General features: G+C 54.3%; 3 protein-coding genes across 3 annotated transcripts in view; 1 reads left to right on the forward strand and 2 right to left on the reverse strand.

The window, feature by feature from the left end:
* The first annotated feature begins 1958 nt into the window (after positions 1-1958).
* Positions 1959-53482, forward strand: PRRX2 (paired related homeobox 2). Its single transcript, XM_061433800.1, has 4 exons — positions 1959-2457; positions 50520-50707; positions 51532-51710; positions 53003-53482. The coding sequence occupies exons 1-4, from the start codon at positions 2196-2198 to the stop codon at positions 53136-53138; spliced, it is 765 nt and encodes a 254-aa protein (XP_061289784.1). The 5' UTR covers positions 1959-2195; the 3' UTR covers positions 53139-53482.
* LOC133257629 (uncharacterized) lies at positions 53384-59057 on the reverse strand. Its single transcript, XM_061433801.1, has 2 exons — positions 55823-59057; positions 53384-53454 (listed from the first exon to the last, which is right to left on the reverse strand). The coding sequence occupies exon 1, from the start codon at positions 57333-57335 to the stop codon at positions 56382-56384; it is 954 nt and encodes a 317-aa protein (XP_061289785.1). The 5' UTR covers positions 57336-59057; the 3' UTR covers positions 53384-53454; positions 55823-56381.
* A 5626-nt stretch (positions 59058-64683) lies between these two features.
* The window catches only part of PTGES (prostaglandin E synthase), an 11485-nt gene continuing 6566 nt past the window's right edge, over positions 64684-69602 (reverse strand). Inside the window, exon 3 of the mRNA XM_061433802.1 lies at positions 64684-65321. Within this exon, the coding sequence (XP_061289786.1) occupies positions 65072-65321 (250 nt within the window). The 3' untranslated portion in view covers positions 64684-65071. The remainder of the gene's footprint in view (positions 65322-69602) is intronic.

The raw sequence follows: 69602 nt of genomic DNA on the forward strand, positions 1-69602 counted from the left end.
AACCCGGATGATGCTCAGGCCCTTTCCAGCTCTGCAGGCTGACGCTGACAGTGTCCTGTGTTCTAGGCCATACGCCCAGGATTGCACTCTGATGGAATGCCCATAGAGCCCAAGCAGTTGGTGCAGCATTAAGCCCCTTCTACAAGGGAGGACTTCCCTAGTGGCTCAGACAGGTAAAGCGTCTGCCTACAGTGTGGGAGACCTGGGTTCGATCCCTGGGTCAGGAAGATCCCCTGGAGAAGGAAATGGCAACCCACTCCAGTACTCTTGCTTGGAAAATCCCATGGACGGAGGAGCCTGGTAGGCTACAGTCCACAGGATCACAAAGAGTCAGACACGACTGAGTGACTTCACTTCACTTCACTTCACAAGGGGGGGAGGGCTCAGAGAGGGGAGGGACATGTCTGAGGTCACACAGCAGTGCATGGTGGACTGGGCCTGGCACCTGGTCTCCTACACCAATGCTGCTCTGAACGCTGTGCTTTTCCCGGGATAAGTGCTCCTTACCCTTCGGTTGCTGGGTGCTCCAGCAGGGGCTGGGGGTGAAGCGGGGGGAGGTTCTTCCAGGCAGTTCCTAGAATCCAGTCACTGCCCCACCCTGCTCAGTCCCTCAGAAAGTCGTTCAACCACTCACATGTGGGCAGCGCTGGGGACCCCTGGAGCCCTTGGATCTCTTTCTCATTGGACACTCGTTGGGCAACTTTCCAAAGAAGAATTTGCTGTCCAATGGTTAAGACTCTGTACTTTCAGTGCTGGGGGTGGGGGTTCTACCCCTGGGAAGGGAACCAAGATCCCACGTGCTTTGCTGCATGACCGATAAAACAAATTAAAAAAAAGAAGAACCTCATCTCTCATCATTTCCAGGTCCTCAACCTACCCTCGCATGTGCTCTTATGGGTGGCTGTGGGTCATGTGGGGGACACCTGGCCTCATCTTGGGGGTGATGCCTTTCTGGGAAAAATCCTGGCTCATGCAGAACCTGGCTGCCCGTCTACAGGTTTTCAGGGGTGTGTGCAGGCTGGGTTTCCTTTGCAGCAGCCCAGAAAGGATTTTCTGAAGGTCTTCTCCTGGGGGCTTATCTTTCTTGCTCAAACGTTATGGCTCTGCAGTGGTGGAGGGGACAATGGAAGGCCAGGCCTCCAAGAGCAGTTTTGGGGAAAGACCAGCAGCATCTGGATGGCTTACAGTCTCGCTTCACCACCGGGGGCATCTTCTCTGTGCTTTCCTTGCAAAACAAAAACAAGAGCAGAGACCCAGGCAGGCCTCTCTCTCACTCTCTGTCACCCATCTGTCAGTCTGGCTGTCGTCTGGCTATCTATCCATCTTCCGTGTGTAAACTAGGAATTCTGGGGAGGGGGGCAGGGGAGGAACCTCCTTCCTCTTGCTTTGGTTTTCCTTGGGGAGGGCCTGGACTATCCCCGAGGTGGGCTAGGGGGATGGTACACCCCCAGAGGCTTGATGATGTACTGCCTTCTGGGGCAGAGACCCTGGCGCGAGGTGGTATGAACCAGGCGGACCCAGGACTCTCCTCCGTCTGGGCAGGGACGGCAGCATTAGGGCGCATGGGGGTAAAGGTGGGTTGGGAGGTTTCAGATCTTCCGTGGAATCCGTCTCCCCCAGAGTCGCTCCCCCAGTCCCCTGCGGAGGAATTTGTAAATGGAAGCGGGGCTGCTAATCCCTCCACTGTCACCTCTCCAGACACTTGTTGGGGGATTAAAAAAAAAAAAAAAAAAGACAGACACATACCCAAACACTGAACTTTCCCATTCCTCCAAATGCGGGTGGGGACGCTGAAAGAAGGACACCACTATCTTCTCCCCCCTCCCCGCCCCCAGCCTCCAGCCGGCCTGGCGCGGGACCCCCTCCCTCCCGCAGTCGGAGCGGTGGGGGCGGGCGAGGCGAGGAGAAGGGGGAGGAGGAGAGGCAGGGGGCGAGGTCTGCTTCAAGAAGGGGCGTGTGGCCGGAGGAGCTCGCGTCGGAGCAACTTGGGAGCGAGCGAGGCGGCAGAGAAGGGGAGGGAAGAAAGTTGGTTTCCCCCGACGTCAGCGCCGGGCGGGCCGCGGAGCCAAGAGGCGGCCGGGAGCGGGGCCGAGCGCGGGGCGGCCGGGGCGCGCTCGCTCCGACCCGCGCCTGCCACCCGCGCCTCGGACCCGCGCCCACCACCGCCGCCGGCGACCCCGGGGCGGCCCGCGGGCATGGACAGCGCGGCCGGCCCCGCCTTCGCCCCGGACAAGCCGGCGCTAGGCCCGGGGCCGCCGCCGCCGCCGCCCGCGCTGGGGCCGGGCGACTGCGCCCAGGCGCGCAAGAACTTCACGGTCAGCCACCTCCTGGACCTGGAGGAGGTGGCGGCGGCCGGGCGGCTGGCGGCGCGCCCCGCGCCCAGGGCCGAGGCGCGGGAGGGCGCGGCGCGCGAGCCGTCCGGGGGCAGCAGCGGCAGCGAGGCGGCGCCGCAGGACGGTGAGTGCGCGGGGCCGGGGCCGGGGATGCGGGGCCAGAGGCTCGTGGGCCCGAAGGGGCGAGCGCGGGACCGGCGACGGAAGCGGGGACTCTGGCTCTGCCGGAGCCCGGCCTGGGAAGGAGAAGTCGCGGCGGGACCTCCGGGGGTGCGGGCGCTGGGCGCCGCCTCCCGAGCGGCTGGCGTGGCCCCCGCCGCCGCCGCCGCCGCCGCCCTCGCTGAAGTTGTATGTCCGCGATGGACGGGACGGGAGCTGTCGGCTGGGGGAGGCCAGATCCACCTCCAGTCGTTGGGAGAACAGGGCGCTGTGCTGCCCTGTGCCCTGCCCCGGGTGGTACCCCTTGATCCCCCCACTCCCAAACAGCCTGGGAGAAGTGGGTGCGATTATTGCTGGGGAAACTGAGGCTTCCGAGCGGGGCGAAGAGACCTAGTCGCACAGCTGGGTCTCCAACTCTGCCCCGCTCTCTTCCAGGACACCCTGCTAGGCTTTTCTAAGAAGGGTGCCCTGGCTAGGGTATCGATGCTGCCCTCCCCCTCCAGTTTGCCCCCGCTGCTAGCAGCTCCCTAGGGGGAGCGGCCCAGCCCTGAAAAGCCCCTAGGCCTCTCTTACCCTGCCGAGGTTAAAGGTCATCAGGAAGGGGCTTTAAAAACAAACAACCCACCCAAGTGGCTTTTTTTTTTTTTTTTTGTCAAAAAGTCACAGAGGACTGCAGGGTCTTGAGCCCTTGGTAAGAAGGGGGGAGTGGCTGGAAGAGGAGAAGATGAAGATAAAGCAAAGATCCTGGCCGGGGAGAGTTTGCTGGAGAGAGGGGGAGGGCTGGAGTCCACATAGCTCACCCCTGGAAAGGAGTGTGGGGGTCCTCTGAGACCACTCCTGGCTCTCCTAGCTCTGGGGAGCTGGCAGACCTGCTGGAGACTCTAGGCCCATTAAGAGTCACCCACTTGACTCCAGAAGCATTCCCATCTGTCCCTGGGGTCCCCAACTTCCTGCACCAGCCTCCGGGGTCTGCAAGGAGCCCAGGGTGGCTGCGTACCCCACTTTTCAGATGAGAGAAGGTGCAGGAAAAGGTGAGGTGTCATCAGCCTTGTCGGAAGCCTTGTCCAGGAGCCTGGGTGTACCCGAGAGGTACAGCCGACACACATCTGACTGTCATGATGCGTCTCAGACATGTCATGCCATGCCCGCCTGGCGCCAGCCGCATGCCATGGCCTCCAAGTCCTTCCCAGTGGTGTCCATCCACCTCTCGCCAGCCCCTCTGGCCTCTGTTCACCCACCCAGGGGATCAGGAATCAGGCTGACCCCCTCCTGGGAGCTGGGGTTTCCCTGGTGGAAGGATGGATGGTGTCTGGTTTGGGCCAAGAGAAAAGTGGAGTGCCCTTTCCTGGTGTCGGGTGGGTCCTGCCGGCTGGTTGTTTGTGGCCGTCGGGTCTCCTGCTGGCTCTGAGCCAGCTTCCCAGCAGGGCAGAGGGGAGGTCTCCGAGTTTCCCCTGAGGCATGGGGGACCCCTGGGGGCTGGGGACAGAAAGAGGAGCAAATTGAAGAAAGGCAGGAAAGGAAAAGGAAGGAGTACAGGTGGGGTGGAGAGAGAAGGAAGGAGGCCAGGCGGGCTTTGTCCTCAAGTCCTGGCCGTGGCCGTGGGGATGGACAGGAGATGGCCCTGCTTCTCCTGCTCACAGCCTAAAAGGGCTCCAAGTGGGGGGCTTTTCTGGGGGAGTCCCAGAATAGCTGGGGTCACAAGTGCTCGGCCAGGGCCTCTGGCAGCCCCCAAGCCCCCAGGCCTTCCCAGCAACCCCCCGGGATCGCGTCTCCCCCACTGAGGGCCCGGGAGCCCTTTCTCTTCTGCACATGGGGAATTCCCAGGCACTGGGGACAGAGGACCCCCGTGTGTGGGCTCTGGTGGGACAGGGCCGAGGGCAGTGGCCAGTCTGCCCCCCAGAGGTGGACATCTCCTTCCATCACTGTGAGGGACTGGGGGCCCCAGGCAGAATCAGGGCCAGGCTCAAGAAGCCCCCACCCTCTAGACCTCAGCTCCATCCTCCCGGCCCTCGGCCCTTGGGGACATTTTCTCCAGACCTCAACAGACAAACGGAAGCCCAATGTGGACACTACAGAGAGTTCCTGAAGCTCAAAAACCTAGCTTAAAGAATTCTCTGAGATTGCGTCTTTCCTAGCTCACTTTTGGTGTTAAAAGGCACTTTCTTTTATGAAACAGGGATAATGTCTGGAGATGGGTTTATTTTAATGTCCTTACTTGGCAAAATTAAAAGGAGGTAACCCTATACTCATTCCTTAGACTGAAAACAAATCTCTAGGCCATGAAACCCAAATGTTTTATGTCGAGTCAAGCAGCTCCCCAAGGCCAATTGGGTGCATTCCAGTGGTGCCCGCTGCCAGGCGGCAGGGGGGCAGAGCTGGGGGTGTTCTGGGGCAGCCCCCAGGCCTAGGAGAGAGAATCCCTTGGCTTGCTCAGGGGTCCGGGCCCCCGAGCAGGAAGGTGGATAGAGAGACTGGCACCCTGCCCTGCTCCCCTACTTCCTCTTTCTAGCAGGTGCCCCCTCCTACTGCGGCTGGATTCCCAACTCATGGAGTCTCCAAAGGTGGAGGAGAAGGGACCTTTCGTCCCCATCCTCATGAGCCCAGCCTGCGTCACTGGGCCCCTTTAATAAGCGGGCAGCCAAACCTCAGGGTGCTGGGACTCTGGTCCCCAGGCCAGCATCTGTGGGCCCTAGGCTGAGGTTTCATCCTCCAGTTCTGGCCCCTCGCTGAGGATTTGGACACGCTTGGAAGTAGGTTTTTCTTGTGGCTTCTGGAGCTGTTTCCAGATCCAAAGGCAGCGACTGAAACCGAATAGAGGTGCGTGCATGCTCAGTCGCTTAGTTGGGTCTGACTCTCTTCAGACCCATGGACTATAGCCCGCCAGGCTCCTCTGTCCACAGGATTCTCCAGACAAGGATACTGGAGCAGGTTGCCATTTCCTCTTCCAGGGGATCTTCCCCACCCAGGGATCGAACCTGCATCTCCTACATTGTCAGGCGAATTCTTCACCACTGTGCCGCCTGGGAAGCCCGTAAAGAGATGGGGTGACCCTTATTAGAAAAATAAAGGTTAATGGGGAAACCAATGAGTTAGAAAATTGATGTATTTTCAACCTGTCTGGTTAGCAGTCTCAAAAATTTTTGAATAGATTTTTCAGTCTTTCGTTTCACAAAGTCATCAGTACATCTAGCCTATTCTTGCCAATGATTTCCCTGGACCAGGCTCCCCCCTGGAACTGACCAGGAAGGCTGTGGCTTCGCCGGTGACTCAGAGCAAACCAGGGTCTCGGGTTCCTCCCAAGTCAAACGCTGAGGTCTGGGCCGGGGCGCCAAGCTATGCCAAGCACGTTAGGAAAATAAACTCTCGTTTGCTGCCTTCGCAGTGACTTACAACAAAAGAAACCACATTAATAACTGAGATTTTCCTTAAAACATTCCCTCCTGTGGGCAGGGCGGAATCAGGAATGCGGATGCACTGAAAATAAACGAAACCCCTGGAGCCAGGCAGGGATGAAGCCCGCAACCCAGCGAGGCTGCCTGGCCCCACTGGGGCCGCGACCTGTTTAGGAAAAATGCCCGAACCCAGTGGGTTCCCTTCTCAGAGATTCAAGTGGGGCCCTTGGAGCCTGAGGGCACAGGCTGAGCTGGGGTGGGCTGGGGCCCTGGGCCCCACGGAGTTTGGGCTACCCCCACGGAGCTGTTCTCTGAGTCACCTCTGTTGATGGGCAGAAGGAAGCCACGGGCACGGCTGGCTTGGGTGGCATGTCCCTCTCCCCTTTGCCAATGGTGGCAGGCAAGGCCAAGTATCTGAGCGGGAGGCCTGAAGGGACCACTGAGTTTGAGAGATGGGCCAGCTGGCCTTTCATTTTTGGATTTTTCTAGTAAACCATCTACCGTCGTTTACCGTTTCAGTCGTTTTGAAGCGTCAAGTTGGACGGCGTGAAGTTCATTCGCATCCTTGTACCATCATCCCCACCGTCTAGCTCCTAAACGTTTTCCGTCTTCCCCAGCTGAAACTTTGCCCCCCATTGAGCACTAACTCCCCATCCCCCCTCCCCCAGCCCTTGGCAACCACTAAGTTCTGTCTATGAATTAGACAACCCTCGGGACCTCATAGATGTGGAATCCTACGGTGCCTGTCCTTCCGTTGCCTGGCTTATTGCACTTAGCATGACGTTCTCACGATGTGTACGTCACGTAGCAGGTGTTAGAATTTCCTTCCTTTTTAAGGTTGAGCAGTATCCCACCGTGTTGCAAATAGTTCACATTTGATTTCCCCATATCCCCGTTGGTGGACACTCGGGTTGCTTCTGCCGTCGGGCGATTGTGAATGATCCTGCTGGGAACACGGGTGTGGCCCCTGCTTTCAGTTCTTTGAGGGGCCAGGAGTGGAATTCTATGTTGAGTTTTTTGAGAACTGCCGTACTGTTTTCCACATCTGACTTTTTAGCCAGCCTCCCTCTAACTGGCTCTGAAAGGTGGCAGCGGCAGCCTCTGGGGCCGTGGAGAAGGGAGATGGGGGTGGTACCAGGTGCCAGATTGCGAGACAGGGGCAGGGCTGGTAGGCGATAAAGACAAAAGTGTTTCTTCAGAACCGACCTTTTAAAGACAAGCCTGCTTTGCTTCCTCCCCTTCCTTCCTTTCCCTCCATCCATTTCCTCTGGGGGGCACGGGTGGGGAGACAGCGATCCACTGTGAATGAGCCCGGGAAGAGGGCGGTCAGGACACCCGGGTCCAGCTCTGGCTTTGGCTCGCCTCTTCGTGTGTGACCTCCAGGCCCCAACCTGAAGGATGGGAAGCAGCACGCAGGTGTCTGTGGGGCACCTCCTGTCTCTCCTCCATGATTCGTTCTGGGCTGAGAAATTGCCCTGGGATGGGCCCATCTCCCCAGGGAGGTGGCGTCTCTGAGGCCTGGGTCCTGGCTGAGCCTGGACCCCCCAGACAGGTGAGAGCCTCCCTCAGCACATGCCCAGGAGCAGGGAGACAGGAGTGATGAGAGCTGAGGAACCAGGTGTAGGAACCAGGTGTAGAGCTGAGAGCCCAGGGCATTCAGTCTCAGAATGGCTGGACACCTGGTAGGAGGGGCCAGTGATCTGCATCTCGGGCTTTTTGTCAGCAGGGAGGACTCTGGCTAGTTCGTGCACTGTCCATAGTTCCAGGGTGGTCTTGCTGCTCTATTTAATAGATCATCTGAGTGGAGCTTGCAAGCCTGGCATGGGGGCCTGGGACCACCGGACACTCCCACAAGGGTCCTTCCCTGTGAACAGAAGCTCAACAGGGCAGGAGCTTCCACTGTTCCCTTCCAGAAGACTCCAGAAAAGTGACTTTGCAGCAGTAGTGATAATCCCTGCTGGCCCCCTTGAGGCCCAGGAAGCTCCCTGAGGCTCAGTGTTGCTATCTGTGAAATGGGGATGGTGGACAGTGATGTCCCTTATAGGGTGTGGAAGACCATGCCCGGAGCATAGTAGGTGCTCAATAAAGGGCCTCCTTTACAGCTCATGGCGATGCTCACTATGAGTCAGGCTGGGCTAGTGGTTGCCATTCCTATTATGGGGGCAACCCAGAGAGGCAAAGTAACCTGCCTGAGGTCTCCTGGCTGGGGAGGTGGGGGGGCTTTGTTTTGTCCAGGCCTCTCTCTCCTGCACAGCGAGTGTTTGGGCTGGAGGGGTGGGGCAGGGGAAGCCCTACCTGGTTGCTGGGGAGACTGAGGTTTGTTTGAGGATCAAAGCGGTCAGGGAGGTCCTGAGGTCTGGCACGGAGTGGGGGCACTGGGATGACCCTCAGCCGTGTTAGGTTTCTAAGTGGATAGAGGCAGGGAGGAAGGGTTCCCAGTGTCTTGTCCTGGGCAGGGATGTGAGGTCGGCCTGAACAAGGCAAAACTTGGGAGGCCTTCCTGGTGTGCCAGATCCAAAGGGCAGGGGCTAATCTCAGGTGAGAGTGAAACTTGGGACTGATTTAAGGCGCCAGTGCTGCCCTGAACACATCCTACAAACGGAGCTTCGGCGTTGGAACCTGACCAGGGTGGCACCCTGGGGCCAGAGGCCGTGGGAGTGGAGGGGAAGGCAGGTGCCTTTGATGGTACGTGGTGAGGGTGACCGGTTACTGTTTGCTGGCCAGGGCACCCCCGTGCTTCACCCTTCATTGTCTTCACACCAACCAGAAGTGGGTCCTTTTATTATACCCATTTTATGGAGAGAGAAACAGGCTCAGAGAAGCTGAGTGGTTGCCAAGGTCACACAAATGAATATGGGATTCCAGCCCAGGCCTGTTCCCAAACCCCTGCCCTCCACTGCTGGCCAAAGCCACTCCTGGAGCCCCCAGAATGCTGGGTGCTCTGACCAGGGATGTCCACTCCCAGGCTGGCGTAGGCTGTGTTCAGGGGACCACGAGGCAGCCAGGGGAGGGGTCTTTTCCACATTCTCAGCAGTGTGACCTGGGTCCCGGGGTTGGGGGTGGGGGTGAGGTGGGTCAGGCCTGGCAGCATGGGGACTGTCTGGCTTGTAGCGGGGAGGGGTGGCTTGGAAGATGTAAGAGTGAGTGGAAGTCCTGCCCGGAAACATCCAGAATGGCCTCATGGACAGGGGAGAGCTGTGGAGGGTCCCTGACTGAGGACCATCAGTAGGACTTCTTTTCTTGTCTACCGCCTGCTCCCATATTCACTCATTCACTCACTCACTCACTGCATTCAGCAATTATTTTCCGATCACCCACTATGTGTGTCGCCTTGAGCTCCTACCAGCTGCTTAGACTTTCAGATCTCAAGCCCCGGTGAGAATTTCCAGGCACTTCGAAGAACTGGCATAGAGTGGGGCAGTTTTAGAAGTTGCCAAGAGGGGCTTCCCTGGCCTTCCAGGGGTTACGACTCCATGCTTCCACGGCAGGGAGCGCGAGTTCAGTCCCCAGATGGGATGCCAGGTGGCATGGCCAAAAAATTAAAGATAAACTGAAACACATTTTTAAGTGGCCAAGAAAAGCCATTTACTGACAACAACTGTCATCTTGTTGCCCCCATCCTTTTATCCAAGCGAGCACCTCTCAGCATCTTCATCTCAGAGTCGAGAATGGTCCTTAAAACAGACTTACTTAACCAGAAAGCTTGCAAGTTGCCCCTGTTTTCCTCATTTTGCGGTGGGTCGGTGATAACGCTGGCTGGCGTTTGGGAGCCACATGGTGGCTTTCCCAGACACGGACACAGGGACACACACCATCCGCCCCAACACACACGACCACCACACACACACCTGCTCACTCACTCCCACACACATACGCTCTCTCTCACACACACACACACACACACACACACACACACTTGCACCCACACCCACCCTCACACCCCTGTCCCGAAGGCTCCAGCCTGGCCCAGATGATCAGGTCCAGGCTCTTGACGGCCAGGGTGGCCGCAGGCCGCTGGTGGACAGACCAGCAGCCAGATTGCAGCCAGATTGCGCCTGGACAGGGCCAGGGGTTAAGTGCCTTTTGCGAGGTGGTGAGTAGAAAGGCACTGTGGGAGCTTCCTGTTTAGACAGAGTTGGGAAAAGTGGTCTCGGCAGGCGCCCATGCTGAGCAGACGCAGGGAGATGGGGGTGCCCAGCAGCCCCCAGGGGCAAGGGGGCAGGGTGTTCCCCGCCCAGAGGGAGCCGAGCTGCTGCTAGCGAGAGGCCATGCCTCCCCGGGAGCCAGGGAATCTCCAGGTGTCCTGGGAATGAAGGTCACTGAATACGTGACCCTGATGCTCGGGCTGGGCCCCCCGACCCTGCCAGCCAGGCCCCTCGCCCCGTGTCCCTTCCACATGTGGGAAGCCGCTTGCTCCCAGCCCGGCTCCGAGGGGCCCCCGTGATGACAGGACGCCGTCCACCTGGGGCCCTTTACGGCTCATGATGTTTTTTATTGCGTCCTAAAAGTGAAGCCGGCTCTGGAAGACATTACTTTGGGTCCCTCTTTGTGATCCTTTCCGCTTTCTTGTGCTTGGGAGGTGCAGCCAGGGCATGGGCAGTGGGGACCTTGGAAGGATGCTGGGGCGATGAGTTGCAGAGGAGTCCAGAAGCTGGGACCTGGCGGCCTGAGGATGGGTGGTGGGGGATGCTGGGGGCATTGTGGTCTTTGGAGAAGGTTCCGGGTTGGGGGGAGGTCAGGGCAGTGAGAGCGGGATGCCCAGGGGCTACAAGACCTGGAAGCTTCCCCATAGGCTTTTCCACCCAGAGCTGAGATGACGAGGCAAGGGCGTGTCACCTGTGCTGTGGCTGCCCTGGAGGCGGGAGGAGGAGGACTAAGAGTCAGGAACCAGGACCTGCCCAGCCTTACAGCTTGGGACACTCCCTGACTCTGTGTGCCTCAGTGTCCCCTGGTGAGGGAGTCGGACCTTCTGTTTGTCAACACCTGGGCCCAGGAATCACTGCATTCGAATCACCCTGGGAGCAGGTGAAATGCATGTTCCCATGTCCCGGCCTATGGAAGGAAACCCTCTGGAGCCTGGACCTGGGCCTCTGCGTTTGGCACAGTCCCAGTCATTTTGGGGGCTACCCAGGTGGCTCGATGATAAAGAATCTGCCTGCCAATGCGGGAGACTTGGGTTCTGTTCCTGGGTCAGGAAGAACCCCTGGAGGAGGGCATGGCAACCCACTGCAGGATTCTTGCCTCGGGAATCCCATGGACAGAGGAGCCTGGCAGGGCTATAGTCCATGGAGTCGCAAAGAGTCGGACACGACTGAGCGACTAAACAACAGCTAGTCATTTTTATAGGCATCACAGCGTGTGCACCGCTGTGCTCTCGGAAGCTCCTTCCAGGGTTAACTCTGCCCCTCTGTCGTCCTCCTGTTTGCCTGCAGGGATAATGGTCCTCTCGTGAGAGGATGGAGAGGCCCACTGGAGCCGCCAGGGAAGACTGGCATCGTTTGGAAGCATCTAGAAGGGGCCAGTATGTGTGTGGGGGGCGGTGTTTGCTCCTCTAAGGCCCAGCCCAGCCTCCGCCTCCCCAGAGACCTGACTGCACTGGAAGCCGCACAGCTGGGTCTAGGGGAGCACAATCACTGTTGAGCACCTCCCAGCACTCAGCGGGCACCCACTGGGTGCCAGCCCAAGGCTCCCAAAGAGCTGGACTGAAGGGGGCGTTCCCACGCGGAAGATCTTGTCTCTTCCCCTCGAGCATTCTGACTCCCTCTCGCTGCCAGGGTGACGGGGTCGGGGGTGGGGGTCAGAAGCCTGAGCTGGGGGGTCTCTATCACTTGTCACTGGAAAAGCCCCCTCCCATTGTCTGGCCTGTCTGGCCTGCTCCTCCCTGTCCCCCCACCCTCTCTGCCCCTCACAACGCTGCAGGCTTTCCTCAGCAGGGTCCGCAGGGTAGGGCATCCATGCCCCCAGGACGGTGACCACCACCCCTGAGGGTTTTGTCCACTGGTCCCCAATCCCGCCTCCCTCCCTGCCTGTCCTTCCACCACCCCCCCCACCCCCCGCCACCAGCCTCCCCCTCCCAGCTGCCCCTGTTGCCGCGGGCGCAGCCGTTTACATGCCAGAGATGGCGTTATTAAAAATGACATTTAACCAGAGCTAGAATTACCACGCGGATGGCTGCAAACCTCGGAATCAAAGCAGGAGCCGCCGGGCGCGCCTGGCAGGGGCCTCGCGGCCTCCTCTTGCCGCCAGAGCTCTGCGCGGGCCTCCCATATAAAACCCCCGCAGAACTCCGAGGTCTTGAAAGCCCGTGCACCTCCTTTCATTAGACTAACAAATAACATGTAACAGAAAACATCTGTGAACAGCAGCCCCTAATGCTCTCAAGATGGTGCCTCAGGCGGCCGGTCCAGCCAGCGGGCAGCCGGCATCGTCCAGGGCTCAGGCCCTGGCCGCCCCCCACCCAAGGTGGGCAAGGGCCCTTGGGAGTCCCTGGCACCCCTCCCCTTCCCTCCTGGGCCTCCCCTCCGGGACCCTGTGGACCTGGGGTCCTCCTTCTCTGCCTTCTCATCCTCCTCCAACCCAGTCTTCAGGCCTCTCCTCTTGCAGAAGAGAACCAGTAATCCAGGGGTCTCTTTGCAAGGGGATAGTTTCTGGACAGGGCATCTCAGCCGTCCACTCAAGGGCCGGGGCTGGGGCTTGGCCAGCTGTGTGACCTTGGCAAGTGTCATCTTCTCTCTGAGCGTGTTTGTCAAGGGGAGGAGAATCGTGCCCCTTGCAGGGTGGTCTTAAGGGTTTAGGGAAGTGATGGAAGTAGAGTAGCTGATCACGTGAGAAGGTCATATGGGGGGTCTGCCATTCTCAAGACGGCTGGGGAAATTGAGGCTCTGAGCGGTTGCGTGACTCACCCAAGGGCCCACGGTGGGCGGAGGAGCCGAGGTTTGGAGCCTCAGAGTCTGCATCTTTTTCATGACCCCATGAAGCATGAACTGAGGATGTAGTAAGTGAGGGGGATGTTCAGACCTGGATCTGCCGTGCCCCTTGCCCTCGGGAATGCCTGGTCTGTGCGGATGGCAGAGGACGGACTCACCTTTGAGAGAGTACAGCCCAGCCCTGCCCTCCCTGAGGCCAGCACCCCTCCACGCCCCCCACCTCTAACCCCGTGGGCTTTGAAGCAAGAGATGCCTCAAGATGCAAGGTCCTCCCCGCGTGGCTGGACACGTGGCTGCCTCCCCCAGGACCTGAAGCACGGTTCTCACAACTCAAATCAGGTGGCGGGGGTGTGCATCTCAGACGAGGGAGGAAAGGCCAGGAAAACGTCCCAGAAATGGGAGAAAAGAGAAATTGGCCCTTTGTTCCCTATTTCCCCCGTGATGAGGCTACAGAAAACAGGTCTTTCCACCTTCCCCTGCTGCTGCTGCTGCTGCTAAGTCGCTTCAGTCGTGTCCAACTCTGTGTGAGCCCAGAGACGGCAGCCCACCAGGCTCCCCCATCCCTGGGATTCTCCAGGCAAGAACACTGGAGTGGGTTGCCATTTCCTTCTCCAATGCATGAAAGTGAAAAGTGAAAGTGAAGTCCCTCAGTCGTGTCCGACTCTGAGCGACCCCATGGACTGCGGCCCACCAGGCTCCTCCATCCATGGAGTTTTCCAGGCAAGAGTACTGGAGTGGGGTGCCATTGCCTTCTCCAACCTTCCCCTAAAAGACTATATATGAAACTCCATCCCTCCCAGTCCCCTTCCAAGCGATACCTTGCTATTTGGTTCCCAGAACACTGGATGTAATTCATTAATTCACTTACTCATTCGACTGAACTGAACTGATTCATTCATTCATTGCGTGCACACACCTGTTGTTTGAGGCATCACTGGACAGATGAGTCGTTCAGTCACTCAGTCGTGTCCGATTCTTTGCAACCCCATGTACCTCAGCACACCAGGCTTCCCTGTCCATCACCAACTCCCAGAACTTGCTCAAACTCATGTCCATCGAGTCAGTGATGCCATCCAACCATCTCATCCTCTGGCGTCCCCTTCTCCTCCTGCCCTCAATCTTTCCCCAGCATCAGGATCTTTTCCAATGAGTCAGTTCTTCACATCAGGAGGCAAAAGTATTGGAATTTCAGCTTCAGCATCTGTCCTTCCAATGAATATTCAGGAATGATCTCCTTTAAGATGGACTGGTTGGATCTCCTTGCAGTCCAAGGGACTCTCAAGAGCCTTCTCCAACACCACAGTTCAAAAGCATCAATTCTGATGCTCAGCCTTCTTTATGGTCCAGCTCTCACATCCGTACTGGGAGAACCATAGCTTTGACTATGCGGACCTTTGTCAGCAAAGTGCTGTCTCTGCTTTTTAACTCACTGTCTAGGTTGATCATGCTTGTCCCTAACCAGCGAGTGGAGCAGAGGCAGGAGCACCCTGATGCCCAGTTCTTTACCTCTGTCTGGGCCCGAGCTCAGGACTTCACAAGCTGCCTCATGCTGAGTTCTCTCAGCAGCCTTATGAGGCAGGTGCGGTATTATCCCTGGTGGCTCAGACCTTAAAGAATCTGCCTGCCATACGGGAGGCCTAGGTTCAATCCCTGAGTTGGGAAGATCCCCTGGAGATGGGAACAGCTACCTACTCCAGTATTCTTGCCTGGAGAATCCCGTGGACACAGGAGCCTGGTGGGCTACAGTCCATGGCGTCACAAAGGGGCTGAGCGACTTTCACTATAGATGAGGAAACTGAGGCTCAGAAGGGCCAAGTGACTTGCCCAAGGTCACCCAGGAAATACACTGTGGTCCCCAGAGCCCAGGTTCAACGCTGACCACTCTGTGCTGAGCCTTCAGATGGCCCAAGAGCCACAGTGTCCTCTTTTTAAATATTTGTTTTTGGCTGCACTGGGTCTTCGTTGCTGCTCGGGCTTTTCTCGAGTTGCGGTGCTCGGGCTTCTCATTGCGGTGACTTCTCTCTGTGCAGAGCACAGGCTCTAGGGCTGCCAGGTTTCAGTGGTTGCAGCACATGGGCTCAGTAGTTGAGTTTTGCGGGCTCTAGAGCACAGTCTCGATAGTTGCGGTGTTCAGGTCTTCATTGCTCTGCAGCATGTGGGATCTTCCCAACTCAGGGATCGAACCCGTGTCTCCTTTCTTGGCAGGCGGATTCTTTACCGCTGAGCCCCCAGGGAAGCCCCGTAGTGTCCTCTTGCTAGAATCAGCATAGCCCCTGCCAGGGAGGGACTGTCCCTCTGGTTCCCTCGGTTCTTACCCCAAAGCTCCACAGTGGCTAAGATACTGCTTTTCCGGGGACACATCCCTGTGCAGAGTCTGACCCATACTGCCAGGACAGAGGGCTTCTGGGCTATGCTGTGATGTGGGAGTTGGGGGCGGCTTGGGAGGGCCCCCAGCCTTTGGGAATCTCGAGTTTCTGAGAGACATCATGTTCTAATTGGAAGGCCAGCCTCTCCTGCCGAGCCGGCTGCCCTGCCACCAAACCCCCAAGCGAGGAGAGTGTCAGAGCTCAAAGTGGGAAATTGCTGGAGACAAGAAGTAAAAATGAACTACTCTGGTTTCACGGGGAGGGAAAAAAGAAAAGGCCAAGATCTAATGCGGCTGAAAGTGGGGTCGTCGTTTAAAGGAATCTATTGCTGTTGCAGTGGATTCAAGCTGGGGGCAGATCAGAGCTCCAAGGGGAGGAAATGGGGAAGGCTTCCCTCCAGCCTCCCTTCCAGAAATATTTCTTGAGCATCTACTACTCCGTGCTAGTCTGAGGGTTGGATCCTGGGGTCCCATCAAGAAACAAAGAGGTGTGATCTCTGCTATAAAGGAGATGAGAACAGATAGTGGGGTCACCTACCTGGTCTGGAGGTTCAGGGAAGGCGTTCTGGAGGAAGTGGATTCTCAGAAGGGCTCTACAGGATGAGTGAAGTTAACCAGAAGAAGTTGGGAAGGGTGCTCCACATGGAAGGAACAGCAGATACAGAGGACTCCATGTTTCCAATGCAGGGTTCACAAGTTCGGTCCCTGGTCGGGGAACTAAGATTCCACATGTTGTTCAGCACACCAGAAGAGAGAGAGAGGGGCTTTTCCAGGAGCAGAGGAAGTGGGAGGGAGTCCCACTGAGAGGACCAATGAGCAAGGCCTGCTTCAAGATTGGCAGTTTTTGTGTTAGGAGGGGTGGGAATGCTTTCTGTGCCCCTTGTGGGTACTGGGGGTGCGCAGAGCACCCTGGTATGTCTCCTGTCATCTGGGAAGTGAATGGCTAACTTGGGAACACCTCTTGTGTCCTGGCTGCCCGGAGCCTCGTGGGCACCCCATCTCCAAAGGAGCAGACCACAAGCGCTGTCTGTCTGCCCCAGCACACCTTCTCTCTGAGATCCAAGAACCCGTGTCAGGAAAGGGTGGGTCCAGGAGCCATGCAGAACCCGAGGCAGGGTGTCCCCCTGCCCAGAGTGGGGCTCGCCACTCCATCAGTGGGGCAACTGCACCTGTCACAGACCCAACACCAGAGCTTCAGGGATGGCCGTTTCCTTGACAAGATGAGGAAGGTAGGCCCAGGCTGACTGCAAACCCTGCCTCCCAGGAGGAGTGGAGGGAGTATGGGGTGCTTGTGGCTGAGTCGGGGGCTGGATGACTGGGGTGCGCTGAGTGGCCTTGGAGTGTGTTCCCCTTCATCATCACCGAGACCCCGACAGTCAGGACCATTTATTGCACACCTGCTCTGTGCTCAGCCCTCTGTGTAAATCTCATTAATTTCTCCCAGATCCTCCAGGAGGTAGGCAGTCTTATGGCTCCATTTCCCAGAGGAGGAAGCGGAGACCCAGAAAGATGGGCTGTGTATGGAGGCCATGGGGGCTCCAGGCCTTGGACCCTTGTCTTCGTGGTGTTCCCCACCCCTGCTGGCCTGGAGCCCCTGGGCTGTGCTGACTCCGACCTCTCCCAGCCTTTCTTGGCTTGTTTAAAAAGGGATGGATGAGAGTGGTGAGAGCGCCGGGCAGAGGATTGCCAGAAAGAAATCAGAACTGCTCCTTGACCCAGGCAGGCAGGCGGCCAGGATCCTGGGACAGGGACTGCCTGCTCCTGTTGTTCATATGCAGCTTGACAATGACCCAGGCATAGAAGCAGAGAGCTGGCCCCGATATCCCAGGGAGTCCCCCACCTTCTCAAGCAGGGCATGCTGCCTGGCTTAGCTGTGGGACTCCAGCTCCAACCTCACCCCTGTTTCCCGGATGATCTTGGAAAAGGGCCTCATTTCTCTGAGCCTCAAATTCCTCATCTGCAAAATGGGCACAATGCCGGTACCTGGGGCCTGGGCTGTTCAGTGGAGTTGATGAAGTCAAGCAGGCAGGGGTTCACCTCTGGTCTCCAGGAGGCGTGCAGTAAACATCTCTCTGTTTTCTTTCTCATGCTCCCTGACACTTGGGAAGAAGCAGATACCCAGTTTAGGACTGTCAAACCCCCTTTTAAAGATGGAAAAACCAAGGCGGGAGAAGTTTCCCAAGACCCCGCAGGAAGAGGAGTCGAGATCAGGAATAGAGTTCTGGGTCCCAGGAGCTGCTGGCTCTTTAATGATGCTTTCTAAAAAGGAGTCAAGTTATCCAGTGCACACCCAGGACCATGAGCCCTCTGCCTCTGCCCAGCTCTGCCCAGTGACCTGGGGTCCCCTCTCTAGGAGGATGGGGCTTTGCTGCAGACCCAGGCTGGCATTCCCCCGTGCAGAAAGAGCAGCTTGCTTTCTTTTCCATGGTATAAATTGTAACCATGTATAATTTCATGACAAATACCGTCTATAAAACACAACTATTTTTATAATGTGGCATTTGAGGTTAAAAATGCAAATTAGAGATTAATTGCAACTTCTAGAGGGTCGCTGGATAAGATGGCTTGGGGAGGAAAACTGAGATACTCAGATACGCTCCTTCGGGAATTACAGATGGGTTCTCACCACACATCTAGAACTTGCATGTGTGCGTGCACACACCCACACCCACCCACACACACACACTTGCACTCAGCTGATCTCTGGCTTGAGCTAAGCTGGTTTAGACATGGTGTTTGGAATGCTGAGAAAGCTGATCTTGATGCTGGCTCCTTTTTCTGCCCAGGGCTCTGATGTCTAACCATCCATCAGAAGCAGGTTATGTGATGATCAAGCAGCCCTGAGATTTGCGGAGGCGGATGGCAGGGGGGAAACGCACAGAGCTTGGGGCGCCAAGAAGAGAAGCAAATGCAGCGGGTTAACCTCCATCGGGTGCCAGCTCTTAGCTTCTCCCTAAACCCTCCCCTTCCTCCACCCCCTAAAACCAAAACCAGATGGAAATCTAAGTGAACAGTGGGTCTGCGGACAGGGCAGACAGCGTGGGATGGAGCCCTGATCAGCGGGGAGGGAGACAAGCCGGAAGAGCCCCATTCCATTGAGGCCACGGGTGGGACGTGTCCCCTGTGGCACCCAGGGGCCAGATTGGAGCCCCCCGCGGAAGAATGTGGGCCTCTGGAGAGTTCAGTTCAAGGAAACTTCTTGGGGACTGTGGCGAATGTTTTTGCTGCTTACTTCCAACTGGAACAGCAGAGCTTGGGAAAGGGGGCTGCCCTCTGCAATGCACACTTTCTTCTTCCCACCTTCTCCTGGGTTCTGGCAGGAGGGCAGCAGCTCCAGGGGGTCAGCAGTATGCCAGAGGCCTCCTAATGCACCCAAGGGCCCTAGGGAGAGGAGGGCCAGAGTGGGGCCAGCGAGTCCGACTGACCCCAGTTGACTTCCTGGGCCTGGGGCTTACCCTTTCCTAGCCTCAGTTTCTTCATCTGTCAAGTGGGAATAAGGGCGAGTGAATGGTGAGGGTCCAGAGACAGGAAGCCTTGCACGTAGTCCTGGCACATGGCCAGCTGCTGCTGTCACCTTTGACGCCATTGCTATTATTAGCAACTCGCAGGCGGTCCCGGAGACAGCGTGGGTGTGGGGACCCAGCCACACCCCGGGCAGCTGCTGGTCCCCAGGGTCCCTCGTCTCCCCAGCATGAGCATGGGAATTGTCTAACCCAAACTAGCTCCATATAAGGCGATGGCTCCCTTGCTGCTCCACCCCTAGCCCCACCCTGGGGTGGACAGTGTGGGTGGGGCTTGTTTATTCCCCTCATCTTCTGGCAAGTTTGGGGTGAGATGGAGTGGGGAGCGTGCAGGCAGTGTGACCACCCTTCTCTCAGCAGCGGCTGTGTCCATCCTGGGGAACTCAGCACTCCCCTCCCTCCCCCATCTTGGGCACACAGGGGCCGGGGCAGGAGCAGCTCTGGGGAGGGGCTTCCATCTCTGGCATGGAGACCTCTGAGTATGGCCTGCATTGTTCCCCTTCTCCTCCAGTTGGGCCCATGCCTGCCGCACCATCTTTAATGTCCCTTCTTTGGCCGAAGTCACTCCACCGGGAGCCTTTGCCGGGACCCCCTTCATAGCAGTTAACGCATCATCTCCCTAAAGGGGCCCGCACTAACCCCAGAGTGTATAAGCTCACCCCTCATCTTTAGAGAAGCTATCAGAGGCTCCTCTACTCAGCATGTATTTCTTGAGCCTGTATTTTGTGCGGGCACCATAGAGATCGCCCATCGCCCCTAGGAGCTTCTAGGTAACAGGAGACAGTCAATTAACTGATAATGGCACAGTGTGCCTGTGTGTGTATGTGTGTGTGTGTGTGTGTGTGTGTGTGTGCGCGCGCGCGCGCGCGCTCAGTCGCTTCAATCGTGTCCGATTTTGTGATCCCATGGACTCTAGCCCACCAAGCTTCTCTGTCTGTGGGCTTTCCCATCAAGAATACTGGAGTGGGTTGCCATTACCTTCTCCAGGGGATCTTCTTGACCCAGGGATCGAACCTAAGTCTCCTGCGTTGGCAGGCGGATGGATTCTACAGACCATTAATTGCTAGGTCGGTAATGCGACTAAGTTGAGAAGCACAGAGCATCTGGGGCTCAGAAACAAGTCACCATCCCGACTGCACAGCCAGCCCAGAGCCCTCTCATTCTCGCGTCCCCACTGCCCAAGGCTGTGGCTAACGGGAGCCCCTCTGAACACATCCCAAATTAATCGGGAGAGGGAACCACGAACAGCCAACAAGGCAGGAGAGGGACTGGGAGCAGAGGAGAGAGTATTCTAAACGCAGGCCCACAAGTCCCTCGGTGCAGTACTCACTGCAGACTTGGGGGTGGGGGTTCCCCCAGTATGTGTGTGAGGGGCACTCTACTAGTTCTGCCAGTGTCCAGGTGGGGTTTGGGCAGCATGCTAGTAGGGATTGGCACCTACAACGGATAGAAAACTGGCCCCAAGTGGCTTTGAAAAGCTAAGATAATGTGCAAAACTGAAACATCCAGGGTGGAACTTCAGGCACGACTCGATCCCGGGCTTAAACAATGGAGCAGCCAGAGTCTGTCTGAATCTTGCTGCCACATCGGGTCCCTGCCCAACTCTGAGCCAATCACAGCGGCCGCAGAGGAGCTGCGTGCTGACTGTAGGGGGTGGGACTTCAACCGAACCCCTTGGACCGGGAATGCAGGGAGCTTGCCTCCAAAGCGATGCTTCTGGACACAGCAGAGCGCACATTCACAAGGTAGAGTTCACGAAACAGCGCTAGCCCTGCTTCATGGGCTTCACATGTATTACCCACGAGAGTCTTGCTGGGCCCCCTTACGTATCAGTGTCCCCCTCCCATACCATCAATCACTCCGGGTCAAATAGACTTCATCCACACACAGCCAAGGGTGAGGTGGACTTTGGGTGTCCAGCTGACATGCAGTCATTGCGCGGTCCACATGTCATTAACCATTTGTTACTTGCCCTTCTGCTCGTATTGCCTCCAATAAGAAACTGTATTTCAGGTGTCCCAAAGATCAGATTTTGAAAAGCACCTGGACCTCAGGCATTGTGAGCCTAAAGGCTAAACTGAGATGGGCTGTGACCCATTCATTCATTTATCCATCCAGTGTTTCCTGAGCACCTACCTTGTGGGCACCGCTATCAACACAGAGAACCCTGGAGAGGGACAGATGGAAACACTGGTGTAGTCCAAGCGAGTTTAGGCTGTGCTACTGAAGCATCTGGGGAGGCAGACGAGCCTTTCTGAGTAGTGACAGGAGAATTCCTACAGGAAGTGGTGCCTAAGCTGAGAGGTGAAGACTAGATCGGGCTTCGTGGGGAAAGTATTCCAGCCAGAGAGAACAGCATATGCGAAGACAGGAAGTGACAGAGTGAGGCTGGTGGGATGTTTGTGGTGGGACAGGGGCTCCTAAGTATGGATTCTAGACTCTGGTCCTGTGCGTTGGCTCTTCTCCAGGTCAGGACTAGGGTGAGGGGAGTGAGGTATAGAGGGTGCAGACTGTAAGGAGGTGCTATTGGGCTCGTGTAAGTTCCAGGGGCTTGGGGGTAGGATGTATCTGAGATGGCACCTCCCTCCCTTTGGTTCCCTCCCTGGTAGGGCCAGCTTAGAAAGAGGTCCCTGCTCATCAGGAAGTTTGGAATTCATCTTCACAATCAGCTACCCTTCCTCCACCTGGGGCTCCCTCCCCTCCTCTCTGAAAAAAAAAAAAACAAAAAACTCCACCGTACTGATTTTTTGAGTAGGGGGCCTTGGTGGGTCTGGTGGGAGGAGGAGGGAAGCTGGGCAGAATGCTAATGAAATCAGAGGTGCCCAGGTGGGGGCCAGGCCCTGGTTAGGGAAGAATCAAACACATACACCCAGCCTGCTGCAGGCTCTTTTCCATATTTGATTGGTGCTGACTGAGGGACAGCCCCCTGCCGTGCAGCCCCCTGCAGAGGGGGATAGAGGGAGGCGGGTGGGGTAGAATGACGGGGGCAGGTTGCTTCTTCAGTCCTGGAGCCTGAGACGTGGGCTGCATTCAGCCTTCAGAGATGCTTCATGGAAGGGAAGGGGCAAAGAGGGGCCCCTGGTTTGGCTGGGAGCTTGGCCTATACAACCCACCCCTCTGGATAGGTGACCCATACAGAGGGCTGACCAAGTGCTTGTCAGCCACAGAGACACTTGTGGGTCCTGTGTCTTGACCACTTTCCAGGCATCATCCCATGGAATCCTCACCACAATCATGAGTGGCATGCTATGCCAAGTTGCTTCAGTTGTGTCCTACTCTGTGACCCCATGGACTGTAGCCTGCCAGGCTCCTCTGCCCATGGGGATTCTCCAGGCAAGAATACTGGAGTGGGTTGCCATGCCCTCCTCCAGGGGATCTTCCTGATCCAGGGATCGAACCTGTGTCTCCTGTGGCTCCTGCAATGCAGGTGGATTCTTTACCACTGAGCCACTGGGGAAGCCCAGTGACATGCTATACAGACAGGGAAACTGAGCACAGAGCAGTGCAATGACCTGCCAGGGTCACAGAACCAGCAGCCTGACTCGCTCCCCTACCCTTTCTTTTTCCCTAGTTTTTGGCCACACCTTGTGGCATCAGTTTAGTTCAGTCGCTCAGTCGTGTCCGGCTCTTTGCAACCTCATGGACTGCAGCACGTCAGGCCTCCCTGTCCATCACCAACTCCCGGAGTTTACTCAGACTCATGTCCATTGAGTCGGTGATGCTATCCAACCATCTCACCCTCTGTCATCCCCTTCTCCTCCTGCCCTCAATCTTTCCCAGCATCAGGGTCTTTTCAAATGAGTCAGCTCTTCGCATCAGGTGGCCAAAGTATTGGAGTTTCAGCTTCAACATCAGTCCTTCCAATGAACATTCAGGACTGATGTCCTTTAGGATGGACTGGTTGGATCTCCTTGCAGTCCAAGGGACTCTCAAGAGTCTTCTCCAACACTGCAGTTCAAAAGGATCAATTCTTCCATGCTCAGCTTTCTTTATAGTCCAACTCTCACATCCGTACATGACTACTGGAAAAACCATAGCCTTGTGGCATGCGGGATCTTATTTCCCCAAGCAGGGATCGAGCCCCCGCCCTCTGCAGTGGAAACATGGTGTCTTAACCACTTGACCACTGAGAAAGTCCCTTGCAGCCCACTTTGGTCACTGTCCCTGAGTCCATGCAGTCATGATAAGACCCCACAGGGGATGGCTACTCCTATTTATCCACCTGAGATGTGGGGAGCAGAAAGGTAGCAGGCCCAGGGAGTAAGAGCGAGTAGACACACTCTAGCTCAGATCCCAGTTGGGCAAGCTCAGGCAGGAACACCAACCCTCTGTGCCTGTTTCTCCTGTAAAGCAAAGTAGTGCTAGCACCTGCTGTGCACTGTTACTGAGTGTGGATGAAAAAGGCTTTGAGGGCTTCCCAGGTGGCACTAGTGGTAAAGAACCTGCCTGCCAATGCAGGAGACGTAAGAGATGCAAGTTCTATCCCTGGGTCAGGAAGATCCCCCGTAGGAGGGCATGGCAACCCACTCCATATTCTTGCCTGTAGAATCCCATGGAGAGAGGAGCCTGGTGGGCTACAGTTCATGGGGTCGCAGAGAGTCTGACATGACTGAGCAACTAACACCTGAGGACTGGAAGGGTCTCATGGTGTGAAAGGAGGTTGTCTGACCCAGGCTCCGTGGTGTGGTCACTGAGCATGAGCTGTCCATCTCAGCATCTGTCCCTCTGTCTGGAGCTTCCTCCCCACTCCCTAAACATGTGCAATACACATCCATCTCACCTTTCCTCCAAGAAGCACATCAATGTCAGGACAAGGTCTATTTGATGCTGAAGGAGAAAGGCCAGGAAGGCTCCCTAGGCTCACATTTCTTCTGCTCTTTCTACTTCTCTTCAGTCCCTGGTGGCTGAAGATGGTTAAGAATCAGCCTGCAATGCAGGAGACCCGGGTTCAACCCCTCAGTCGGGAAGATGCTCTGGAGAAGGGAATGGCAACCTACTCCAGTATTCTTGCCAGGAGAATTCCATGGACAGAGGAGCCTGGCAGGCACAGTCCATGGGATCACAAAGAGTCAGACAGGACTGAGCAACTAACCCTTCAGTTATACTACATCCAAAGAGGCACCTGGAGCTCATAGCCTAGTAGGGGGTGAGATAGAGGACCAAATACAGAAGCTAGTATGAGGAGGCTGAAGCAGACATGTGCACAAGGGGTTCTGTGGAGCAGGGTTTTTCAAGTGGGGTCTTGTAGGATGAGTAGGAGCCCACTGTTAACCAGTTCTTGCCATACCACCTGTGTGACTTTGAGCCTAGCATCCCTATCTCATTTATAGAATGAAATGGCAAGCCCCCACTCTGCTGAGACTTCCCATAAATTATGAATAAGGAGGGTCTCAGAGAAAAGAGCTGAAGTATACATGAGGCCAGGAATGCTCCATACTGTTGGTTTTTAAGAGGCCCCTGGCTTAGTGGTACTGGTCCCATGGCACAAGGAGACACTCCTGTACCCCTTTGCACACTCCCATCTCCTCTCCAAAGACCTCCTCTTTGAAGCTTTCCTGCCATCTCCACCCCCAGCTCTTCTCTGAGCCCCCAAAGCACTCACTTCCTAAGTCATAAGCTGCCGGCGCTGGTCTGAATCCTGACACTGCTCCAGCTCACTGGACGACCTTAGGCAAGTCCTCTTTTTCCCTGAGCCTTGCATCCTCATCTGTAAAAGAGGAGTAAATGCTTATCTCCCAGGGTGGTGCATTTGGCATGGTGCCCTGCACACAGGAATCTCTCCTCACATGTGCACAGGATCCATCGTTATTTCCCGTTCTCCCTCCCTGCACCTGTACTGTGCTTGGTTACCTGAGATAGCACCTATGACAATCCTGGAGGGAGATGTCCATTTGGCACATGAAGAAACTCATTTTGGGTAAGTGGCTTGCAGCTGGGACTTGACTCTAGGCCAGTCTAATAGCCAGTGATCATGCACTTGGCATTGTCAGTGGTTCCAACCCTGACTACACAGCTGCATGACCTAGAGAGCTGTCAGTGAGTTCCATGTCCAGACCCCACCCAAAACCTGTTGAGTCAGACTCTCCAGTCTGGAGGGGTGGGGCTTGGCATTGTTTTTTTTTTTTTTTTCCAGTTCAGTTCAGTTTAGTTACTCTTTGTGACCCCATGGACTGTAGCACGCCAGGCTTCCCTGTCCATCACCAACTCCCAGAACTTGCTCAAACTCATGGCCATCGAGTTGGTGATGCCATCCAACCATCTCATCCTCTGTCATCCCCTTCTCCTCCTGCCCTTAATCTTTTACAGCATCAGGATCTTTCTCAATGAGTCAGTCCCTTGTATCAGGTGGCCAGAATACTGGAGCTTCAGCTTCAGCATCAGTTCTTTCAATGAATATTCAGGACTGATTTCCTTTAGTATTTTTTAAAAATATTTACTTATTTATTTGACTGCCCCAGGTCTTAGTTTCAGCATGCAAGATCTTCAGTCTTTCATTGCAGTCTTCAGGATTATTTTAGGTGCAGCATGCAGAATCCAGTTTCCTGACCAGGGCTCCCTGCATTGGGAGTACGAGTCTCAGCCACTGGACCACCAGGGAAGTCACATTCTTTTTTCAGAACACTCCACCTCTGCCACCCCCCACCCAGCTTGTGCTAAGGACCCCAGTTCCACCTTTCTGCCTCCATAATTACTCCCCATTTTCTGGGGGGGCTGCTAGTCACTACGACGCCTGGTTTGCAGATCAAAAACAGGTTGTGCAGCATGCTGCCAGCTCTGACAAAAGACGCCTGCACGTGGATAAAGATGGGAGGAAATAGGCAAAGCCGAGACCACTTCCCTTAGATGGGCTGGAAATCGCAGTGGTGTAGCTAGTGCTGGCTCACGAGAACCAACTGTTAAATTTCCAGAATTTTGGAAGCTGGTTGTCAAATACAGATGCTCACAAAAGTTAAATTATATAAACTTACAGTTATACACGTTACTTTTAAAACTGGGCTTTCCTGGTGACTCAGATGGTAGAGAATCTGCCTGCAATGTGGGAGACCTGGGTTCGATCCCTGGGTTGGGAAGATCCCCTGGAGGAGGGCATGGCCACCCACTCCAGTATTCCTGCCTGGAGAATCCCCATGGACAGAGGAGCCTGATGGGCTACAGTCCATGGGGTCACAAAGGGTCAGACACGACTGAGCGACTAAGCACAGCACAGCACATATTTAAAATAAAGGCAATATATACTCAAAACTTACCTCTAGTAATTTTACTACATTTTACTGTTATCTAGGTATGTTCTGGGATTATTTATATCTAGTTAGTGGAAATACTATATACTGGTGTGTCTCCACACAATTTTACCCTAATCGATGTCACATTATAGCTAGAAATTGGCTGTTGTAGAAGTATCTATCCTCCAGAAATTGGAAAACACTATAAATTAAGGGTCCCCTTTCCCAGAGAGCCAGTTGTTAAAATATTTACCAGCATACCATAGGCTATATTTTAATTTTTTATTTTCCTTTTTTCCCTTTTAAGTAGATTTTAATTTTTAAGAGGAATTTCAAGTTCACAGAAAAATTGAGCAGGAAGTACAGAGAGTCCCCACATAGCCTTTGCCCCCATCATATGTACACACCCTCCCCACTATCAACATCCCCCACCAGAAAGTGAAAGTTGCTCAGTTGTGTCCGACTCTTTGTCGCCCATGGCCTGCAGTTCCCTAGGCCAGAATACTGGTGGGTAGCCTTTCTCTTCTCCAGGGGATCTTCCCAACATAGGGATCGAACCCAGGTCTCCCACATTGCAGGCGGATTCTTTACCAGCTGAGCCACAAGGAAAGCCCAAGATCTTCCCCATCCAGGAATCAAACCAGGGTCTCCTGCATTGCAAGTGGATTCCTTACCAACCGAGCTATCAGGGAAGCCCTCCACTCCCCCTCCCCTGCCCCCAGCCAGAGTGGTATGTTTGTTATAGCCCATGAGCCTAAATTGACACGTATAGGGGGCAAGGAAGTCCATTGGTCTTGGACAAATATATAATGACAGATAGTCACCGTTATAGTATCACGCAAAATAGTTTCATTGCCCTAAAAATCCACTATGCTCTGCCTATTCATCCCTCCCCTTTCCCCTGCCCCCAACTCCTGGCAACCTCTTATCATTTCACTCTCTGCATAGTTTTGCTTTTTCCAGAATGTCGTGTAGTTTCCAGAATCATACAATATAGAGCCTTTGGAGACTGGCTTCTTTTACTTAGTAATATACATTTAAACTTCCTGGTGACTCAGAGAAATTGGCTTCCCTGGTGGCTCAGAGGGTAAAGGCATCTGCCTACAATGCAGGAGACCGGGGTTTGATCCCTGGGTTGGGAAGATCCCCTGGAGAAGGCAGTGGTAACCCACTCCAGTATTCTTACCTGAAGAATTTCTTGCCTGGAGAATTCCATGGACAGAGGAGCCTGGCAGGCTACAGTCCATGGGGTTGCAAACAGGACTGAGTAACTAACACTTTCATTCATGCATTTAAACTTCTCTCATGTCTTCTCTTAGCTTTATAGTTCTTTTTTTTTTTTTAATTGTTGGATATTATTCCGTCATCTGGATGGACCACTGCTTACTTATCCATTCACATATTGAGGCCAAGTAGCTGCTTCCAAGTTTGGGCAATTATGAATGAAGCCGCTGTAAACACCTATGTGTAGCTTCTTGTGTGGATATAAGTTTTCGGCTCCTTTAGGTAAATACCAAGAAGTATGCTTTCTGGGTTGTATGGGAACAGTTGGTTTCGTTTTGTAAGAAACCGCCAAACTCTTTTCTCCAGTGAACGTATCATTTTGCATTCCCACCAGCAACGAACACGAGCTCCCGTTTGTCTGCATCCTCGGCAGCGCTGAATATTGCCAGTGTTCTTGATCTGGGCTGTGTTAATGGATGTGTGATGGTGTCTCACTGCTGGTCTCACTTGCATTTTCCCTAATGACATGATGTAGAACATCTTTTCATATGCTTATTTGCCATCTGTGTATCTACTTTGGTGAGGTGTCCATTAAGATCTCTGGCCATTTTTTTAATTGGGCTGTTTATAATTTAATTTTATTAAAAAAATTTCTCACAGTAGATAATCTTAAAAAAAAAACAAAAACACGTGTTCTTGGGGCAAAATCTAGTAGTATTTCTATGCAGGAGGTAGGATATTGTCCCTATTTTTTTTCTTCTGTTTTTATTGAGATATAGTTGACATACGGCCCTGTATAAGTTTAAGGTGTACAGCATAATGATTTGACTTACCTACATCATGAAATGATTAATGCAATAAGTTTAATGAACACTAATCATCTCATATAGATGAAAAATTAGAGAAATGGAAAAATATCTTTGGGGGGATGAGAACTCAGAATTTACTCTCTCGGTTTTTGTATATAACACACAGTGAGTGAGTGAGTGAAAGTCGCTCAGTTGTGTCTGACTCTTTGTGACCCCATGGACTATACAGTCCATGGAATTCTCCAGGCCAGAACACTGGAGTGGGTAGCCTTTCCCTTCTCCAGGGGAGCTTCCTGACCCAGGAATCCAGGTCTTCCGCATTGTAGGTGGATTCTTTACCAGGGGAGCCACAAGGGAAGCCCAAGAATAGTGTAGAGGGTAGCCTATCCCTTCTCAAGCAGATCTTCCCGACCCAGGAATTGAACAGGGGTCTTCTGCGTTGTAGGCGGATTGTTAAGTATGTTTATCCTGTTGTACATTACATCCCCTCTTGCTCCTACTTTTTAAGTGTTTAGAAGTTTAGATAATTCTTCCTGCACCACCAGGGCCCTGGATGAGGGTTTGTCTCCTGGCAACACTGGAGTGCTATGCATTAATTTCCTTAAAAAGGCAGAACTAATGTGTGTGCTCAGTCGCTTCAAGTGTGTGTTAGTTAATCTGTCATAGTCAACTCTTTGCGATCCCATGGACTGCAGCCCACCGGGCTGCTCTATCTATGGGATTTTCCAGGCAAGAATACTGGAGCGGGTTGCCATTTCCTTCTCCAGGAGATCTTCCCGACCCAGGGATTGAACCTGTGCCTCCTGCATTGCAGGCGGATTCTTTACTGCTGAGCCACCGGGGAAGCCCCAGAACTAACATAGCTCTCTCAAATGGACTTTCGTGACCTGTGTGCAACTTCCCAGGGTGAACGTGTCAGGGGCAAGGGTGGTGAGATGGTGGCACACCTGACCATGCTCGCTGTATCCCTTGAGGTGGAAAGAGCCCTGAGCAGGGAGCAAAACCCATATCCCCTCCCTGGCCCTGTCCAGAACTCTCTCTTCAAACCCAGGGTCAGGACTGGCAATTATTTGCCTCCTTGTCAGAATCCCCTTCCCAGGACTTCGCTGGTGATCCACTGGATAAGACTCCATGCTCCCAATGCAGTGGGCTTGGGTTCGAGCCCTGGTCAGGGAACTAGGTCCCACATGCCACAACTAAGAGTGTGTATGTCTCAATTAAAGATTCTGAAAACCACAAGTAAGACCCGGTGCAGCCAAATAAATAAATAAATCTTAGGAAAAAACCAGAATCCCCTTCCTGAGCACGTGGCGAACAAAACTAATCAATCATTGCTCCTCCAAACAAAACTAATCAATCATTGCTCCTCAGAATCCTCCTTAACACAGAGTTCCAACCAGCTGTTACCAGACTGTTACTCTGAGTGACCGGGGTGTGGGTGGTCCGGGGAGGATAACACCGAGATCCAGCCCTGGTCTGAGTGCTCCCTGAGGCCCTTTGCAATTCTGACTCTCTGTACCGGATGCTTCCTGGGAGGAGGTGAGCACAAACTCACCTGTGCTCAGCTAAAACCTTCCCAACAGGGGGCAGTATGTCTCAGTGGTTAGGAGCACATGAGCTGGAGTCTGGTACATCAGGGTGTGAGTGAGTCCCAGTTCTTCCGCTAATAGACTGTGTGACCTTAGAGAAGTTACTAGACCTCTCAGATCCTGTGTCTTCCTCTGTAAGATGGGTTGATGCTACCTGCTTCCTAAGGTTGCAGGTGTGAGGGTCCCACAAAGTCACCATGTAAAGAAAGTGCCCAGAGGGCTCCACGGAAGGCAGCCCCTTTTAAATCATATGGTGTCAGCACGTGGCCGAGCAAAGGCCTTGTGGCCGGGTCAAGCCTTTGCCTGGAAGTTCAGCGTCTCGTGGGCCTCGTGGAGATGATGAGGGAAAATCACTCAGGTGCGTCTGACTTTTTGTGACCACATGGACTATACAGTCCCTGGAATTCTCCAGGCCGGAATACTGGAGTGGGTAGCCTTTCGCTTCTCCAGGGGTATCTTCCCAACCCAGGGATTGAACCTAGGTCTCCTGCATTGCAGGCTGGTTCTTGGCCATCTGAGCCACCAGGGAAGCCCTCGTGGAGATTAGGGCTGCTCTGCAAGTTCCCAGGACTCCCTCCCTCACTGCCAGCCCTGGAGTGTGGACGGAGTGCCTGTAGTCAGTACCCGTTCCAGAAGTTTCTGACTCTGGGGGAGTGAGGGGTAAAGGAAGGCTAGGAGATCAAGTTCTGTGACCAGGAATTGCCACAAGCCCTCTCGAGGAGCAAAAGAAGCTGCCTTTGTAGGGAGAAAGGATGCAGAAGCAACGGAGGCCTTGTAGAATCCGCTTCCTCCGGATTCAGTCACTTGCCCCAGGTCCCACTTGAGCAGTATGCTTCATTGGTTTGCTTTTCACACATCAGAGCCAGTGTCCGTTAGTCCTGGCCAGTGCCTGGCCTTCACCCCCTGTCCCCCAAGCCTGCCAGGGAAGGGGCCCGTCTCACCATGATGGAGGGGAGGGAATCAGAGCTGAGAGCCCGTTCAGGGCCCCTAGTTTGCTTGACCTTCCCCTTCCTGTACCATGCTGGTCTTCCCCAGACCCCCACCTCTTTTGAGGGGGAGGGCAAGGGGGTGTCCCACGAGCCAGGAACCTCTACTGTGGGACTTGGCTGAAAAATAAAAAAAGACTCCTTTCCCTGTTGGTTTTCAGTGCCCGGGCATGTCCACAGAGACCATTACAGAGCTGATTACCCTCCCTCAGCCTGGGAACTTTTAAAGTGTGGTTTTGTTCGAAACCCTAGAATTTCTGACAGCCAGAGTTAATAAGCACCCCCCCACCGCCACCCCGAGTGAATTCAGAGGGTATGAATGGGAAAGTTTTGAGCATAACCCTTTTGCTGTTGTATAAGCATTTCAGAAAAAGGCTCTTCTTCCAGTTTAAGGCTGAGTGTGGCACTTTGCCATGGCCTCCTTTTCTTATAAAGTCCCCTTGGAGAAGGGGGATATTAAACTTAACCTGGACACAACACAGTACTTGCCAATGCAATTTGCAAGCACACATGCTTAGCCCTTAGGGCTAAAGGCCATGGTTAAAATAAGCAAAGAAAGAAAGAAAACAAGAGAAAGACAAAAACCCACCTCCACTCACCCACGCACTTTAGCCCACTCAGACCTATAACCCTGAGGGGACTGTTAGGGGGGCTGTTTGTAAAGATCATAGCCCCCTTTAGAAGCAGAACACCTCTTATAGCCATGAATGATTTTTTTTTTTTTTTTTTAAAGGAGCTTCTACAACTGAACAGTTCTCTTAGCAAGTGAGGCCTTGGAGTGTGCCCTCCAAGTGCAGGGTTTGATGTGCGGTGCGATGGGGAATAAGCAGCCACCCGAATTCCTGGGAGTCCCCTGGGAGCCTCACTGCCCCCAGGTGCTTGGGTCAGAGGACCTGTCAGATAAGGGACCAGGGATGCGGGTGAGAACCTCTTCTCACCCGAGAAAGGCAGGGGAGGGGCGCCCCAGATGAAGGCACGTGTTGCTGCCAACTTCGGGAGACCTCCGGTCCCAGGGATGTGGATCTGCCTGGGGGCTGGAGTCCAACAGTCCAGCTCTGCGATTGCCTTCTCCCTGCGTGATCTTGGGCCAGTGACCTCTGAGCCTCAGTTTCCCGGCCTGTGAAATGGGAAGCGGCGTTGGTAGCAGCGTACCTGTCGCATAAGATTATTATGAGGAGATATGCCGGGCCCGGTCCACCCCGGAGCCCGCGACACGCCCCCGGACAAGCAGGAACTACCTCTGTTGCTAACTGAATTTGTTTTCCCAGGATGGGGAAGGCCAATGCTAGCTCCGACGCGGGACCCAGCGGAGGCTGGGGGAAGGGTGGGTGGGGACGGAGGCGTCGGAGCAGGGGGGAAGACAGGCTGCCGGAAGGGGGAAGGGAGGGTGGGCGCTCCCCGCCCCCGGCCGCGCCCGCCGCGCGCCCACCCTTCCGACCGCGCCCACCCTCCCGCGCGGGCGGCCGCCTCGCTCTCGCGCTGAGCGGCTTGGCGGCGGCGGGCGCGGGCCGCGCGGGGCTGGGCGCGCCGATCTATTAACGTCTGTGTGTCTGGGCCGCGGGTCTGCGGCCAGGCAGGCGCCAGGGGCTCGCCTGGAACCAGATGTGCCCCGGCGCCGCTCTGGCCGCCACCGGCGCGGCGGGCTCGCACGCACGGGCTGGCGCGCACATGGCGGGGAGGGACGGGCGGCGGCGGGCGCGCCCGGGCGGGCACCCCCTGGGTTCAGGGGCCGACCCCAGACCCGCGGGGGCGGAAAAGCGACCTTCCCTCCCCACCCTGCCCCACCCCGGTCCCCGCCTGCCGGCCAGCGCCCCGCCCGGATGGGCCAGTGGCCCCGGGATGCTGGGCTCCCGCGGGTGGGGGTCCCCCGAGGGAAGGCTCCCACTCGGAAGGCCCAGCCCTTCCACGCCCCCTACGAGGGCCAGGGGACTCTTCCCGCCTCGCCCCCCTCCCGAAGTTTGTTTTCTTAAGTTTGTGCGTAAGATTTTTTTAAAGTTCTGAGTCAGAGCTTCCCCTAAGACGAGGAGTTTGGGCCGTGCCGAGAAATGCCAAAATAGGGGGAGGCGGGCAGGAAATAGGGCAAAGGAAATGTAGGGATTGGAGGCTTTTTGACGCATGGATTTGGACGGGGGGCTCTTAACCCACGGGGCGGGTGAGGGTTGTGAAATACAAGGATTTCACTGAGGCCTCTCCCAGTTTGGCCCGGTGGCTGGTCAGCCGCTTGCCCCACCCCCAGGCCGCCGCAGCCTCGGGGTGCTCTGCTGTGCCCTCCGGGCCTTCTCGGGGGTCCTGTGAAGTGAGCCACAGAGCTGAGCCATCAGAGCTCCCAGTTGTCGGTGCTTGGGCTCCCAGGCCCCCCACCCACCCGCAGCGACCGTTCCCAGCAGGGGAGGTTAGGAACATGGAGGCAGCGGGGAGATGGTTTGGTACCGCTAGATGGAGGCGGAATGGAGAGCAGAGAGAAGGCAAAAGGGCAGGGCGGTGCTGTCAGGCTGGGCCAGCCCAGCCTTGCCGCAGAGGAGGGGGCCTCACGCAGGGCCTTTGGCTGGGGGCGGGGGGGTGGCGGTCCCCTCGGTTTACACCCCCACCCCCTGTGCTTCCTAGAAGAGTGTCTCATAGAAAACCTTTGAAGTTATGTGGAAAGACTGGGTTTTCCCAGCCATGCCAGGCTTCCTTGTTCTGGAAGTGAGGAGCTAGGATGCTGAGTTGGGGGAAGGGGGTGTCAGTCCCCTTAACATTAAAACACTGAAAGAGAACTCGCCTGCGTGGTCCCCAGGGGCTCAGGGTGGAGCAGGCAGAGCCCCGGGCAGTCAGAGCTCTCTGGCCATTTGTCACATTGCTGTGGGAACCAGCATGTGCCCTCTTCAGGAGGAAACAGGCCCAGAGATGCACAGCGACAAGCTCAAGGTCACAGGGCTGTGAAGTGTAAGAGTTGGGATCCCAATCCAGGCTGCTGGGCTTTGGAAACTTTGGGACTGAGATCAAGTCTCCTCTGCATTTGGGGGCCCAAGGGAGAGGGAGGGTGGTGGCCCCAGTTGGAGAGGGGATTGGAATCACCAGCCCCCGGCCCCTTCAGTCCAGTCCAGCCACCCCTTCCCGTCCAAGCAGGCTCAGCAGATGGGGCTCCAACCCAAGCACCTCTTTACTGCCTCTCCTACAGGCAGATGATGCCCATGGTCCTCTGGCCTTGAGCGCCATACTTAAGCTTTCTCTTTGGGAGGGGATTTCTCTGGCACGTATTCTGGCCCTTAATTAAAAAAAAAAAATAAGTGGGACTTCTCTGGCAGTTAAGATACTGTGCTTCCACTGCAAAGGGGGAGCAGGTTCAATCCCTGGTTGGGGAACGAAGATCCCACATGCTGTGCAGTGTGGCCAAAACGTAAAAAAAAATAAAAATAAATAAAACCCAGTAAATTTGTTTCTGCAGATAGGAGGGTCTCAGTGGTTAAAAAAAAAAAAAAAATCCACCTGCCAATGCAGGACACACGGGAGATGGGGGCTCAATCCCTGGGGTCAGGAAGATCCCCTGGAGAAGGAAATGGCAACCCACTCCAGTATTGTTGCCTGAAAAATCCCGAGGACAGAGGAGCCTGGGGGGCTACAGTCCATGGGGTCGAAAAAGAGTTGGACACGACTGGGCGTGCACACACATAGGAGGGTCGGGGGAGTCAGGAAGCCTGACACGGTTTACCCGATCTACAGTGCACAGAAGTCATCAAGTGTTTGGGTGGACAGAGAACTGGGACTACCTCCCCATTGGGACCCAAGTTCCGTTCATTAGATCAGACATGTGTTTGCTCCATATTTATTGAACACCTACTATGTGCCAGGTGCTGATGATAAAGACTTCTCAGGCGCATTCAGGGCAGCCTCCCAGTGGGAGGGCAGTAGCTCTTGGGAGGAAAGTAAGTGTCCGACATGCTGTTGTTTAGGAGCAAGATTTAGGGCTCCTACCCCTAATCCTCTGAAAGTCTCCACTTGACAGATGCAAACATGAGGTTTGGAGAGGTTAAGGAATTTGCCAGCAGGTGGCATGGCTAACATATGGCAAGTCTGGGAATCAAACCTAGACCCAGCTGACTCCAAATAAATACACCAATGGTTAATGTGATTCAGCACTTACTATGTCCCAGACACTGTCTTAAGAACTTTACATATGGTAACTCTTTTAATCCCCACAAAAACTCTTGTTAGGGATATGTGTTCAGTTGTGTCCAATTCTTTGCAGGCCCCTGGACCATAGCCTGCCAGACTCCTCTGCCGGTAGAATTTTCCAGGCCAGAATACCGGAGTGGGGTATTTCCTCACTCCAGGGGATTTTCCTGACCCAAGGGTTGAACCCGCATCTCTTGCATCTTCTGTATTGGCAGGCGGATTCTTTACCCCTAGTGCCAGGAAGCCTTATTGGAATACATTATCTCCATTTTCTAGATGGGAAAACAGAAGCAACAGGAAAAGGGTAACTTGGGACTTCCCTGGGGATGGATGGGAATGTCCCTTTTTAATGAGCTTCCCAGGGAGTCTCGAAGCAGAACGTCAGTGGACACTTCATGAGAAATCTGGAAGATCTGGTATCAGCCCCTCCCCTGGGGGCCACCAGGGTGGACAGGGGGCAGGGCAGCCTCCAAGCATCATGGCGGAGGCTTTGGAAAAGCTGCCTTCAAATGTTAGCAAGGTGGCCCTGAGGAAGGGTCAGGTGCGCTGTCCCTCGCTTGAAGCGTAAACTCGGGGACCCACAGAGAGAGGGACTATGGCTCACTACCATAGAGAAATTTCCAGAGTCGGTGTTGACTGTCATCCCAGGGTGTGACTAGGACCAGTTACAGATGTCACAGGGACTTCCCTGGTGGCCCAGTGGCTAAGACCCCACAATCCCAATGCAGGGGGCCTGGGTTCAATCCCTGGTCGGAGAACCAGATCCCACATGCTGCAGCTAAGACTCAGCGTAGCCAAATAAATATTTTTTTTAAAAAAAAGAAAGGATGTCACAGATGGCCCTGTCCTCAGGCTCTGAGTCCACCTTGCCGATGAGGCTGGTGGGAGCCAGGACGCATAGCAGGGTCATCAGCTCTGAGGGCACCAGGGCCCATGAGCCTGGTGTGTGGGTGTGGGCAGAACACACAGATTTGCTTGAGTAGAGCTAAGCCACAGGAAATTGGAGTGGTCTCTGCACCCGGCCCCCTCGCTGTGACTCCCAGCAGGTTGCAAGCTTCAAGAGGCTGGGAGCTCTTAAGTGGCAGAAGAAACCCACACTGGGTCCTGGGCAGCAACTTCAGCCTGGTCTGGAAATGGCTATGAGGGCAGCTTCCACTGCCAGGTGCCAGCCACTCTGGGGACAAACAGACCAGACGTAAGCCTCCGCTTCATCACTGCTTGGCTGTGTGACCTGGGTCGGCTACCTCTCCCGCCTGACCCTCACGTCTGTGATGGAGAACAAGGCTTACTAACAGCGCCGTCTGCACTGGCGAAGGCAGGGCTTTGTAACACAGTGCCAGGCACACAATAAAAGTTCAGTAAGTGGAAGCCAAAAAAGAAAGTGGAGGGGAGGGGCGGCGCTGTCCTCGCCACCAGCAGAAACACTCGAGACAGCCTGGAGCTTCTCTGAGCCGAGCCTCAAACTCACATTTTCCAGCATGCCTGGAACTCACAGATGGGTCATAAAAACCTGCAGCGATGCTTTAAAGGTCAGCCTCTCTGGGAGTACAACATTGCCCCAGAGCTGGGGTCAGAGGAGGTCCCGCCAACCTCGGAAGAGGGGCAGATGGGCACTGCCTTTGTCTCAGCTGCTATCTCTGTTGGGGGGGTGGTGGTCTGTGCAGGGGACCCCAAGGTGAAACAGGGACAAAGGGTCAGTTTCTTCTAGAGCACTGCTGCTGCTGCTGCTAAGTCGCTTCAGTCGTGCCCGACTCTATGTGACCCCAAAGACGGCAGCCCACCAGGCTCCCCTGTCCCTGGGATTCTCCAGGCAAGACCACTGGAGTGGGTTGCCATTGCCTTCTCCAATGCATGAAAGTGAAAAGTGAAAGTGAAGTCGCTCAGTTGTGTCCGTCTCTTAGCGACCCCATGGACTGCAGCCTACCAGGCTCCTCCGCCCATGGGATTTTCCAGGCAAGAGGACTGGAGAGGGTTGCCATTGCCTTCTCCCTTCTAGAGCACAGAAGCTGATTTTCCATTAAGCTGACTTTATTTTTTTTTAATGTTTTAAATTAATTAACTTATTATTTTTGGTTGCCCTGGTTCTGCATTGCTATGCGGGCTTTCTCTAGTTGGACTTCCCTGGCGGCTCAGACGGTAATCTGCCCGCAATGTGGGAGACCCAGGTTCCATCCCTGGGTGGGGAAGATCTCCTGGAGACAGGAATGGCTATCCACTCCAGTATGCTTGCCTGGAGAATTCCACGGACAGAGGAGTCTGGTGGGCTACAGTCCATAGGGTCACAAAGAGTCAGACACGACTGGGTGACTAACACACAACACGCAACTAGTTGAGGCAAGAAGGGGCTACTCCTCATTGTTGCTCTTGGCTTGCTCGTTGCGGTGGCTTCTCTCGTGGAGCACAGGCTCTAGAGCATGTGGGCTCAGCAGTTGTGACTTAGTTGCCCTGAGGCATGTGGGATCTTCCTAGACGAGGGATCAAACTCGTGCCCCCTGCATTGGCAGGCAGAATCTTACCCACTGCGCCACCAGCGAAGTCCTCAAGCCGACTCTTTAGCATAGGGTCTGTGAACACAATTCAGAAAGTCTATGAACCATGCCCCCTCCCCAAAGGTATGTGCAAAACTTCTGTGTGCACCTGTGTTTTTCTGGGGAAAGTGGAAGTGTTAGTCGCTCAATCATGTCTGACTCTTTGCGACCCCATGGACTGTACCCCGCCAGGCTCATCTGTCCATGAAGTCCTCCAGGCACGAATACTGGAGTGGGTAGCCATTCCCTTCTCCAGAGGATCTTCCCAACCCAGGGATTGAATCTGCATTGCAGGCAGATTCTTTACCATCTGAGCCAGCAGGGAAGGGTCCATAGAATTCCTTAGATTCCTCCAAGGGTTCGTGATTGACCTAGGGGAAGAACCAGTGAGTCAGGGTCTCGGTTTCATTTTGAAAAAGTACTAGTGAAGGTGGTGGGCATGTGTGTAGCCCACTGCGTTGAGCATGTTCTCGGGAAAGCCCTGGACTATTCCACGTTCTCTGTGCCGCCTTGAGAGGGAGGTATATCTCTTCCTGTCCCACTGCACAGATGGTGAGACGGAGCACCCAAGAGGGGAGCTCTCTTGACTAAGAACCCACAGGGTTATGTCTCCAATGCTCGGCGGCGGAGGTAGCCATTGGCTCTCTGGCGGGGCTGCTGGTTTGCCCCGCCCCCTGCCAACCACGCCCTGTTGCTGGGTCAAGGATGCGCATCTGCACCCGCTCCCCAGGGAACCCAGAAGCAGAGAGGAGCAAGGAGGAAAATGCATATCCTCAGGGGTGGACATCAGTGGACAGGACTTGGGGTGTTACCGCCTTGCTGAAAGCCCTTTGGCTAAGTCACCGTGCCCCCCGCCACGTGCCTCAGTTTCCCCATGGGCAACGTGAGGGACTTTGACAGATAATCTGTAAGGTTCCTTCAAGTCTGAGTCCTGAGAAGACAAACGTTACAGACTTGAGATCCCAGAACTGTTTGCAGCTTTGTTTCGGAATCAAGTTACACAGAGTCGGACTGCCTCTGGGCCTGGCCCCCAGCCTTCGCCCTGACTCCCAGCAGGTGCTGGCCCTGGGCTTCAAGAGGCCCGGGAACTAGAGCTGGGAGAGAAAACCCCGCACTGAGCCCCGAGCAGCAACTTCACCCTGGTCTGGAAATGGTTAATGAGCTTTCCTCCAGATACCAGCCCCTTATTAAAATGTAGGTTTTACAATAAATCTGGCATTTAGCCACCAACCTTAGATTAAAACCAGACGGAACAGACGCTAACCTCCTTCTCAGATCAAATTTTGAGCAAAGGGCTGCTCTTCCTCGTGATGGACTCCCTAACCCTCAATCCCCTATGCACCCCCATTCCAACCGTGTGCCCCCAATTTATGGAGCTCTGTTTGGGGATCTCGAAAGCAGAGAAGGCTGGGCTGACCACAGATGTGAATTTCTGGTTCCTGGGGCCCTGCGATGGGAGGTGATCAGGCCCCAGACCCAGAGGTTTTAGGGACACCAGGGGAAGCTCCGGGGACCCAGAGCCTTTGAGATTGCCAGCTATGTCTGGCTTCTGACCTCCCACCCTTCTCTGTGCCTGAGAATAGGATGCAAATGCTCTCTGTCTGGTAGCTTCATCCCTTCTCCCCACTTGGGTCCAGTGATCCCATTTGTCAAAGTGCCCTGGGACTCTGAAGATGTTTTGGTCCCACCTGTCTGCCTCCAGCAGCCCCCACACAAAGACATTCTATCCGGAGAACCCCAGCTTGTGGCTGCCGTCTCTCCAAGCATTTCTGACCCAGTGGCTTTGGGGCTTCCCAGGCAGGATTGAGCCCCCGCCCCACTTGCTGTCACTTTGCTTCCCTGGCTCCCCACCCCCCAAGCATACAGGGGTCTTCTTTCCTTGCTATCCTCAGCCAATCCCAGTATTTCTCTCTGCCTCCTTCCCTTTTTCTGTGTTCTTGTTGAACAACTTTTTGAAACATAATTCACATACCATACAACTCACCCATTTAAAGCATACAATCCAGTGATTTTTAATCTATTCAGTTGTGCAGCCATCACCACAATCGATTGAGAACATTTTCATCACCCAGAAAGCAACCCTGCACACTTTAGTTCTCACCCCACCCCAATCCCCACCTCCACCAGCCTCCCCCAACACCCTGGCAAACACTAATCTACTTCCTGTCTCTATAGATTTGCCTATTTGGAGCAGTTCATATGAAAGTGGAATCTTACATTATATGCCTTTCTGTCAATGTCACCATCTTCTTCCATTCAACATAATGGGGCTAGTGGTAAAGAATCCACCTGCCAATACAGGAGATGCAAGAGATACAAGTTCGATCCCTGGGTCAAGAAGATCCCCTGGAGTAGGAAATGGCAACTTGCTCCAGTATTCTTGCCTGGAAAATCCCATGGAGAGAGGAGCCTGGCGGGCTACAGTCCATGGGTTTGCAAAGAGTGGGACATGATGAGCTACTGAGCGCACACAGAGAATGTTTTCAACGGTTATTCGTTTGTGGCATGGGTCAGTGCTTCATCCCTTTTGACAGTCGAATAACATTCCATTGTATGGATATTGGTGTACACGTCAGTTGATGGGCATTTGGGGTTGTTCCCACTTTTGGGGCTATAATGAGTAATACTGCTATGAACATTCATTCATATCCAAGTTTTTGTGTGGACATATGTTTTCATTTCTCTTGCGTATATAACTGAGAGTGGAATCACTGGGTCATATGCTAACTCTATTTTTAACATTTTGAGGAACTGCCAGGCTGTTTTCCACAGCGGCTGCATCACTGTGCATTCCTATCAGCAGTGGCTGGAAGTTCTGATTTCACTGCCTTCTTGCCACCACTTGTTACTGTGTCTTTTGATTCTAGCCATCCTAGTGGGCATGAAGTGCTATCTCATTGTGAATTTTGCTTTGCTTCTCCATCTGTTTCCCTGATGGTTAATGATGTTGAGCAGGTTTTCATGTGCTTATTGGTCATTTGTATATCTTACTTGAAGAAATGGCTATTCAGATCATTAGTTCATTTTTATTTATTTTTGTAAAATATTTCTGTATTTTTTTGGCTGCACCAGGTCTTAGGTGTGGCATGCGGACTCTTGGTTGCAGCGTGTGGGATCTAGTTCCTTGGCCGGGGGTGGAGCCTGGGCCCCCTGAATTGGGAGCGTGAAGTCTTAGCCACTGGACCATCAGGGAAGTCCCTATTTGCTCATTTTTAAATTGAATTGTTTGTCTTTTTGCTGTTGAGTTACAAGAGTTTTTAACATCTTCTAAATATAGGTCTCTTGCCAAATATATGATTTGTAAGTAATTTTCCTATCCTGTGAGTTGCCTTTTAACTCTTGATGATGTTCACAAAATTTTTGATTTGAAGAGGTCTGATTTCTCTCTTGTCCTTTAATTCCTTGTGCTTTTGGTGTCATATCTAAGAAACCATTGTCTGACCCTTTTGAGGGTGAAGGGAAGTGGCTTTGGAACTTGACACTTCTTATCCTTTTTTGGAACGAGTCCTTCCCTCATTTATATAATCATTCAGAAATATTTCTGAAACCAAACTACTTGCCTGGTGCTGGAGATACAGCAGTGACAAGGCAAACCACCCCCTGTCTTCCTAGAGCTTACAATGAAATGAAAGAGACAGGCATGAAGCAGGTAACCAAAGGAAGAATGACTTAATTACAGATGTGCAGGAGAGAGAGAGGGCCCAGAAGCCTGTACCAAGGAGATGTGTCTGGTCTGGGGGCTGAAAAAGACCCCAACGACAGGGCATCTAGTCTGAGATTAAAGGCAGGGATGCATTCGCCAGGCAAAAGGGGTGCAGGGCTCCAGACAGAGGGAACAGCATGTGCAAAGGGCCTGAGGTGACAGAAGTTCATGCCGTCCAGTAAGGCAAGTTCCCCCGGCACACCGGCCCCGCCACTAGGGCTTCTTGGGGCATCCAGTGGCCTGATGGAAGTGTGTGCAGCATGCCATGTCCTGAGTGCCTGTGCAGAAGAGCTTCTAGACTCTAGGGAGACCCAGATGCACTGCACCTGCCTCCAGAACTCTGCTGATGTTTCAGGAGGACATGCGGGCCTCCCCAGCCTCCTCCAGGGTCAGCCCAAGCCTGGCTGAGCCCTCCTCGTAGACACACTGGTTACTGTGCAGGCTGGGAAGGCCTAGGGGTGCAGCAGTCCTGGACGGGGGTGGCCCATGACCCCTGGCTTCTTATATGCTGTCTGAGGCCTGTGAGGCCATGGGGACATGGATAGGTCTCCAGGGCACCTCTCTGCCCTCTTGGGTGCCAGTGTGTCTTCCTTTCTCACCTTCCTTCCTGTGATACTTTCTCCTTCTCCAGACTGGTAGGTATAAAAGTGGATCAGCTGCTTGGGTTTTTGTTCAGAATTATTGAGATGAAACATCCTCGGAGGGGTGGCTGGGCAGTGGTTGTTGGTGGCTGACTCCCCAGCCCACCGCCCCAAGCCCCTGCCCCCTGCCCTGTGACACGTGCTGTCATGACTCAGCCCTGGCCAGGCCTCTGTAGCTCCGCGAGGAGGATCCTGGACCCTGGAGACAGCCCAGGACAGGAGCAGACTCTGAAGTCTTCCCACACATTTTCAGTGCCTCCTCATTCATTCGTTTATCTCTTCATTCATTCATTCATTCACTTAACACTCAACAAATATTTGTGCAGAGTTTGCCTTGGACTTCCCTGCTGGCTCAGACAGTAAAAAATCTGCAATGCGGGAGACCCAGGTTCAATCCCTGGGTCAGCAAGATCCTCTGGAGAAGGAAATGGCTACCCACTCTAGTATTCTTGACTGGAGAATTCCGTGGACAGAGTAGCCTGGTGGGCTACAGTCGACGGGGGTCACAAAAAGTCACACAACTGAGCGATTAACACTTCCTACCTTGGACCAGGCCCTGTGATGGGTCCCAGGGAGTCAGAAAACAGTTAAGTTCCAGTCCCTGCCAGACAAACGACCCTACATTTACCCTACAGCGTGACAGAGCTGTGATGGGGGGCTGTGTGTGTGTCTGGGATGGCTTCCTGGAGGAGGCGGCATTCTGCTGAGAACTGAAGGTGAGCAGGGAGGCAGAGAGAAGTGGCAAGTCCAGGTACGGAATGGGCAGGAGTCCACAAGGGAGAGGATGTGCCTGTCCAATGTAAATGCTGGCCTCCGGGAGACCACTAACCTGGGACAACATCTCTGAAACCACTGAGGCGCCCTGTCCTGGCGCTGCCCACCTGGGGGACCTGGGGGTCCCATCCAGTAGATAGAACCAGAAAGCTCTCAAGAGGATGGCCCCATACCTCTGTCAAGTTCATGGTCAGTTTGCCCAGGGCTGGGCTGGGAACTGGGGCTACCTCCTCCCTCCCTTCTCTCTGCCAAGCAGCTACCAGGGGTGTAGTAAGAAAAAGAATGGGTCTGGGATTTGCAGAGGGAAAGCCCTCACTTGCTATGTGACCCTGGGTACGTCCCAGCCCCTCTCTGGGCCCCCCTTCCGTCTTCTCTGTGAAGCAGTGACATCCCCCCCCAACTCTCGAGGTTGCTGGGGGCCTCCAGGGAGTGATGCTGGAAAGTTCGCCTCAGTGATCTCACCACCTGCTCCCATTTGTGCCTTAGCTTTGGTCCCTGTGTGTCCTGGACAGAGGCTGACCGGTCCAAGCGTGAAAGTGGCTCTTGGCTCCTTGCTTGAGATTCTGGGGGTGGGGTGGGGCTGGCCTCCTGGGGAAGCCCCCGGAAGCCCAGGTGCCCTTCTCCAGAGGGCTCCAGGGTCCACGCTTCTTCTCCTCCCTCCTGCCCATCCTTCCTTTCTTCCTTCCAATATGAGTGCTGCATACAGTGCCAGGCCCGACCCTGGCTCTGCCCTCTCAGGCATCATAAGCTGGCACCCCCCTGGCCCTTCTCAAAGCTACCCTGCCCTACATGCCCCTCCCAGCTACCCCTGGCCTGTGTGCCGGGGACTCCAGCACAGACCCCAGCTTTAGAGATGCTCCGGTTGCCTTCAGCCCCCTCTTCTTGGCTGACCATTCACGCTAAGCCCCTGGACAGACTCCCCCGCCTCCCAGGATCCCTCTACAAGAGGACCTGGGGGTACTCATTGGGCCGGCTGCCTATGCCAAGGTGGTAAGAAGCCTGGGCTCTGGACCAATGTGCAGATTTAAGTCCCTGCCCCAGCCTTTACTGGCCATGTGGCTTTGACAGGTTGTTTAACCCCATGCCTCAGTTTCCCCTTCTGTAAAAATCAGGCTAAGAGCACCCAGGTCGGATACTCATGAGGGTTCAGTGAAGTGGTTCCTGTTACCTCCATTTCTCAGGGGGATTCCTGAGGCTGGGGTGGAATAAAGGCTTCGCCTGTGGCCACTGTGCTGATAAGCCAGTGCCAACCTGCGGCCCTAAACCAGGACCCGGGCCTCCTTAACCACCTCTGCTCCCTGTTACTTCTTATCTGATGAGGCGTGATTCTCTCCCAAGGCTCTCCTGCTGGCCCTGGAGTCAGGGATGCTGCCTGGAAGGCACATAAGGCTACAGATTCCAGAATTCCTGTCTGAGCCCCACTCCTAGGGGGTCTTTCAAAGGAACCCAGCTCTCTCCCAAGAAACCTGGGTGTTAGGGGGCACAGCCTCCATGCACCCCCCCACCTCCACTTCCTTCCCCAGCCTCTTCTGGCTGTAAGTATTTCTGCAGCCTCAAAACTCCTTTGACCAAGGCCCAGTGTTAATTTGTTAAATCCACATCGAGGTCCTGGGGACCCGTTGTTTATTTTTGTGAACGTGTTGGCAGAGATCACATTTGGGGTGGGGGAGACCGCTTATTCGGTCGGAATAAATGCTAATTAATAAAAGTTATTTATTTGGGTTGGAGCTCGCCGTGGCCCCAGGGTCAGGCACAAACTGACTATTTGAAGCAAAAACAAACAGAGAGTGTCTCTCAACAGCTTGAGAAAGGCAGAAACGAAGAAGCCGGGTTTATTTGTCTTAGGAAGAATTTGCAGTTAATTCCCTCCAGACTATTTAGACCCTTAAATTAAATGGAATAAGAAAAACCATGGGTGCAGGGGAAGGAGCCAGGAACACTTGATCATTTGGCCGAGAGCAGAGTTTTTAAATGTCTTTGGCCTGAAGTCAGCCAAGTAAATGGTATGTGTGAAATAATTTAATGGCAGAGAACAGGGCAGCAGTCACTTTTTCTCACTGTAATGTAGTAAGAGAGAGAGCGTGGCTGCCTCTGCTATCTGAGTCCGTTTATCTTTCCCCGGACTCAGCCCCTCACGGTAGCCCCTAAAGAGCCCAGGTAAATGGAGGTGGTTTCAGGCTTTATTTTCAATCCCAGAACTTTTACTGAACAAAAGGAAACTTTGGGCACAGCCTTTTTGGGACAGACCTGGCCCCAGTGCTCGCTGGCCCGAGGCTTCAAGAGTATTTATTTATTTTCCAAATGCTTGAAGCTCAAGCGTGGAACCCCAGAGGACACACGCCCACCACATCCACTTCTCAGGGGGCGATTCAGGAACTCGTGGTAACGAACATCCGGCGCATCCACTGGGAAGCAAAGTGCAGCCTGAGAGTGAGCCCTGGCTGAGGCCAAAGCTGTGGGTTCAAGTCCTGGGTCACCTCCAAGACACCTCCTAAATCTTCCACATCCTCAATGGCCTCTTCTCAGCCTCTGCCCGCAGTTGGGACTGGAAGCAGCTTTCTGCTAGGGGCTGGGCTGAAGAAGAAAGATCCTTGTTTTTTTTGGGGGGTGGGGGGTGGAAGCGGGTTGCATACAGTCAAGAATGTTAAGGGCAGGAACTTCCCTGGAGGCCCAGCGATTAAGACTCTGCGCTTCCAATGCAGGGGGCGCAGGTTCGATACCTGGTCTGAGAATGAAGATCCCACATGTTGTGCAGCACAGCCAAAAAAAAATGTTAAATGCAGCGAGCATTTATGGAGCAATGACTGTGCTCTTGGCATTCAGTTAAACTCAGCTTCTGCAGGAACTTTGTGTGACCCTGGGCAAGCCACGGTCCTGCAGGACTCCCAGAGGTGAGGTCTTCCCCCCTCAAGGATGTCCCCCCAAGGATGGAGTCTTGGGGACATTTACACAGCAGTGAGATGACACGATCCATGAGGTCTCCCAGAGCTGGGACTGAGAGTGTGATCCCCCGCTGCCCCGCCCCACACCTGGCATCACCTTCCCTGGGAACCAGCAGAATGAGGGAAGACGACCCAGCAGAGACAAACTCATACTCCAGGCTGCCTGAGTCTCCCCACAGGCACGTCCCAGCTGCATGATCTTGGGTCAACCTTTCAGAGCCTCAGTTTCCCAGTGTGTGAAATGGGATAACACCTCGTAGGGCAGATGCTGGGATCCAGTGGATGGGAGTGTGTGCAACACTGGACGCTGTTCGTGCCCAGACCCACTTTGGTTGAGCGCATTCCATCACAGCTGCCCTGACGGAGAGAAGTGACTCCAGCCCAGCTGGGGTGAGGGGTGTGAGAGTCGGGTTGCTGGAGCTGGGGGTGTAAATCCCTTGCCTGAGAGTTTCGGCTCCAAGGCTCCAGCAGTTTAGCCAAAGAGCAGAGTTGTTTCTTCCGGCACCCCCTTGGCAGGGGCCAAGGCTGCAAAATGGTTTTCATTTCAACACCCTCCGTTTTGAATTGCTCAGAAATTTCCCGAAAAAGTCTCCTTTTTTGGCTGAAAGGCCTCCTGCGTTGGGTTTGTGCCCAAGCAGCATTGCCTAAAGCGGGGGGCGGAAATCGGCTCGCGATGGCTGGTGTTCCAGAAGCTTCCATCCACTCTCTGGGGTCTTGATCACACAGGTTTTCAGCGCTCGACCCTTGATATTTCGGTGTAAGGTTTCTTCCCGCTTGAGGGGGTGAGGGGCGGGGGTGGAGAGACATTCACAGCCACCAGACATTCTCATCCATCTTCACCTTTTCTTGGAGGAAAGGGGTGAGGAGTGAAGATTGAAGCGGGTCCAGGAGTCGAAGCCAGCTCGCTCCGTGTTCCCTGCCACCGCCTACCCCATTCCCACATGTGTCCTGTGTTTTTAGTACTTTCCAAAGGGGAAAGTACTGGACTTCAATTCCTGGTCCTCCCTCCAAACCAGGGCCTCTCTCCCTCAGCACTGTGCACACGGTGAGCCAAAGAATTCCCTGATCCAGGGTCTGTTCTGGGCACTGAAGCATACTTAGCAGCAGCCCCGGTCTCTACCTCCGTCCCAGGAGCTCCATCCGCCTCTCAGTCCTGACCTTCAAAATTGTCTCCAGACATTGCCAGATGTCCCCTGGAGGCTAAATTGCCCTCAATTGAGAACCACCGGTCCAAACCCAGTAAGGCCATCTTTTCCCGGGAAACCGTGCCTGATTCCTGCTTGACGACTCCCCTGCCCCCACCTCCGACCCATGCAACCATTACTGGACTCATGGAACAGTTTGCCCTCCAATCCAATCAGCTGGTTGCTCAAGAGTCAGTAAACTCTGCGAACGTGGGAGCGTTCAAAAGCCAGGATTGAATGGTATCTGTGGCCGGGCCTGGAATGTTCTAGATGCTCAGCTGAGCAACTCAGCATCGTGTGAAGAATGTAGGATGTGATCAAACCAGTCAATCCTAAAGGCAATCAATCCTGAATATTCACTGGAGGGACCGATACTGAAGCTGAAGTTCCAGTACCTCGGCCACCTGATGCGAAAAGCTGACTCATTGGAAAAGACCCTGATGGTGAGAAAGATTGAGGGCAGGAGGAGAAGGGGACGACAGAGGGCCAGATGGTTGGATGGCATCACGGACTTGATGGACGTGAATTTGAGCAAGCTCCTGGAGATGGTGAAGCCTGGCGTGCTGCAGTCCATGGGGTCGCAGAATCGGACATGAATGAGCAATTGAGCAGCAACATAAAGGGAATGTGTAACTGGGGAAGCAAAAATACAGGGTGTGTCCCCAAATCCAAAAGGTTATCCACACCCTCTGCTGACCCAGCTGGGAGCAGAACTGGCCTTCCCATCCACTGCTGCTGGGAACCCTGGAGGGGGTCCTTGGCTCTAGCTAGCTTTTTACTCATTGGCCCAACAATCCCAATTCTAGGAACCTGTCCCAAATATTCACTGGAAAAAATAGAATATCATGTTAGCATGAGGTTATTCACTGTGGTATTCTTCTGAGTTGCAAAAGATGGGAAACACACCACCTGCCAATCGATAGGGCTCTGGTTCTAGTTAAATAAACCACAGTTTAGGGATTTCCCTGGTGGTCGAGTGGCGAAGACTCTGCCCTCCTGATGCAGAGGGGGCCTGGGTTCGATTCTGGGTCAGGAAACTAGATCCCGCGTGCCACAATGGAAAGATTCCGCAGAGCCAAATAAGTAAATAAATATTTTTAAAAACCTAGTACATTTGCACAACTGAGTGGCACAGAGCCACATGCAGGGCTGTCTGTACTGGGTGGCAAAATCCCTGGGATGTGTTGCTCAGTGGGATCAAAGAGAGGGGCACAGCAGTCCGCAGTCTGCTAGCTTCCAATAGAAGAGCAGGAGAAAATACGAGAAAAAAAACTGCAAAAAGCAGTGCGGAAAGGATAAAGCAAAGACGAATTTTACAATGGTTCTGACAGGTGGAAGGTGGGACAGGGAACGTGGTAAAGTCGGTCAAAGTCAACCACTAAAAGGAATGAAACAGGGTCATTTGTAGAGTCATGCTTATAAATTATTTTTAAATCACACGTAATTTTGTAAAGCTTGGGGAGCAGAGTCGGGAACTTTTTGTCCCTTTCTGTGTTGTTTGAATCTGTTACTGCGACAACAGGTGATGGTTACTGTTCCTGTGACAACTGTTTTGGTTCTTTGCGATCCCATGAAATAGTCCGTGGGATTCTGCAGGCCAGAATACTGGAGTGGGTAGCTGTTCTCTTCTCCAGGGGATCTTCCCAACCCAGGGATTGACTCCACGTCTCCTGCATTGCAGGCAGATTCTTTACCAGCTGAGCCACCAGGGAAGAAGGGAACAAAAGGGAAAATACAGATCAGTTCATATGATGCAAATAAAGAAGGCTGGTTTGCTGGCCCGGGTTGGAGCGGTCTCAGGAGTATAGTAAATAGGAAGAGGAACGTTGCAGCACCAGTGTGTTCAGCGTGATCTCATACTTGTAAGCTTTTTAAATTTTACTTTGTTGGAGTATAATTGCTTTGCAAAATTGTATTAGTTTCTGCTGTACAATGAAGTGAATCAGCTATAAGTATACATATATCCCCTCCCTCTTGGACCTCCTCCTCCCCAGCCACCCCCTATTCCACCCCTCTAGGTCATCACAGAGCACCGAGCTGAGTTTCCTGTGCTTTATAGCAGGTTCCCACTAGATATCTATTTTATGCATGGTAGTGTATATATGCGGAGATGGCAATGGCACCCCACTCCAGTACTCTCGCTTGGAAAATCCCATGGACGGAGGATCTTGGTAGGCTGCAGTCCCTGGGGTCGCTAAGAGTCAGACACGACTGAGCAACTTCACTTTCACTTTTCACTTTCATGCATTGGAGAAGGAAATGGCAACCCACTCCAGTATTCTTGCCTGGAGAATCCCAGGGATGGGTGAGCCTGGTGGGCTGCTGTCTATGGGGTCGCACAGAGTCGGACACGACTGAAGTGACTTAGCAGCAGTGGCCCCTGGAGGAGAGCGTGGTAACCCACTCCAGTATTCTTGCCTGGAGAATCCCCAGGAACAGAGGAGCCTGGTGAGCTACAGTCCACGGGGTCGCAAAGGGTCGGACACGACGGGGCAACGAAACACAGCACAGCACAGTCTACATGTGTCCGTCCTGATCTCCCCGTCCCTCCCAGCCTTCCTTCCTGCCCTGGAAATATGTTCATCTGTAACACTTTTCTAGATTCCACATATATGCATTAATATATATTTGTTTTTCTCTTTCTGACTTATACAGCCTATCTGACCGACTCTAGGTCCACCCACGTCTCTACAAATGACCCTATTTCGTTCTGTGACATGTGTACCCTAATATTCATTGCAGCACTATTTACAATGGCCAGGACATGGAAAGAACCTAAATGCTCAATGACGAATGGAGAAAGAAGACGCACGTGAACACAATGGGATATTACTCAGTCATGAAAAGGGGTGAAGTAGGGTCATTTGTAGAGTCATGCTTGTAAGTTATTTTAAATGCACATCTGTAATTTTGTAAAGCTTGGGGAGTAGAGTCAAGAGAAGGGCGTCATTACTTTTCCTTTGTCCTTTTCTGTGTTGTCTGAATCTTTTACTGTGACACTGATGTTACTTGGTTATTAGAATATACTTTTTTTAACATGAAATCTCCAGATTCTTTAATTTGATGAAGTATCCTTTTTTTTTTTTTTTCAAGTATAGTTGATTTACAATGTGTTAATTTCTGGTGTACAGCAAGGTGATTCAGTTATACCTGTATACATTCTTCTTCATATTCTTTTCCCATTATGCTTAATTATAGGATATTGAATATTGTTCCCTGTGCTATATAGTAGAACCTTGTTGCTTATCCATAAAATACACATTTTTAATAAGAAAATAAGATACATAAGCAAGTACTGAACCAGACAGGGTTGGTTCTAAGTGTCCAGTGAATGCAATGGAGGAGAGAGCATTCCGTGTGCACTCAGGAGATCAGGGAGGGCTTCCTGGAGGAGTGAGCAGTGAGCTGGGCCCTTCAGGATGAAAGGTCAGCAGTTTAACCCCTGGGTAAAATTGAAATGTGGAAACAGTAACTGAACTCCCCCCTCCTCCGTAGATGGGGCATGAGGAGGTGAATAGCACCTGCCTGGGTTTTTGTGAACATCCAATGGTCTGTGGGTGTTAAAAAGCCTACCTGCATGCAGTGGGCCCTCAGAACTGTGACTTTCACTGTGCCTTTTTATATATTAATGTGATTCAACAACAAATACCCATGGCGGTTGACCATACCCCAGAGTTTGAGCCAGCTTCTGAGGACACGTAGATGCCTCTGGCCCTCCCTGATCAGGTCTGTTGTCCCTCATGGCAGCAGGTGCCTGTCCCCTGGCTCCCCAGGAGGGGGACCTGGCTGCTCTGGTTCACCTTTATATCCCCAGGGCCCTAGCCCTGTGCCTGCCACGTCGTGTGCTCAGTAAGTGTGTTGTAGAATAAATGGATGGATGGATAAAGAAATTAACAAAGGAGTGAATTAAAGGGTCCTAATCTCAGGGCTGGACCATCCACCCGCAGTGGGAAGACACAGGTTAAAGCGCTCAGCGCACGTTGCCTGAGTCGTGACCATGTGGGCGCTTGCGGGCGCAGGGGCGGCCCGGCCTGGCCTTGAGCTGACTCTTGGGTCTCTCTGCAGGTGAGTGTCCCAGCCCCGGGCGCAGCAGCGCCGCCAAGCGGAAGAAGAAGCAGCGGCGAAACCGCACCACGTTCAACAGCAGCCAGCTGCAGGCTCTGGAGCGTGTGTTCGAGCGCACGCACTACCCCGACGCCTTCGTGCGGGAGGAGCTGGCCCGGCGGGTCAACCTCAGCGAGGCGCGCGTCCAGGTGAGCGCTGCGAGTCCGTGGGCTCCTCGCAGGAGCGTGTACAGCCACCATGCGCTCAGGGTTAAGGAATTGCCAAGGTGTGCGGGGGCGTCTGAGGCCAGGAGGGCTGAGGGTCCGATCCAAGCCCTGCCACTGGCCAGCTGTGTGAGCTTCAGCAAGTTACTTAACCCCTCTGTGCCATAGGTGGTGGTGGTGGTGTAGTCGCTAACTCGTGTCTGACTCTTGCGACTACATGCACTGCAGCCCACCAGGCTCCTCTGTCCATGGGATTCTCCAGGCAAGAGTACTGGAGTGGGTTTCCATTTCCTTCTCCAGGGGATTTTCCCGACCCAGGAATCAAAACCAACTGGGGTCTCCTGCTCTGCAGGCAGATGAGCTATAAGGGAAGCCCACAGGGTGGCTTCCCTGTAAAATGAGGATCGCTTGGGTCTATTTTATAGCCTTCTTATGAGAAAAGAATTATTTTTGTGGCTTAGCTCAGTGTCTGGCACAGAGGGTTTTGATAAATAAAAGTCATTTTAAAGTGTCCAGGGCTTTCTCCGTGCCAGCTCTGAGCAGAGTGCCCAGCGTACAGCTCTCTTCATTACAACCTTCCAGCAGCTAAATGTTCATCGGTTCATGCCTTCATTCCTCCACTGGCACAGTCTCCAACACACACTGACCCAGCGGCAGGCACTATATCACCCCCATTTTACATATGAGAAAACTGAGGCTCAGGGAAATGAGGCCGCCAGTGTAGGGTGGGTGACAGAGCAGGTACACAGTGGGTCCAAAAGGACTTGGGTCCCCCTGGCAGCCCACTCATGGTTCCTTCCCACCCCCAGGTCTGGTTTCAGAACCGCCGGGCCAAGTTCCGCAGAAACGAGCGGGCCATGCTGGCCAACCGCTCGGCCTCGCTGCTCAAGTCCTACAGTCAGGAGGCCGCCATCGAGCAGCCGGTGGCTCCCCGGCCCACCACCCTGAGCCCGGACTATCTCTCCTGGACAGCCTCGTCCCCCTACAGGTAAGAGTGGGAACTGCTTCCGGTCAGGGTTGGCGGGCGGGCAGCAGTCTGGAGACCCCCATGGGGTGTTTTAGGATCCAGATTCCTTCGAGGCTCTGGAGAAAACTGTGAAAGGGGCCCAGGCCCTCCGTGGACTGGAGGTGTGTGGGCAGGCGTGTGACTGTGTGCATGGGGGAGGTTGTAAGAATGTGTGTGTGTATGTTTGTGTGTGCACGTGCGCGCACGCACGTATATTTGTAAATGTGTGGATTGGCAAGAAGATGAGAGTAGGGAGTGGAGAACCCCTGTCACCCTGAGGGAGCTGAACAGCTGCCAATTTCTGGGACGTCCCTGGTGGTCCAGTGGCTAAGTCTCTGCACTCTCAATCCCGGGGGCCTGGGTTCCATCCCTGGTCAGGGAACTAGATCCCACAGGGATCTAGATCAGGGAACTAGATCTTCAGCGGAACTTTAACAGCCACAACTAAAAGAGCCCACATGCCACAACAAAGACCCAGCGCAGCCAAATAAATTACTAAATAAATTTTTTTTTAAATAAAAAAGAAAGAAAACCTGCAGCTTTCTAGGCTGGCGCGAGCACCTCCGCACCTCTTGTCGGTCATCCTGGAGGGAGGCCGGGAGGGCCCCCGAGGATGGTTCCCAGTCCTGGGGACCTGGCTGGGACCTGGAGGCGAGGGCTGGGGCAGTTTTGTCCTGGTCAAAGCCAGGAAAAGGTGGCAGGGCAGGGCGGGAGAGGGAGGGGGTGCTGGGGAGTTGGGGTTTTGCACCCCACAGCTCCCAGGGGTGCTGTCCACCCCTTAGGCTGTGTGAGCAGCTCTGTGGGAGCCCTGGTCTCAGGAGATCCAGTGGGTCAGCTTGTGGGATCTGAGTCCTGGAAATGTCCACGCTAGACCCACAGCCCTCCCACCCCCTCCCTGCCCTCTCCTTACCTGGGGCAGGAGAACCATCAAGAGGTGTCCTTCCATACAGGTGTGCGTTCATCCCACCCCCACCCTGCTGTGTGTTAGGCACCCGGTGGGCGCTGGGGGGTGAACAGGATGCAGGAAGTTCCTGGTCCAGCGAGGAATGACCCCAAACCTGCAGGGGCGGCTCCAGGTCCCAGTGCCGACCGTGGGCCCTTCTGCCTCTGCCCTAAATCTTGCGGCCGCAGGTCACCTCCAGCCCCAGGGGAAGGCTGCCTGCGAGCTGAGGAGGGGAGGCAGGAGGACCAGAGGCTGGGGTCCTTGGATGGACAGCCAGGGTGGTCAGCTCCGGGCAGCACCGACATGTCCTTGTGTCTTCTGTCGCCCCCAGCACGGTGCCGCCCTACAGCCCTGGAGGCTCAGGCCCCGCGACTCCGGGGGTCAGCATGGCCAACAGTATCGCCAGTCTCCGTCTCAAGGCCAAGGAGTTCAGCCTGCATCACAGCCAGGTGCCCACCGTGAACTGACAGCCGGCTCCGCCAGGATCCCAGTGCCTCCCTGGTCTAACGACAACAGAAAAGAGGGCAGACACGCAGGAAAGTGACCTTCTCCTGCCCCCTGTCTCCAGGACAGGCTGGGTGGGCTCTCCTGGCTGGCCCTTCTCTGCAGCCCAGACTCCAGGGCCCAAGAGGCTGCTGAGATACCTGGAGCCTGGCTCAGCCCCTCATCCACGGCCGCTGGAGACTTCGGCCCCTGATCCTTGGAGGGGTTGGGCCAGAAGGTGGAATAGCAGCTCACCGAGGACCTCACTTACTTGGTGTATGAAAGCCAAAAAGCTGTTGTCTGTAAGAAATAAAAAGAGAAGAAATTGTTTAAGCCCCCAAAGGTTGCGGGGGGGTTGCGGACAGGACAGCAAACCAATGAGGGGCCGTTCTGGGGGGCCAGCTGCCCTCGTCTGTGTCCCTCGTTCTGAAAAAGTCCTTTATCACCGTGCAGACCCCAGGGGCGGGGAGTGGGGTTGGAGGACAGAGACCTTCCCTGGAGCCCCTGACACCCAGGTGTTTGGGAGAAACCCTGCTGTGTGACTCTGGGCAGGATCTCAGCCCTCTCTGGGCAGGGGGTGTCTCCCCTACCCTATGGCAGGGGAAGCATAGGTGTGGGGGGCAGGGGCTGGAATTAAAGCCCTTGCTGCTGGACATGCAGGAGGTGTGGGTGCCCCTGGGCCTTTGGCTGTGGAGGGGCCTGGGCGAATGGCTCAGACAGTGGGTGTGCAGAGAGGAGGCCCCAGGTGGGCTTACAGGACAGAGTGGTTCTGGTGGTCTAACAGTCAAGACCACCAGAGCCCTTCTTCCAAGTTCTCCAGCCTGCCTTTTTGCAGATGGTCACTGGGGGTGACAGAGGACCTGTGTGCCACCAGCCACTCAGGAGTCTGCAGAAAATTGTGCAGTGAGGGGAGTGGTCTGAAGCCAGCCCTTTCCACCTGGCCCCAGGCCACCCCTCCTGATGGGCATAGCCTCCAGAGAGGTTAAGAGATCATTTCTGCAACCAGCCCCCAGGAAGTGAGACACAACACTTCCCAGGGGAATTCCCTGGGGGTCCAGGGGTTAGAGCTTCCCAGGTGGCTCTAGCGGTAGGTTCCCACCTGGCAATGCAAGAGACATAAGAGACATGGGTTCGATCCCTGGGTGGGGAAGGTCCCCTGGAAGCGGGCATAGCAACCCACTCCACTGTTCTAAGAGTAGGACACGACTGAAGCGACTTAGCATGCATGCCCGCCAGTGGTTAGAACTAAGTGCTTTCACTGCTGTCTCCCAGGTTCAGTCCCTGATTGGGGAACTAGATCCTACCAAGCCATGTGACATGGCCAAAAATAGAAAAACAAAGAACACACTTCCCGACCCCTAGACGGCCCAGAGGTGCTCAGCCTCTCATCACACCACTGGACTCCATGGATGGACCCCACTCCTCCAGTCTTCCCTGCCCGTATGGTATCAAAACACCTCCAAAGGGCCAGCATCCTCGCCACAGGCTGCATCTTCTAGGTGACCCTGAACAGGTCAAAGCCACGTGGCAATCCTAACATAAGAAACGGTCTCTGTTTTTGTTTTACAAGGTGTGACCGTCCCCGAGTGAGGTGAGGACCTTCCCCATCTCCCAAGTCACCCCCAGAGACTCTTCCCCATCTTCCACTGGGAATTGCACCATGAAAACACAGTTCCTGTGGGGTGGGTGTCACCCTCTTCAGATGTGCCAACGGCCCCCGGGACCATCGCCGTGTACCTGTGATGGCAGGTTCAGGCTCTGGTCAGTTGGTAGGGGGCACCAATAAACGGAGGGAGGCACTGGCTCCAGCTGAAGGCATGGGGAGGGCCATTCTGCTGATGTCTGCAGCTGGCTCTGCCCAGCTGACTACAGGGGCCAGAACAAGAAGAGACCAGTGCCCTGATCATGTGTGTGTGATGGGGGACAGGGATGGGGGGTGAGGGGGGGACAGTCAGAGCTGTGTCTTCTTGCTCAGTTTGGCCTCTGCCTTAGGCAAGTGATTTCTGGGTCTCCATTTGCCATTCATTCACTGAACAAATATTGTAAAACTCTTGATGTGTGCAGGGCCCTGAGCAGAAAGCAGAGAACTGACATGGGGTCCCTAGCTACAGAGGCCATCTCAATCACAGGGAGCCCCAAGTCTCGTCTAAGGCATCCAGGCAGGCTTCCTGGAGGAGGTGTCCTGGAAAGATGAAGAGGGGAGGGAGAACAGTGTTTCTGGCTAGGGGAACAGCATGTGTAAAGGCCCTGCGGTAGGCCAGAAGCTGTCTCTTTGGGCCAGAGGGGGACAGTTCTGGGTCTGGATCTCATGCAGGATGAAGATGGACAGAAGCAGGGACCAGTTCACGTGGGGTTTGTGTGGCCAGATCTGAAGTGCGGATCCTGGCAGTGAGGCATCATGGAGGGGGGTTGCTTGGTAGAGGGACCCGCCCCCTCCCCACCTTGGACTCTGTGTGGAGGCAGAGACACCCCTGCAGAGGCTGTCCACGCAGGAGGGCAGCAGCCTGGACCAGATGAGGACAGAGTGGGAAATTCAGGAGGCGTCCTGGACCCAGCAGAGACAGAGGCTGATGACTAGCTGTTGGACTAGGGGGAGGCCAGGGGGCCAGGATGTGGTTTAAACACATGGATGTGTCCAGGAGGAAGAGCCCCTGGAAGCAGGACTCACCTGGTAGAGGTGGCGGGAAGAAGCCAGCTGCCTTCTTCTGCCACCTGCTGGCCACTGAAGGGCTCGTCAGTGCCCTTCCATCCGACGAGCACTGGGGCCATCCTAGTCTGAGTGAGGTCTCCTCACAAGGAGCTTACCGCACCCCCACCCCCCGCCCCCGCCCTGGGGATTTGCACCAGCCAAGGGCCAGCGCACAGGGTCCAGAGCTGTGCCCTCATGGACAGCCAGGAAAAGTGGCCTCTTTCCTCCCAGAAGCGCTGGACTGGCCATGAGCAAGTGGATGAGCCTGCCCAGGTCCCGGGCAGCGCTCCGGAGTTCAGACAGAGGCACGTCTGGTCTTTCTATTTTCAGTCCAAAGGGAGCGGCCGTGAAGCGTTGCCAGGTTGGGGCTGCCTGCAGCAGAGATGGACCCCCACTGGGTGGGGGGCTTCTAGCCACTGGGTGGGGGGCTCCCGCTAGGGCCTGGAAAGGCAGGTCCCGAGACCAGGTTCAGAGAGAGGCGTGGGCCTGGTTCCCACAGAGGTGCTGGCCCTGTCCTCAGGCCGCAAGGATGTCAATGTCACTTCCTCCCCAGCACTCTAGAAAAAACAAACCGGCTTAATCGTTTACACATGCAGCTCTGGGGAGCTGAGGGAGGGAGCACGGGGCCCTCCTTGTGAAAGCAAATACACTCCAACATTGCTGTCGCTATTGTGGCCCTAATTACAGGGCTTGCGTGGGCAGCCCCCTGGGCACCATCCAGGGATATAATTTTTCCATGAGGATAAGGTACCCGAGGCCCCCGTCCCAGGCTGGGAGACTTTGGAATCCTCCTCCCTCCGCCTCCCCTTTGCCCATCTGGCCAAGCAGGCTTGGGACAGGGCATGGCGTGCCTGGGCTTCTGTTTCTGTTTGAAAGAAGGGAACTTGAGAGAAAGAGGAAGAGACGGAAGGAAAGGCAGTCTCTGGCTCTTCTTGCCAAACCCAAAACCTGAGAAATAAAGACCGGAGTTTTCCCTTAGGCGAGGCACCTCTCCAGGCCTCAGTTTCCCCCTCTGTAAAATGGGGGGTGACGACAGAAGCCACCTCACAGGGTTGTTGGCACGGTTACCTTCCATCAAGTGCTTCGGTGTTTTTGGTGGAAAAATACAGAGCGAGGGGTGGAGTTTGAGAAAGTCAACATACTCCCCGTTCTGCAGTAAAATTGGCTTTCCCTGCTCAGAGAGTCTGTCTCTCCCCTTTGCCCCCTCCAAGCACACACTTCGTGGGCATAGCTGGGGCGGGGCGGTGCCTGTACCAAAGCAACACGGTACCCCACCCCCTCCCCCACCCCCGCTTCTGCACTTTTGCCGCTGGCCCCTGGAGGGCGCTGTGGGGAGCGCTGTGTCTGTTCTGCCAGACACAGAGCTGGGAGAAGCAGGGCTCTCTCCCACACAGATCGCCAGAGCTGGCCCAGGCTCCTGACCCGAAGATAAAGTAACAGGCAAGTCCCAGATCACCAGCCGGGGCCCCTGTATAAACATCAACACAAGCATTTTGGAAAATGTACCAACAGCCTCAAAAACGCTTGCATACTTTGACCCAGTAATTCCTTCTCTAAGCCCTACTGCAAAAAGTAATCCAAAATAAGGGGGAGGGGGCGCGAGGAGGCGGGGAGAGGGGGGGGGTGGTAGCAACGTATGCCAAGATGTTTGTCATACATTTTTGAACATGCAATGTAAAAAGTCTAGGAAGACCCAAACCGGAATGTAAATACTTTATAATGGCTCACAATCCACTTATCTCCATGTTTTCTGTAATGAGATTAATAACCTCACAGGGAAACAAAACAAGCAGGCCAATGTGATCGTCCCAGCTATATAAGTAGCTCTTTGAAGTAGGAGGAAAAAAGTGCTTTCTTCCCTTTTGTGTCCCTTTCATGGTGCTTCAGTTCAGAGATGGACTTGTCTTTTCAGCAACTATTGATGAGTAGCCCCCATCTGAAGCTACACCACTCCTGTTAGCCCACTGGGAGTCCTCCAGGTCTTGAAGCTTGTGATTATCAAGAATTCCCTTCTCTATTGAAAGTGCTGGGAAGAGTGTATTGAGAGCTTCTTAACATTTAGCTCACATCTTAGAAGTGGCAATGGATTGAACTTGGGATATGAGGGGTCAGGAGTGGGCACCTTGAACTCAGAAGGTGCCCTTGAAAAAGTAGTGTGGATGGCATAATTCTAGGATGGCCCCATGATTCCCACCGCAGGCAGACACACTTTTTGTCATGCCCTTTCCTTGGGTAGGGGTAGAATCTCTGACTTTATGTGATTAAGGTCCCTACTCAGTTGACTTTGATCAAAAGAGAGATTGTCCTGGGTGGGCTTGGCCTAATCAGGTAAGCCCTTTAAAAGACAGTTCAGGTCTTCCCTGGAAGAAGAGATTCAGAGCAGAGAGGGAGGCTCCCTCTAGCCTTGAGAAACAAACAAGAAACCAATCCTGCTGACATCTGAACGAGCTCAGAAGAGGACACTGAACTCCAGATGAGACCTCAGCTGGGGACTCCTTGACTGCAGCCTGTGAGACCCTGAGCAGATGACCCAGTTAAGCTGTGCCCAGGCTCCTGACCTATAGAAACTGTAAGATCATAAATGGCTGTTGCTTTCTTTTTTTTTTCTTTTTTTCTTTTTGCTGTGCCACACAGCTTGTGGGATCTCAGTTCCCCAACCAGGAGACCAGGGATTGAACCTGTGCCCCCTGCACTGGGAGCAGAATCCTAACCACTAGAACTCCAGGGAAGGCTCTGGATGTTGTTTTCAGCTGCTGTGTTTGTGGCAACTAGTTACCCAACATCAAAAGCTAGAGCAGATGGAGACAGAGTCTGGACGTCCACTTGAGCTCAGCTTCTCTCTCTACCCATGGCACACCCAAAGGACCCCAGACCCAGGACACAGACCTGAAGCCTCTGCTCAAACTATCTGCCATCTTAGCACCTTCTGAGCCATTCTGCATAAACTGACAGATTAACTGCCCTAAAAGACAGCCTTGAGCATGTCCCTCTCCTGCCTAAAGCCTCCTGGGGTCCCCCAGGACCCTCCCAACAAGGTCCCATTACCCAGATCAGGTGTTGAGGTCCTGGCATCCAGCCCTGCTCTCCATGTCCAGCCTTAAACCCCTCTTGTTCCTACTCCAGATTCTTCAGACAATCCCGACAACTCAGCCCTTCTCCCCACAGTGCCCCCCTCCTCCCACACTCCCCCTGCAGCAACATCCTGCCCACCCAGTCCTCCTCCTCAAGTGAAAATGTATTCCCTGGAGGGTTACAATATAGTGCAATTTTTTTTTTTTTAAAAAGCAAGTTAAGGGACTTCCCTGGAGGCTCAGTGGTGGAGAGTCCACCTGCCAATGCAGGAGACACAGGTTTGACCCCTGGTCGGGGAAGATCCCACATGCTGCAGAGCAACCAAGCCCATGTGCCACAACCACTGAGCCTGCGCTCCAGAGCCGGGGGCCCACAACTGCTGAGCCCGAGTGCCCTAGACTCGGGCTCCGCAACGAGAGAAGCCACTGCAACGAGAAGCCCATTCACTCCAACTGGAGAGTGACTCTCGCTTGCTACAACTAGAGAAAAGTCCACCCAGCAATGAAGACCCAGCACAGCCAAAAATAAATAATTTTTTTTTTAAAAAGCAAGTTAAACTCTAGACGGCACGCCCATCTGCATGTCTGGGGAGATGTGTGTAGTATGAAACAGAATAATCCAATGTTGTAATTTTATATTCAGAAAATGGAAAGGACAGCCTTATTATTTTCATAATTCAAACTTTAAAAAAATGAAGCCACTCAACATCTTCTTGGTGGGCACAGAGATCAAGAGGAGCAACCACTGTCTCTTGGGTGGCCGCAGCAGGATCTCCGGGAAAGGGAGGTAATATATAAAGTATAAATATTATGTGTTTAATATGCATAAAATATATGCATATTACATATTTTACATACAGTTTGTATGTTTATTTAATAAGCATAGTTTAAAAATCTGGAAAGTCATAGCGTGAACCGTTGTTTTCTCAGGGAGGTGGATTGTGGGTGGTCTCTATGCACACTTGTGCATTTCCCTACTTGGGTACTAAAAACTGACAAAACTCTTTTTAGAACCCTATTCAAATTGGAACCATCTTTTTGGAGAACAATATATACACGCCTTAAAAACAGGCATGCCTTTTGGCCCAGTAATTTTACTTCTAGTGACATACCTGAAAACAATAGATTGGCCCAGAGATTTATGTTCGAAGGTGCCCATGAAAGCACTGCTTATGCTGATGCAGCTTAGAAAATCAATTATCCAACAATAAGGGCAGATAAATAAATGATGAGGGTATCTGGGATAATGGAAGGCCAGGGAGCTGTTAAAATTCATGGTATGGACCATCGAAAGCCTGGGAGGAAGTGCAGATGTATTATTAAGGAAAATCTCAAACGATGACCAAAGGTTCAGGTTTTGAGCCCCTGAGCACAGATGTCATCACATCTGTGACACATCGATGACATCTCTCCTGTGCCAAACACCCTCAATCCACATGTTTCTGTTGTGGAATTCCATCTGGGATAAAGCCAGTTCTGAATCCCTGTGTCTATACTGTGTGTACACACACACACACACACACACACACACATTCATTTTACACATCATTCATTAACAGACACGCCCTAGAAGCCAGGTGCTCTTACAAAAAACTGGGGACACAGGCGCACAGGGAACGACGCAGATCCAAATTTATGTTCCCCCAAAGTGCACATTCTAGAGGGAGAGGTGGACAGGGAAGGAGGAAGGTGCTGCGGGGGCTTGCCAGCCCCCTCTGAGTGGGAAGAAGCCATCAGAGGCACACACAAGCTTCTGGCCCCAGAAGCCAGTGGCCTCCTGGGACACGCACAGAAGTCCCGGGAGCCCTTAATGCTGTGGGGATTGGGCTCCACCTCCCAAGGGGGACCCCAGGGTCTGTTCCTGCCTCCAGGGCTGAAAACCAGCCCCTTTGTCCTCTCATCCTGGCCTGTTCCTCCAAGTCCCTCACATACCAGGGTTCAGTTCAGTCGCTCAGTCATGTCCGACTCTTTGTGACCCCATGAATTGCAGCACCCCAGGCCTCCCTGTCCATCACCAACTCCCGGAGTTCACTCAGACTCATGTCCATCGAGTCAGTGATGCCATCCAGCCATCTCATCCTCTGTCGTCCCCTTCTCCTCCTGCCCTCAATCCCTCCCAGCATCAGGGTCTTTTCCAATGAGTCAACTCTTCGCACGAAGTGGCCAAAGTACTGGAGTTTCAGCTTTAGCATCAGTCCTTCCAATGAACACCCAGGGCTGATCTCCTTCAGAATGGACTGGTTGGATCTCCTTGCAGTCCAAGGGACTCTCAAGAGTCTTCTCCAACACCACAGTTCAGAAGCATCAATTCTTCGGCGCTCAGCTTTCTTCACAGTCCAACTCTTACATCCATACATGACCTCTGGAAAAACCATAGCCTTGACTAGAGTACCACGTATCAAATACCACATACTCTTGAAGGCTAGAGCCATGAAATCCATTAAATGAGGGAGCCCCAGCGGTTCCCCCAAGGGGCCTCCTAGAAGACTGGGGAGTCCAGTTGGGGCCCACCAGCCATCACCTGGCGTGGGCTTTCTCAGAATGGGTGTGTCCTGGGACTGGGGGGTGGGGGAAAGGTTCTACCACATTAAACCATATTGCCAACATTTTGAGGCAACGGCCTCAACTCACAGCCCAAGGGCCCTGTGATCCTGGGGTCTGTGTGACATCCCGGCCCTGCTCGGGGCCTTCACCTGATTCAGAGCCGAAGAGAGGATTCCCCGCCAGACACCAAGCCCCAACCAGGGGCAGCCCTGTTTCTCCAGGCGCGGACTGTGCCCTAAAGTCCTTGCCTGCACCCTGGGCCGCGGTTCCAGAGCCCCCAGGCTCCACACAGCCCCACCCTCCGCAAGGCTTTTGCTTTGCTCCACCAGCCCCGCCCCCCTCCCAGGGTCAGGAGGAAGGTGGGGGTCTCACCTGCAGGTGGAGTACGGGAGGGTGAGAGGGAAGTCAGAGGAACTCAGGCTGGGGCCTGAGGGCAACTGGCGCTGGTGCCCAGAATGGCCTGGGGCAGGGTGGGGGTGGGGCTGAGCACTGGTCAGCAGACCCCCACCTGCTTCACCTGTCTCACCCGCTGCTCCCCAGGAGATGGACACAGGCTTTCGTGCGCTTGGGTGTGCGGGCACAGGGGCAGCTGCTGTCGGGAGGTTGCCCGCAGCCCTTCCCCAGTCCTGGAGGGTTGGGTCTGTTCTGGAAAAATCACCTGGCTCCTGCCAGCTGCCCCTGGACAGCACCCTGGGGCGGCCCCTCCATGCTGCTAGGCTGCATGCGCCTCTTTCCTGGCCCCCCCACCCCAGCTCCTGGAGGAGCGGTAGGGCACCATTTGTGCCAGCTGGGGATCAAGGGCCACTGCCCAGCTGTCAACCTCATTTCACTGCCCTCTCTCTCTATACGCCTTCTCCGAGACCCTCTTAGGACACAAACCCAGATCCCCAAGCCCACGCCGGCCTGTCCCCAGCTTGACCCGGAACCCCACAACAAAGCTCCAAAGCTTCGAAGGAGCCCCGCTGCCGCTCACGCCTTTAACCTCCTTCCCCTCCTCATCCACAGCTCCTCCCCTCCAAGCCCTACTGTTTATCAAAACCCCATCATCCTCCCTTCCCTCCCACCCTCCCTTCCACACCTCCTCTCCACTTCCCAGACACTGACCTCAGAGGGCTGAGCTCCGCCCGTTTTTGTATCTCAATCTCCTCAGCCTGATTGGACAACCCCCCTCCCCCCACCAAAAAAAAACCCAGCCTGACTTACCCCCATCACAGGTGAGTTGCCACCTCCTCCAGGAAGCCCCTCCCCAGCAGGGATTAGAGGCCCTCCTGGGGCTCCCACTGCTCAGCCCCCCACTAGGGCACTGAGCGCTCGGAGTTGTCACTGTCTGATATCCTGCTGTCCCCTCAGCCCCACTGTCGCGGCTCAGCGACTGAGGGGCCAGGCCACAAGGGGCTGCAGCCCCCGCAGCTCCGAGGGGCAGCCCCCCTCACCTATTTCCAGGGTCACGCGTTCCTCGTGAGTGTCGGATGCCCTCCTCCCTCGGGCCTCATCTGGGTACTTTGCCTTCTCAGCCCCTTTCCCCAGAAGGGAAAATATTACAATACAAGCGCACACACCGGGTCCACGCCTCTGTTCTACCCCAGCTCAGGGATGCTGGACAAGTCGCGGTTCCTTTCAGAGGCTTTCCTCATCAAAAAGCAGAAATACCTCCCTCCTGGGATGCGTTTAAGCTTCAAGTGGGAAAAAAAAGTTATGAACACCACTCCCAGCCCCTGCTTAGCAGACAGCAGGCACTGCATATGGGACCGTGCCTTCCTGTTTCCCAGATGTACAGTGGCAGCCCTTGAAGGGACGGTCCAGTGATTCAGATTCCATGCTTTCAATGCAGGGAACACAGGTTTAATCCCTAGTCGGGACCTAAGATCCCACATGCTGTGGTACAGCTAAGCCCATGCACTTTAACGAAGACGCCACGCAGCTGATAATAATAATAATAATATAAATATTTGGGGGCTTCCCTGATAGCTCAGTTGGTAAAGGATCTGCCTGCGATGCAGGAGACCCCGGTTCGATTCCTGGGTCGGGAAGATCCGCTGGAGAAGGGATAGGCTACCCACTCCAGTATTCTGGCCTAGAGAATTCCATGTCGGACTCCACTGAGCGACTTTCACTTTTTCCCTTTTCCTGAAGAGGCTCATCTCACCACCAAGGGGCAGTGTTACCCACTGGCAGCTCCCAGCGCGGCCGGAAGCGGGCCTAACTCAGAATTCTTGTGAGGCCTGGGATCCCCAGGGAGGCCCGCCTCCCTGCAGCACCCTACTAGGCAAGCCTCCGGGGCAGAAGTTCAGGGGCTGCAGGGTGGTGAGAGGGGGCGTCCCCAGATCCTAAAAGAAAGGAGCAGTGCTGGGAGTGGGGGTGGGGGTGGTTGTGGAAAGTGAGGCTGGAGGGTGCAATGGTTAGAGCCGATTTGGGAGCCAGACACAAGCTGGGTTCAGAGCTGATCCCACACTGCAGGGAGTCCACTCTGAGCTTTGGTTTCCTCCTCTGCCAAAATGCTGGCTGAGTGACCCTCCTCCTTGCCCGTGGCAGGAGGTGGAGAGGGTGTCTCCCAGGAGTCTGCTTGCATTCTGCGTGGTGTAACGCCCTAGTCTGGGCGTGTTTGTGTGTTTGCCCCAGACACAAACCCACAAAAGTGTCCAGGGAGCCAGATCCTTGGCCAGCCTGGACAGCAGTGGACGGCCAGGAAGCAGCAGCCAAGGAGCTGAGCTGGTCAGACACTTCAATGACTGAACCCACACAGTCTTAGACCAAAAGTCCAGGGGCACATCAGTGGTTTTCAAACCTCACAAATACGGAAGGAGCCAGAACATTTCTTCTAGAGGTTGGTCCTTCAAAGCCCATCATTCTTGATTGACAGCGCTTTGGAGCAACTAAAGCCTCAGGAAGAGAAGGCCAGCCTTCCTGGTGGGCCCTCCCAATCAGCACCTATGCCAAGGAGAGAAACGTACAGCCAAGGAATGTGGCCGGAACACAGGGAAGTGTCAGCGCGGCACGAAGGCACACAGATCAGATCAGATCAGTCGTGTCCGACTCTTTGCCCCACCCCCAACCACTCAACTCCCATCCTGAGGGAAATTCACACCCTGCCTGTCCTGGGCCCTTCGGGAGAGAGAACTGGCAATGGTGCCCAGACCCCACCATCACTGGGACTCTCAAGGGAGCTTTCCAAAAATGCAGATGCCCAGGCTCCCCTCTCGACCAGCTGAACCAGAATCTCTGCAGTGGAGGTGAGAAGTCCTCATTTATTACATCCCTGGATTCAGAAGGTCGTTAGGTTCCAAAACCAGAACTGAGTCTCTGTTTGCTTTTCCCAGCATTGGGGAGGAGGAGGGAGGGAGGGAGGGAGAGAGTTTTTTACAGTGGAAGAATTTTCTATCAATCGTGACGGTCCGTCTCTAAACAGTTCCAAATCAGCCGCTTCACCCAGGAATCCAAGGGACACACGGGGAAACACACACAGGCCCCCTGGGCCCAAGATCACGTGCTCAGCCAGTTGCCAGGAACCCAGCCCCAGGGCCTGTCACAATCTCAAAGGGCCATCGGTCCCCCAGGTTCAGCCCCGCTGGCTCGTGGCCAGCGGTCTGGCGGCCGAGGTGGCGTCCACGGCTGGTCACAGGTGGCGGGCTGCCTCCCAGACAATCTGCAGGGCCATGGAGGCGCAGGGGAGCTGGGCCAGGGTGTAGGCCAGGGAGCGGGTGGGCGCCCGCAGTTTCCCCAGGTATGCCACGGTGTGTACCATACGGCCCAGGAAGAAGACCAGGAAGTGCATCCGGGCGACGACGGGGTTCGGTCCGAGGAAAGAGTAGACAAAGCCCAGGAACAGGAAGGGGTAGATGGTCTCCATGTCATTCCGGTGGGCTCTGAGAAGGCAAAGGGGTGCAGTCAGCCAGGTGTAAGCTTTGAGAATGTCCTGGGTGCTGGGACCCTCTGCCCTCAAAGGCCCTGCGCCTCCGGGGATCATCTCTGGCATACCAGACTGACGTCCATCGAGGCCGGGCAAGGAGGTAACCCAGAGGCAGAGGGGGCCGTGACTCCAAGCTGGTGCCTGCGAACAGCTCAGGAAGCGAAGCCCTGTTAATGGCCTGGGAGCCACGAAGGGCTGCCGCTTGGGTTCTGCTACCAAGCCCCAGGGCCCGCCAGGACCCAGCACCTGCCATGGTCTCCCCCATCCTCCCCTCTGGCCTTGGACACCAGCAAGGAAAAGTGGAGCTCAGTGGGGTTGCGTGAAAGCTGGGGCAGGGCCTAGGTCTGCCTCCAGCCCCTGATCATTTTTTTTTTTTTTCAATTTTGGCTGTACCACGTGGCTTATGGGATCTCAGTTCCCTGACCAGGAATTGAACCCAGGACACAGTGGTGAAAGTGCTGAATCCTAACCCCTAGACTACCAGGGAACTCCCCAGCCCATGCTGGGTACCTCCCCAAGGCAGGGCTTTTCTGAGGCCGCTTCCTTCTGAATGCAGGTTCCTGGACCCTCCCCAGTAGGACGGGCTAAGAGCACACGTCTGACATCCACGCCTGGCTCTGTCTTCTTCTGCCCCTAAGTCTAAGCAAACCCTTCCTCCTCTCAGGGATTCAGGAATAACAGTAACAACTTCCACTCACGGAGCCAGCCAATCGCTGGGCAGTAGTGATGCTGTTTCCTCTGTGCTACCCTGCTTCTTTCTTTCTTTAAAATGATCAAGTGTGTGTATATGTGCGGTGATGGGAGTGAGCGTGGGGGTGGCTGTGTATCACCCGGCCAAAAAAATGACCAGCAAAGAAAACTCATCCACTTCTGCTAAGAGTTGGTTTACATTTTCCATGACTCCTGCTAATGGGCAGCTTCCTCTGCGGAGGGAGGTCGAGTTCCATAAATTAGAGACTGAGCAAGAGACCGAAGTCAGAGATGGCATGTTGGAGGCCAGATAAACAGGAACACAGTGCCCGAGCCATGACCTCCCCTGAGGAAAGGCCACATGTGTGAGGCATGGAGATGCTGCTGGAAGCGAAGCCCCTTCTTCAAGCCTTTCAGCGGGAAGGTTTCACCAAGGTTGCACCAGCAAGCCAGGCCCAGCCCAACAGCCCCTAAGTGGGAACCTGCTGTGGTCCTGCTCTTTCATCCCACTCTTGCAAGGAGAGTCTCAGCCAAGGGCTATGGTATGTGGATGCTCAGAATTGGGCAGGGTGGGGAAGAGCAGCACTCTGCAACCCAGGGCTACAGGGGTCTCTGCACCCACTAGGGTGGGTGTGGTCAGGGAAAGAGACATTTTGGTAAAGCCTGAAAAATGAGGGGCCATCTGCGCAGGAATGAACTCTCCAGGGAGAAGGATGGGCATGTGCAAAGGCCCTGAGGTGGGAATGGTCAGAGTGTGTTCAAGGCTTAGTAAGTGAGCATTCCACACGTGTCTGGAATGCGGTCATAAGAGGGAGTGAGGCAGGATCAAGATAAGTGGGGGAGAAAGCCCTCAGGAAGCAGGGTAAAGGGTCTGGAATTCAATCTGGATGTACAAAAGCTCCCATAAACCCATCAGGGCCTGGATCTTTCTTAGGTCAAACTTGGGACACAGCAGTTGGAGTCTCTGTCCCCATATCCTGGACCAAACAAGAGTCTTCCTTCTCCTTATCTCACAGAGCCCGACCTTGGAATCCAGCCCCAGGGAGCACAAGTCTATAGCAGGGCCGGTCTCACCAGCTGGGGGAAATACTGCTGGATGCCCAGGTGAAAGAAGCCGGCTGGGTCTTGGCTTCAGGGACAAAGTGGGAGGGAAACTGAGGATGGGGGCCACTCCAGTTCCTTAATCAATCGAGCAAGTCCCTTATGTTATCTGGGAAGAGGCAGCAACTGTGGCTCTAAAATCATCCCATGCTATGGAGAAAGAGCTGTGTAACAGCAACCTCCCTACACACACCTCGGAGAACCTATTTCATGTGAAGTCTGTATGTCCCAGAATATGGTCTGCCTCCCACAGGTGACTCACGAAATGGTGCCAGCCGGGAGTATTTTTGTCATCCTGGACGTTTCTGGGAAAGTTTCAGGAAAAGCATAACTAGCATGTGATACCCATTCATTCAGACACTTCTCCTTAAAAGAGGGATTTACACTTTAAGACTGAGTCACTTCTCAGAAAGCTGTTGAGAGGATCCTTGGCCAAACCCCAAGCACAGGTGAGAAAACAAAATCAGGGGACACAGGGTGGGGAGGAGGCATAAGGATGGGAGGAGCGGCCCCACCTCTTGGCCCCCGCATTCGGGACTAGAGGATTCAGGGGGTCACCTTTGAGGGAGCAGAGGCGTCTGGGAGCTGATAAAGCCCCTCAGCTCTGACCTTCAGCCCCTGGGGTCCCCAGTCTCCCATCCTCCTCCCTCTGGTACAATGAATACCACAGCAGGGCCCTGGCAAAGCCACAAGTGGTAAGGATGGAGGAGACGTGGGGAAATCAGCTGGATGAGGCAAGGTAACTCACGCCCTCCTCCCACCTCAGGATCTGAGCAGAGAGACATGGAGAGAGTCACGTACCAGACAGATGCTTGGGCAAAAACGTGTCATTCCAATAACAACCACTTTTTTTAAGGTGAAGGTCGCTCAAAGCAGTTTCCTGCTTTGGACTTGCATGGCCTCCTGCAGCATCAGGCTGGCCCCTTCCCCTCACCAGACATCGCAACACTAGCTGTACTTTACTGCATCAGGTGACAGGGGTGGGGAGAGGGACCTATCCCCCTCTCCGCCCTGCCCCGCCCCTCCTGGGCAGGGACGGCAGCTGGCAGCCAGCCAGCCAGCTCTCTCCTTTTATGTCAGGCCCGCTCTCTATCCACACAGATGATTTCTTAGAAGTCAGGTTTGATACAAGGTAAAGACTGCTTAGTTTTAAAGGCAGGTATAAAATAGAGTTAAACTGCATTCTTGCAAGGAGGGCAGAGCCCATATCTGACAGCCTGGGCTCAATGGCAGCTTAGCCATCATGAGCCATGTGGCCTTGGAAGACCAGCTTCCTCCTCTATAGCTACTACAGTGGGTTGCCATGCCCTCCTCCAGGAGATCTTCCCAACCCAGGGATCCAACCCAGGTCTCCCACACTGCAGGTGGATTCTTTACCATCTGAGCCACCAGGGAAGCCCAAGAATACTGGAGTGGGTAGCCTGTCCCTTCTCCAGGGGATCTTCCTGACCCAGGGATCGAACCCAGGTCTCCTGCATTGCAGGCAGCTTCTCTACTACCTGAGCCACCAGGGAAGCTCAAGAATACTGGAGTGGGTAGTCTATCCCTTCTGCAGGGGGAGCTTCCCGACCCAGAAAACAAACTGGACTCTCCTGCATTGCTGGTGGATTCTTTACCAGCTCAGCTACCAGGAAAACTGGAGAAACTTAATAGGGAATCACTAAAAGGATGAGCCTGGGTTTCAAAACTTTCCTTGAAATCTGTTTTCCGACTTCCCCCAGAGTGGGGTTCACGTTTGGGCTCCAGCCTACACTCACCCACAAGGCAGATCTGTGCTCTAAGAACCAGGGCCTAAGTGTTTTCCTGTTTGTGTAGAAGGTGGCCCTGGCTACACTAAAACCCTGGTCTAATATTTAACCCACATTTGCTTCCAGGGCATCTCCCATCAGGTTCCAGCCAGTTCTCCAGTAGCAGATGGCAGGATGTGTGGTTCTCTGTACCCTTGAGGTTTCATGATGCTTTGTGAAGTCAGGAGGAGGAGCCCTGGGGGCCCAGGAGCCCCTGGGTCTGGCATAGTAAGTCTCAGTAAATACCAGTCCATGGAAGGTCCCCAATAAACACTCACAGAATTATAAGAAGCATTATTAGATAAGAGGTGCTCAAAAAGTGCTAAACTGACTTTCAGCCATTTGAGCATTCGAAAAGTAGACAATAGGGGCTTCTCTGGTGGCTCAAGTGGTAAAGAATCCACCCGCAATTCGAGAGACACGAGTTTGTTCCCTGGGCCAGGAAGATCCCCTGGAGAAGGAAATGGCAACCTACTCCAGTATTCTTGCCTGGGAAATCCAATGGACAGAGGAGCCTGGTGGGCTACAGTCAGACATGACTTAGTGACTAAACAACAACAACTGTAGATAAATTAAATTGTGTGTGTGTTGGGGGGCGGGTAGGGGGTTGGCGGTGTCTTGGCACCAGGCAGGTGTGTGGTCTCTCCCTGGCATGGTTA

Source organism: Bos javanicus, chromosome 11 (genome assembly GCF_032452875.1).
Source record: "Bos javanicus breed banteng chromosome 11, ARS-OSU_banteng_1.0, whole genome shotgun sequence".
In the NCBI taxonomy this organism is placed as follows: Eukaryota; Metazoa; Chordata; class Mammalia; order Artiodactyla; family Bovidae; genus Bos; species Bos javanicus.

What these genes read in the sequence shown, in the direction of transcription:
- PRRX2 (XM_061433800.1), top strand. Translation starts at nt 2,196, where the DNA reads ATGGACAGCGCGGCCGGCCCCGCCTTCGCCCCGGACAAGCCGGCGCTA. An exon ending in TCAGCGAGGCGCGCGTCCAG is followed by an intron (nt 50,708 to 51,531) that starts GTGAGCGCTGCG and finishes TCCCACCCCCAG; the next exon opens with GTCTGGTTTCAGAACCGCCG. An exon ending in ACAGCCTCGTCCCCCTACAG is followed by an intron (nt 51,711 to 53,002) that starts GTAAGAGTGGGA and finishes TGTCGCCCCCAG; the next exon opens with CACGGTGCCGCCCTACAGCC.
- LOC133257629 (XM_061433801.1), bottom strand. Translation starts at nt 57,335, where the DNA reads ATGCTTGTGTTGATGTTTATACAGGGGCCCCGGCTGGTGATCTGGGAC.